Source organism: Carcharodon carcharias, chromosome 4 (genome assembly GCF_017639515.1).
Source record: "Carcharodon carcharias isolate sCarCar2 chromosome 4, sCarCar2.pri, whole genome shotgun sequence".
Lineage (NCBI taxonomy): Eukaryota > Metazoa > Chordata > Chondrichthyes > Lamniformes > Lamnidae > Carcharodon > Carcharodon carcharias.
Genome location: NC_054470.1, coordinates 117326061 through 117394811, shown reverse-complemented (window position 1 = coordinate 117394811; position 68751 = coordinate 117326061).

The window sequence follows — 68751 nt, the reverse complement described above, 5'->3', positions numbered from 1 at the left end:
AGCGTCTCAGCGCCTCGCACTCAGCGCCTCGAACTCAGCGTCTCAGCGCTTCGCACTCAGCGTCTCAGCGACCCGCACTCAGCAACTCGAGCTCAGCGTCTCAGCGCCTCGCCCTCAGCGACTCGCACTCAGCGTCGCAGCGCCTCGCACTCAGCAACTCGAGCTCAGCGTCTCAGCGCCTCGCCCTCAGCGACTCGCACTCAGCATCGCAGCGCCTCGCACTCAGTGCCTCGCAGTAGCGTCTCAGCTCCTCGCACTCAGCATCTCAGCGCCTCGCCCTCAGCGTCTCGCACTCAGCATCTCAGCACCTCACACTCAGCATCTCGGCGCCTTGCACTCAGCGCCTCGAACTCAGCGTCTCAGCTCCTCGCAATCAGCGTCTCAGTGCCTCGCACTCAGCGTCTCAGCGCTTCGCACTCAGCGTCTCAGCGCCTTGCACTCAGCGTCTCAGCGCCTCGCACTCAGCGTCTCAGCGTCTCGCGCTCAACGTCTCAGCGCCTTGCGCTCAGCGTCTCAGCGCCTCACACTCAGCGTCTCGCACTCAGCGTCTCAGCGCTTTGCACTCAGCGTCTCAGCGCCTCACACTCAGCGTCTCAGCGCCTCGCGCTCACAGTCTCAGCGACTCGAGCTCTGCGTCTCAGCACCTCGCCCTCAGCGCCTTGCCCTCTGCGACTCGCACTCAGCGTCTCAGCGCCTCGCACTCAGCGTCTCAGCGCCTCGCACTCAGCGTCTCAGCGCATCGCCCTCAGCGTCTCGCACTCAGCATCTCAGCACCTCACACTCAGCATCTCGGCACCTTGCACTCAGCGTCTCGAAATCAGCATCTCAGCTCCTCGCAATCAGCGTCTCAGTGCCTCGCACTCAGCGTCTCAGCGCTTCACACTCAGCGTCTCAGTGCCTCGCACTCAGCGTCTCAGCGTCTCGCACTCAGCGTCTCAGCGTCTTGCACTCAGCGTCACAGCGCCTCGCACTCAGCGTCTCGCACTCAGCGTCTCAGCGCTTTGCACTCAGCGTCTCAGCGCCTCGCACTCAGCGTCTCAGCGCCTCGCGCTCAGAGTCTCAGCGACTCGAGCTCAGCGTCTCAGCGCCTTGCACTCAGCGTCTCAGCGCCTCGCACTCAGCGTCTCGCACTCAGCGTCTCAGCGCTTTGCACTCAGCGTCTCAGCGCCTCGCACTCAGCATCTCAGCCACTCGCGCTCAGAGTCTCAGCGACTCGAGCTCAGCGTCTCAGCACCTCGCCCTCAGCGCCTCGAACTCAGCGTCTCAGCGCTTCGCACTCAGCGTCTCAGCGACCCGCACTCAGCAACTCGAGCTCAGCATCTCAGCGCCTCGCCCTCAGCGACTCGCACTCAGCGTCGCAGCGCCTCGCACACAGCAACTCGAGCTCAGCGTCTCAGCGCCTCGCCCTCAGCGACTCGCACTCAGCGTCGCAGCGCCTCGCACTCAGCGCCTCGCAGTCAGCGTCTCAGCTCCTCGCTCTCAGCATCTCAGCGCCTCGCCCTCAGCGTCTCGCACTCAGCATCTCAGCACCTCACACTCAGCATCTCGGCGCCTTGCACTCAGCGCCTCGAACTCAGCGTCTCAGCTCCTCGCAATCAGCGTCTCAGCGCCTTGCACTCAGCGTCTCAGCGCCTCGCACTGAGCGTCTCGCACTCAGCGTCTCAGCGCTTTGCAGTCAGCGTCTCAGCGCCTCACACTCAGCGTCTCAGCGCCTCGCGCTCAGAGTCTCAGCGACTCGAGCTCAGCGTCTCAGCACCTCACCCTCAGCGCCTCGCCCTCTGCGACTCGCACTCAGCATCTCAGCACCTCGCACTCAGCGTCTCAGCGCCTCGCACTCAGCGTCTCAGCTCATCGCCCTCAGCGTCTCGCACTCAGCATCTCGGCACCTTGCACTCAGCGTCTCGAACTCAGCGTCTCAGCTCCTCGCAATCAGCGTCTCAGCGCTTCGCACTCAGCGTCTCAGTGCCTCGCACTCAGCGTCTCAGCGTCTCGCACTCAGCGTCTCAGCGCCTTGCACTCAGCGTCACAGCGCCTCACACTCAGTGTCTCGCACTCAGCGTCTCAGCGCTTTGCACTCAGCGTCTCAGCGCCTCGCACTCAGCGTCTCAGCGCCTCGCGCTCAGAGTCTCAGCGACTCGAGCTCAGCGTCTCAGCACCTTGCACTCAGCGTCTCAGCGCCTCGCACTCAGCGTCTCGCACTCAGCGTCTCAGCGCTTTGCACTCAGCGTCTCAGCGCCTCGCACTCAGCTTCTCAGCGCCTCGCGCTCAGAGTCTCAGCGACTCGAGCTCAGCGTCTCAGCACCTCGCCCTCAGCGCCTCGCCCTCTGCGACTCGCACTCAGCGTCTCAGCTCCTCGCAATCAGCGTCTCAGCGTCTCGCACTCAGCGTCTCAGCGCCTTGCACTCAGCGTCACAGCGCCTCGCACTCAGCGTCTCGCACTCAGCGTCTCAGCGCTTTGCACTCAGCGTCTCAGCGCCTCGCACTCAGCGTCTCAGTGCCTCACACTCAGCGCCTCGAACTCAGCGTCTCAGTGCTTCGCACTCAGCAGTTCAGCATCCCGCACTCAGCATCTCAGCGACCCGCACTCAGCGTCTCAGCGCCTCGCACTCAGCGCCTTGAACTCAGCATCTCAGCGCTTCGCACTCAGCGTCTCAGCGACCCGCACTCAGCAACTCGAGCTCAGCGTCTCAGCGCCTCGCCCTCAGCGACTCGCACTCAGCGTCACAGCGCCTCGCACTCAGCAACTCGAGCTCAGCGTCTCAGCGCCTCGCCCTCAGCGACTCGCACTCAGCGTCGCAGCGCCTCGCACTCAGCGCCTCGCACTCAGCGTCTCAGCGCCTCGCGCTCAGAGTCTCAGCGACTCGAGCTCAGCGGCTCAGCACCTTGCACTCAGCGTCTCAGCGCCTCGCACTCAGCGTCTCGCACTCAGCGTCTCAGCTCCTCGCAATCAGCGTCTCAGCGCCTTGCACTCAGCGTCTCAGCGCCTCGCACTGAGCGTCTCGCACTCAGCGTCTCAGCGCTTTGCAGTCAGCGTCTCAGCGCCTCACACTCAGCGTCTCAGCGCCTCGCGCTCAGAGTCTCAGCGACTCGAGCTCAGCGTCTCAGCACCTCACCCTCAGCGCCTCGCCCTCTGCGACTCGCACTCAGCATCTCAGCACCTCGCACTCAGCGTCTCAGCGCCTCGCACTCAGCGTCTCAGCTCATCGCCCTCAGCGTCTCGCACTCAGCATCTCGGCACCTTGCACTCAGCGTCTCGAACTCAGCGTCTCAGCTCCTCGCAATCAGCGTCTCAGCGCTTCGCACTCAGCGTCTCAGTGCCTCGCACTCAGCGTCTCAGCGTCTCGCACTCAGCGTCTCAGCGCCTTGCACTCAGCGTCACAGCGCCTCACACTCAGTGTCTCGCACTCAGCGTCTCAGCGCTTTGCACTCAGCGTCTCAGCGCCTCGCACTCAGCGTCTCAGCGCCTCGCGCTCAGAGTCTCAGCGACTCGAGCTCAGCGTCTCAGCACCTTGCACTCAGCGTCTCAGCGCCTCGCACTCAGCGTCTCGCACTCAGCGTCTCAGCGCTTTGCACTCAGCGTCTCAGCGCCTCGCACTCAGCTTCTCAGCGCCTCGCGCTCAGAGTCTCAGCGACTCGAGCTCAGCGTCTCAGCACCTCGCCCTCAGCGCCTCGCCCTCTGCGACTCGCACTCAGCGTCTCAGCTCCTCGCAATCAGCGTCTCAGCGTCTCGCACTCAGCGTCTCAGCGCCTTGCACTCAGCGTCACAGCGCCTCGCACTCAGCGTCTCGCACTCAGCGTCTCAGCGCTTTGCACTCAGCGTCTCAGCGCCTCGCACTCAGCGTCTCAGTGCCTCACACTCAGCGCCTCGAACTCAGCGTCTCAGTGCTTCGCACTCAGCAGTTCAGCATCCCGCACTCAGCATCTCAGCGACCCGCACTCAGCGTCTCAGCGCCTCGCACTCAGCGCCTTGAACTCAGCATCTCAGCGCTTCGCACTCAGCGTCTCAGCGACCCGCACTCAGCAACTCGAGCTCAGCGTCTCAGCGCCTCGCCCTCAGCGACTCGCACTCAGCGTCACAGCGCCTCGCACTCAGCAACTCGAGCTCAGCGTCTCAGCGCCTCGCCCTCAGCGACTCGCACTCAGCGTCGCAGCGCCTCGCACTCAGCGCCTCGCACTCAGCGTCTCAGCGCCTCGCGCTCAGAGTCTCAGCGACTCGAGCTCAGCGGCTCAGCACCTTGCACTCAGCGTCTCAGCGCCTCGCACTCAGCGTCTCGCACTCAGCGTCTCAGCGCTTTGCACTCAGCGTCTCAGCGCCTCTCACTCAGCGTCTCAGCGCCTCGCGCTCAGAGTCTCAGCGACTCGAGCTCAGCGTCTCAGCACCTCGCCCTCAGAGCCTCGCCCTCTGCGACTCGCACTCAGCGTCTCAGCGCCTCGCACTCAGCGTCTCAGCGCCTCGCACTCAGCGTCTCAGCGCATCGCCCTCAGCGTCTCGCACTCAGCATCTCAGCACCTCACACTCAGCATCTCGGCACCTTGCACTCAGCGTCTCGAACTCAGCGTCTCAGCTCCTCGCAATCAGCGTCTCAGGGCCTCGCACTCAGCGTCTCAGCGCTTCGCACTCAGCGTCTCAGTGCCTCGCACTCAGCGTCTCAGCGTCTCGCACTCAGCGTCTCAGCGCCTTGCACTCAGCGTCACAGCGCCTCGCACTCAGCGTCTCGCACTCAGCGTCTCAGCGCTTTGCACTCAGCGTCTCAGCGCCTCGCACTCAGCGTCTCAGCGCCTCGCACTCAGCGCCTCGAACTCAGCGTCTCAGTGCTTCGCACTCAGCATCTCAGCATCCCGCACTCAGCATCTCAGCGACCCGCACTCAGCGTCTCAGCGCCTCGCACTCAGCGCCTTGAACTCAGCATCTCAGCGCTTCGCACTCAGCGTCTCAGCGACCCGCACTCAGCAACTCGAGCTCAGCGTCTCAGCGCCTCGCCCTCAGCGACTCGCACTCAGCGTCGCAGCGCCTCGCACTCAGCAACTCGAGCTCAGCGTCGCAGCGCCTCGCACTCAGCGCCTCGCAGTCAGCGTCTCAGCTCCTCGCACTCAGCATCTCAGCGCCTCGCCCTCAGCGTCTCGCACTCAGCATCTCAGCACCTCACACTCAGCATCTCGGCGCCTTGCACTCAGCGCTTCGCACTCAGCGTCTCAGCGCCTCACACTCAGCGTCTCGCACTCAGCGTCTCAGCGCCTTGCGCTCAGCGTCTCAGCACCTCGCACTCAGCGTCTCGCACTCAGCGTCTCAGCGCTTTGCACTCAGCGTCTCAGCGCCTCACACTCAGCGTCTCAACGCCTCGCGCTCAGAGTCTCAGCGACTCGAGCTCTGCGTCTCAGCACCTCGCCCTCAGCGCCTCGCCCTCTGCGACTCGCACTCAGCGTCTCAGCGCCTCGCACTCAGCGTCTCAGCGCATCGCCCTCAGCGTCTCGCACTCAGCATCTCAGCACCTCACACTCAGCATCTCGGCACCTTGCACTCAGCGTCTCAAACTCAGCGTCTCAGCTCCTCGCAATCAGCGTCTCAGTGCCTCGCACTCAGCGTCTCAGCGCTTCGCACTCAGCGTCTCAGTGCCTCGCACTCAGCGTCTCAACGTCTCGCACTCAGCGTCTCAGCGCCTTGCACTCAGCGTCACAGCGCCTCGCACTCAGCGTCTCGCACTCAGCGTCTCAGCGCTTTGCACTCAGCGTCTCAGCGCCTCGCACTCAGCGTCTCAGCGCCTCGCGCTCAGAGTCTCAGCGACTCGAGCTCAGCATCTCAGCGCCTTGCACTCAGCGTCTCAGCGCCTCGCACTCAGCGTCTCAGCACCTTGCGCTCAGCGTCTCAGCACCTCGCACTCAGCGTCTCGCACTCAGCGTCTCAGCGCTTTGCACTCAGCGTCTCAGCGCCTCACACTCAGCGTCTCAACGCCTCGCGCTCAGAGTCTCAGCGACTCGAGCTCTGCGTCTCAGCACCTCGCCCTCAGCGCCTCGCCCTCTGCGACTCGCACTCAGCGTCTCAGCGCCTCGCACTCAGCGTCTCAGCGCCTCACACTCAGCGTCTCAGCGCATCGCCCTCAGCGTCTCGCACTCAGCATCTCAGCACCTCACACTCAGCATCTCGGCACCTTGCACTCAGCGTCTCAAACTCAGCGTCTCAGCTCCTCGCAATCAGCGTCTCAGTGCCTCGCACTCAGCGTCTCAGCGCTTCGCACTCAGCGTCTCAGTGCCTCGCACTCAGCGTCTCAACGTCTCGCACTCAGCGTCTCAGCGCCTTGCACTCAGCGTCACAGCGCCTCGCACTCAGCGTCTCGCACTCAGCGTCTCAGCGCTTTGCACTCAGCATCTCAGCGCCTTGCACTCAGCGTCTCAGCGCCTCGCACTCAGCGTCTCGCACTCAGCGTCTCAGCGCTTTGCACTCAGCGTCTCAGCGCCTCGCACTCAGCGTCTCAGCGCCTCGCGCTCAGAGTCTCAGCGACTCGAGCTCAGCGTCTCAGCACCTCGCCCTCAGCGCCTCGCCCTCTGCGACTCGCACTCAGCGTCTCAGCGTCTCGCACTCAGCATCTCAGCGCTTTGCACTCAGCTTCTCAGCGCCTCGCACTCAGCGTCTCAGCGACCCGCACTCAGCGCCTCAGCGACCCGCACTCAACGTCTCAGCGCCTCGCGCTCAGCGTCTCAGCGCCTCGCGCTCAGAGTCTCAGCCACTCGAGCTCAGCGTCTCAGCGCCTCGCCCTCAGCTTCTCGCACTCAGCGACTCGCCCTCAGCGACTCACCCTCAGCATCGCAGCGCCTCGCACTCAGCGTCTCAGCGCCTCGCACTCAGCATCTCAGCGCCTCGCCCTCAGCGTCTCGCACTCAGCATCTCAGCACCACACACTCAGCATCTCGGCGCCTTGCACTCAGAGCCTCGAACTCAGCGTCTCAGCTCCTCGCAATCAGCGTATCAGTGCCTCGCACTCAGCGTCTCAGCGCCTCGCACTCAGCGACTCGCACTCAGCGTCGCAGCGCCTCGCACTCAGCGCCTCGCACTCAGCGTCTCAGCTCATCGCACTCAGCGTCTCAGCGCCTCACACTCAGCGTCTCAGCACCTCAGCGACTGGCACTCAGTGCCTCGCACTCAGCGTCTCGGCAACTCACACTCAGCGTCTCAGCGCCTTGCACTCAGCGTCTCAGCACCTCGCACTCAGCGTCTCAGCGCCTCGCACTCAGAGTCTCAGCGCCTCGCACTCAGAGACTCAGCGTCTCGCACTCAGAGACTCAGCGTCTCGCACTCAGCTTCTGAGCGACTCACACTCAGCGCCTCGCACTCAGCGTCTCAGCGCCTCGCACTCAGCGTCTCAGCGTCTTGCACTCAGCGTCTCAGCACCACACACTCAGCATCTCGGCGCCTCGCACTCAGCGCCTCGAACTCAGCGTCTCAGCTCCTCGCAATCAGCGTCTCAGATCCTCGTAATCAGCGTCTCAGTGCCTTGCACTCAGCGTCTCACCGCCTTGCACTCAGCGTCTCAGCACCTCACACTCAGCATCTCAGCGCCTCGCACTCAGCGTCTCAGCGCCTCGCACTCAGCGTCTCAGCGCCTCGCACTCAGCGTCTCAGCGCCTCGCACTCAGCGCCTTGAACTCAGCGTCTCAGATCCTCACAATCAGCGTCTCAGCGCCTCGCACTCAGCTCCTCGCACTCAGCGTCTCAGATGCTCGCAATCAGCGTCTCAGCGCCTCGCACTCAGCGCCTCGAACTCAGCGTCTCAGATCCTCGCACTCAGCGTCTCAGATCCTCGCACTCAGCGTCTCAGCGCCTCGCACTCAGCGTCTCAGCGCCTCGCACTCAGCGTCTCAGCGCCTCGCACTCAGCGCCTTGAACTCAGCATCTCAGCGCTTCGCACTCAGCGTCTCAGCGACCCGCACTCAGCAACTCGAGCTCAGCGTCTCAGCGCCTCGCCCTCAGCGACTCGCACTCAGCGTCGCAGCGCCTCGCACTCAGCAACTCGAGCTCAGCGTCTCAGCGCCTCGCCCTCAGCGACTCGCACTCAGCGTCGCAGCGCCTCGCACTCAGCGCCTCGCACTCAGCGTCTCAGCGCCTCGCGCTCAGAGTCTCAGCGACTCGAGCTCAGCGTCTCAGCACCTTGCACTCAGCGTCTCAGCGCCTCGCACTCAGCGTCTCGCACTCAGCGTCTCAGCGCTTTGCACTCAGCGTCTCAGCGCCTCTCACTCAGCGTCTCAGCGCCTCGCGCTCAGAGTCTCAGCGACTCGAGCTCAGCGTCTCAGCACCTCGCCCTCAGCGCCTCGCCCTCTGCGACTCGCACTCAGCGTCTCAGCGCCTCGCACTCAGCGTCTCAGCGCCTCGCACTCAGCGTCTCAGCGCATCGCCCTCAGCGTCTCGCACTCAGCATCTCAGCACCTCACACTCAGCATCTCGGCACCTTGCACTCAGCGTCTCGAACTCAGCGTCTCAGCTCCTCGCAATCAGCGTCTCAGGGCCTCGCACTCAGCGTCTCAGCGCTTCGCACTCAGCGTCTCAGTGCCTCGCACTCAGCGTCTCAGCGTCTCGCACTCAGCGTCTCAGCGCCTTGCACTCAGCGTCACAGCGCCTCGCACTCAGCGTCTCGCACTCAGCGTCTCAGCGCTTTGCACTCAGCGGCTCAGCGCCTCGCACTCAGCGTCTCAGCGCCTCGCACTCAGCGCCTCGAACTCAGCGTCTCAGTGCTTCGCACTCAGCATCTCAGCATCCCGCACTCAGCATCTCAGCGACCCGCACTCAGCGTCTCAGCGCCTCGCACTCAGCGCCTTGAACTCAGCATCTCAGCGCTTCGCACTCAGCGTCTCAGCGACCCGCACTCAGCAACTCGAGCTCAGCGTCTCAGCGCCTCGCCCTCAGCGACTCGCACTCAGCGTCGCAGCGCCTCGCACACAGCAACTCGAGCTCAGCGTCTCAGCGCCTCGCCCTCAGCGACTCGCACTCAGCGTCGCAGCGCCTCGCACTCAGCGCCTCGCAGTCAGCGTCTCAGCGCCTTGCGCTCAGCGTCTCAGCACCTCGCACTCAGCGTCTCGCACTCAGCGTCTCAGCGCTTTGCACTCAGCGTCTCAGCGCCTCACACTCAGCGTCTCAACGCCTCGCGCTCAGAGTCTCAGCGACTCGAGCTCTGCGTCTCAGCACCTCGCCCTCAGCGCCTCGCCCTCTGCGACTCGCACTCAGCGTCTCAGCGCCTCGCACTCAGCGTCTCAGCGCCTCGCACTCAGCGTCTCAGCGCATCGCCCTCAGCGTCTCGCACTCAGCATCTCAGCACCTCACACTCAGCATCTCGGCACCTTGCACTCAGCGTCTCAAACTCAGCGTCTCAGCTCCTCGCAATCAGCGTCTCAGTGCCTCGCACTCAGCGTCTCAGCGCTTCGCACTCAGCGTCTCAGTGCCTCGCACTCAGCGTCTCAACGTCTCGCACTCAGCGTCTCAGCGCCTTGCACTCAGCGTCACAGCGCCTCGCACTCAGCGTCTCGCACTCAGCGTCTCAGCGCTTTGCACTCAGCGTCTCAGCGCCTCGCACTCAGCGTCTCAGCGCCTCGCGCTCAGAGTCTCAGCGACTCGAGCTCAGCATCTCAGCGCCTTGCACTCAGCGTCTCAGCGCCTCGCACTCAGCGTCTCGCACTCAGCGTCTCAGCGCTTTGCACTCAGCGTCTCAGCGCCTCGCACTCAGCGTCTCAGCGCCTCGCGCTCAGAGTCTCAGCGACTCGAGCTCAGCGTCTCAGCACCTCGCCCTCAGCGCCTCGCCCTCTGCGACTCGCACTCAGCGTCTCAGCGTCTCGCACTCAGCATCTCAGCGCTTTGCACTCAGCTTCTCAGCGCCTCGCACTCAGCGTCTCAGCGACCCGCACTCAGCGCCTCAGCGACCCGCACTCAACGTCTCAGCGCCTCGCGCTCAGCGTCTCAGCGCCTCGCGCTCAGAGTCTCAGCCACTCGAGCTCAGCGTCTCAGCGCCTCGCCCTCAGCTTCTCGCACTCAGCGACTCGCCCTCAGCGACTCACCCTCAGCATCGCAGCGCCTCGCACTCAGCGTCTCAGCGCCTCGCTCTCAGCATCTCAGCGCCTCGCCCTCAGCGTCTCGCACTCAGCATCTCAGCACCACACACTCAGCATCTCGGCGCCTTGCACTCAGAGCCTCGAACTCAGCGTCTCAGCTCCTCGCAATCAGCGTATCAGTGCCTCGCACTCAGCGTCTCAGCGCCTCGCACTCAGCGACTCGCACTCAGCGTCGCAGCGCCTCGCACTCAGCGCCTCGCACTCAGCGTCTCAGCTCATCGCACTCAGCGTCTCAGCGCCTCACACTCAGCGTCTCAGCACCTCAGCGACTGGCACTCAGTGCCTCGCACTCAGCGTCTCGGCAACTCGCACTCAGCGTCTCAGCGCCTTGCACTCAGCGTCTCAGCACCTCGCACTCAGCGTCTCAGCGCCTCGCACTCAGAGACTCAGCGTCTCGCACTCAGAGACTCAGCGTCTCGCACTCAGCTTCTGAGCGACTCACACTCAGCGCCTCGCACTCAGCGTCTCAGCGCCTCGCACTCAGCGTCTCAGCGTCTTGCACTCAGCGTCTCAGCACCACACACTCAGCATCTCGGCGCCTCGCGCTCAGTGCCTCGAACTCAGCATCTCAGAGCCTCGCACTCAGCGTCTCAGCGCCTCGCACTCAGCGTCTCAGCGCCTCGCACTCAGCGTCTCAGCGCCTCGCACTCAGCGCCTTGAACTCAGCGTCTCAGATCCTCACAATCAGCGTCTCAGCGCCTCGCACTCAGCTCCTCGCACTCAGCGTCTCAGATGCTCGCAATCAGCGTCTCAGCGCCTCGCACTCAGCGCCTCGAACTCAGCGTCTCAGCGCCTCGCACTCAGCGTCTCAGCGCCTCGCACTCAGCGTCTCAGCGCCTCGCACTCAGTGTCTCAGCGCCTCGCACTCAGCGCCTCGAACTCAGCGTCTCAGCGCCTCGCACTCAGCGTCTCAGCGCCTCGCACTCAGCGCCTCGAACTCAGCGTCTCAGCGCTTCGCACTCAGCGGTTCAGCAACCCGCACTCAGCGTCTCAGCGACCAGCACTCAGCGTCTCAGAGCCTCGCACTCAGCGCCTCGAACTCAGCGTCTCAGCGCTTCGCACTCAGCGTGTCAGCGACCCGCACTCAGCAACTCGAGCTCAGCGTCTCAGCGCCTCGCCCTCAGCGACTCGCACTCAGCGTCGCAGCGCCTCGCACTCAGCAACTCGAGCTCAGCATCTCAGCGCCTCGCCCTCAGCGACTCGCACTCAGCGTCGCAGCGCCTCGCACTCAGCGCCTCGCAGTCAGCGTCTCAACTAATCGCACTCAGCGTCTCAGCTCCTCGCACTCAGCGTCTCAGCTCCTCGCACTCAGCGTCTCAGCGCCTCGCACTCAGCGTCTCAGCGCCTCGCACTCAGCGTCTCAGCGCTTTGCACTCAGCATCTCAGCGCTTTGCACTCAGTATCTCAGCGCCTCGCGCTCAGATTCTCAGCAACTCGAGCTCAGTGTCTCAGCACCTCGCCCTCAGCGCCTCGCCCTCTGCGACTCGCACTCAGCGTCGCAGCGCCTCGCACTCAGCGTCTCAGCGCCTCGCACTCAGCAACTTGAGCTCAGCGTCTCAGCGCCTCGCCCTCAGCGACTCGCACTCAGCGTCGCAACGCCTCGCACTCAGCGCCTCGCAGTCAGCTTCTCAGCTCATCGCACTCAGCGTCTCAGCTCCTCGCACTCGGCGTCTCAGCGCCTCGCACTCAGCATCTCAGCGCCTCGCACTCAGCGTCTCAGCGCTTTGCACTCAGCATCTCAGCGCTTTGCACTCAGTATCTCAGCGCCTCGCGCTCAGATTCTCAGCGACTCGAGCTCAGTGTCTCAGCACCTCGCCCTCAGTGCCTCGCCCTCTGCGACTCACACTCAGCGTCGCAGCGCCTCGCACTCAGCGTCTCAGCGCCTCGCACTCAGCAACTCGAGCCCAGCGTCTCAGCGCCTCGCCCTCAGCGACTCACACTCAGCGTCTCAGCGCCTCGAACTCAGCGTCTCAGCGCCTCGCACTCAGCGTCTCAGCGCCTCGCACTCAGCGTCTCAGCGACTCGCAAACAGCGACTCAGCGCCTCGCACTCAGCGTCTCAGCGTCTCGCACTCAGCGTCTCAGCGCCTCGAACTCAGCGTCTCAGCGCCTCGCACTCAGCGTCTCAGCGCCTCGCACTCAGCGTCTCAGCGCCTCGCCCACAGCGTCTCAAACTCAGCATCTCGGCGCCTCGCACTCAGCGCCTCGAACTCAGCGTCTCAGCTCCTCGCACTCAGGGGCTCAGATCCTCGCACTCAGCGTCTCAGTGCCTCGCACTCAGCATCTCAGCGCCTTGCACTCAGTGTCTCAGGACCTCACACTCAGCATCTCAGCGCCTCACACACAGCGTCTCAGCGCCTCGCACTCAGCGTCTCAGCGCCTCGCACTCAGCGCCTAGAACTCAGCGTCTCAGATCCTCGCAATCAGCGTCTCAGCGCCTCGCACTCAGCTCCTCACACTCAGCGTCTCAGATCCTCGCAATCAGCGTCTCAGCGCCTCGCACTCAGCGCCTCGAACTCAGCGTCTCAGCGCCTCGCACTCAGCGTCTCAGCGTCTCAGCGCCTCGCACTCAGCGTCTCGAACTCAGCGTCTCAGCGCCTCGCACTCAGCGTCTCAGCGCCTCGCACTCAGCGCCTCGAACTCAGCGTCTCAGCGCCTCGCACTCAGCGTCTCAGCGCCTCGCACTCAGTGTCTCAGCGCCTCTCACTCAGCGCCTCAGCGACCAGCACTCAGCGTCTCAGCGACCCGCACTCAGCGTCTCAGCGCCTCGGACTCAGCGCCTCGAACTCAGCGTCTCAGCGCTTCGCACTCAGCGTCTCAGCGACCCGCACTCAGTGTCTCAGCGCCTCGCACTCAGCGCCTCGAACTCAGCGTCTCAGCGCCTCGCACTCAGCGTCTCAGCGCCTCGCACTCAGCGCCTCGAACTCAGCGTCTCAGCGCTTCGCACTCAGCGGTTCAGCAACCCGCACTCAGCGTCTCAGCGACCAGCACTCAGCGTCTCAGAGCCTCGCACTCAGCGCCTCGAACTCAGCGTCTCAGCGCTTCGCACTCAGCGTGTCAGCGACCCGCACTCAGCAACTCGAGCTCAGCGTCTCAGCGCCTCGCCCTCAGCGACTCGCACTCAGCGTCGCAGCGCCTCGCACTCAGCAACTCGAGCTCAGCATCTCAGCGCCTCGCCCTCAGCGACTCGCACTCAGCGTCGCAGCGCCTCGCACTCAGCGCCTCGCAGTCAGCGTCTCAACTAATCGCACTCAGCGTCTCAGCTCCTCGCACTCAGCGTCTCAGCTCCTCGCACTCAGCGTCTCAGCGCCTCGCACTCAGCGTCTCAGCGCCTCGCACTCAGCGTCTCAGCGCTTTGCACTCAGCATCTCAGCGCTTTGCACTCAGTATCTCAGCGCCTCGCGCTCAGATTCTCAGCAACTCGAGCTCAGTGTCTCAGCACCTCGCCCTCAGCGCCTCGCCCTCTGCGACTCGCACTCAGCGTCGCAGCGCCTCGCACTCAGCGTCTCAGCGCCTCGCACTCAGCAACTTGAGCTCAGCGTCTCAGCGCCTCGCCCTCAGCGACTCGCACTCAGCGTCGCAACGCCTCGCACTCAGCGCCTCGCAGTCAGCTTCTCAGCTCATCGCACTCAGCGTCTCAGCTCCTCGCACTCGGCGTCTCAGCGCCTCGCACTCAGCGTCTCAGCGCCTCGCACTCAGCGTCTCAGCGCTTTGCACTCAGCATCTCAGCGCTTTGCACTCAGTATCTCAGCGCCTCGCGCTCAGATTCTCAGCGACTCGAGCTCAGTGTCTCAGCACCTCGCCCTCAGTGCCTCGCCCTCTGCGACTCACACTCAGCGTCGCAGCGCCTCGCACTCAGCGTCTCAGCGCCTCGCACTCAGCAACTCGAGCCCAGCGTCTCAGCGCCTCGCCCTCAGCGACTCACACTCAGCGTCGCAGCGCCTCGCACTCAGCGCCTCGCAGTCAGCGTCTCAGCTCCTCGCAGTCAGCGTCTCAGCTCCTCGCACTCAGCGTCTCAGCTCCTCGCACTCAGCGTCTCAGCACCTCGCACTCAGCGTCTCAGCTCCTCGCACTCAGCGTCTCAGCACATCGCACTCAGCTTCTCGCACTCAGCGTCTCAGCGCCTCGCACTCAGCGTCTCAGCACCTCAGCGACTGGCACTCAGTGCCTCGCACTCAGCGTCTCGGCGACTCGCACTCAGCGTCTCAGCGCCTCGCACGCAGCGTCTCAGCGCCTCGCTCTCAGAGTCTCAGCGCCTCACACTCAGCGTCTCAGCGCCTCGCGCTCAGAGTCTCAGCGACTCGAGCTCAGCGTCTCAGCACCTCGCCCTCAGCGCCTCGCCCTCTGCGACTCGCACTCAGCATCTCAGCACCTCGCACTCAGCGTCTCAGCGCCTCGCACTCAGCGTCTCAGCGCATCGCCCTCAGCGTCTCGCACTCAGCATCTCGGCACCTTGCACTCAGCGTCTCGAACTCAGCGTCTCAGCTCCTCGCAATCAGCGTCTCAGCGCTTCGCACTCAGCGTCTCAGTGCCTCGCACTCAGCGTCTCAGCGTCTCGCACTCAGCGTCTCAGCGCCTTGCACTCAGCGTCACAGCGCCTCACACTCAGTGTCTCGCACTCAGCGTCTCAGCGCTTTGCACTCAGCGTCTCAGCGCCTCGCACTCAGCGTCTCAGCGCCTCGCGCTCAGAGTCTCAGCGACTCGAGCTCAGCGTCTCAGCACCTTGCACTCAGCGTCTCAGCGCCTCGCACTCAGCGTCTCGCACTCAGCGTCTCAGCGCTTTGCACTCAGCGTCTCAGCGCCTCGCACTCAGCTTCTCAGCGCCTCGCGCTCAGAGTCTCAGCGACTCGAGCTCAGCGTCTCAGCACCTCGCCCTCAGCGCCTCGCCCTCTGCGACTCGCACTCAGCGTCTCAGCTCCTCGCAATCAGCGTCTCAGCGTCTCGCACTCAGCGTCTCAGCGCCTTGCACTCAGCGTCACAGCGCCTCGCACTCAGCGTCTCGCACTCAGCGTCTCAGCGCTTTGCACTCAGCGTCTCAGCGCCTCGCACTCAGCGTCTCAGTGCCTCACACTCAGCGCCTCGAACTCAGCGTCTCAGTGCTTCGCACTCAGCAGTTCAGCATCCCGCACTCAGCATCTCAGCGACCCGCACTCAGCGTCTCAGCGCCTCGCACTCAGCGCCTTGAACTCAGCATCTCAGCGCTTCGCACTCAGCGTCTCAGCGACCCGCACTCAGCAACTCGAGCTCAGCGTCTCAGCGCCTCGCCCTCAGCGACTCGCACTCAGCGTCGCAGCGCCTCGCACTCAGCAACTCGAGCTCAGCGTCTCAGCGCCTCGCCCTCAGCGACTCGCACTCAGCGTCGCAGCGCCTCGCACTCAGCGCCTCGCACTCAGCGTCTCAGCGCCTCGCGCTCAGAGTCTCAGCGACTCGAGCTCAGCGTCTCAGCACCTTGCACTCAGCGTCTCAGCGCCTCGCACTCAGCGTCTCGCACTCAGCGTCTCAGCGCTTTGCACTCAGCGTCTCAGCGCCTCTCACTCAGCGTCTCAGCGCCTCGCGCTCAGAGTCTCAGCGACTCGAGCTCAGCGTCTCAGCACCTCGCCCTCAGAGCCTCGCCCTCTGCGACTCGCACTCAGCGTCTCAGCGCCTCGCACTCAGCGTCTCAGCGCCTCGCACTCAGCGTCTCAGCGCATCGCCCTCAGCGTCTCGCACTCAGCATCTCAGCACCTCACACTCAGCATCTCGGCACCTTGCACTCAGCGTCTCGAACTCAGCGTCTCAGCTCCTCGCAATCAGCGTCTCAGGGCCTCGCACTCAGCGTCTCAGCGCTTCGCACTCAGCGTCTCAGTGCCTCGCACTCAGCGTCTCAGCGTCTCGCACTCAGCGTCTCAGCGCCTTGCACTCAGCGTCACAGCGCCTCGCACTCAGCGTCTCGCACTCAGCGTCTCAGCGCTTTGCACTCAGCGTCTCAGCGCCTCGCACTCAGCGTCTCAGCGCCTCGCACTCAGCGCCTCGAACTCAGCGTCTCAGTGCTTCGCACTCAGCATCTCAGCATCCCGCACTCAGCATCTCAGCGACCCGCACTCAGCGTCTCAGCGCCTCGCACTCAGCGCCTTGAACTCAGCATCTCAGCGCTTCGCACTCAGCGTCTCAGCGACCCGCACTCAGCAACTCGAGCTCAGCGTCTCAGCGCCTCGCCCTCAGCGACTCGCACTCAGCGTCGCAGCGCCTCGCACTCAGCAACTCGAGCTCAGCGTCGCAGCGCCTCGCACTCAGCGCCTCGCAGTCAGCGTCTCAGCTCCTCGCACTCAGCATCTCAGCGCCTCGCCCTCAGCGTCTCGCACTCAGCATCTCAGCACCTCACACTCAGCATCTCGGCGCCTTGCACTCAGCGCTTCGCACTCAGCGTCTCAGCGCCTCACACTCAGCGTCTCGCACTCAGCGTCTCAGCGCCTTGCGCTCAGCGTCTCAGCACCTCGCACTCAGCGTCTCGCACTCAGCGTCTCAGCGCTTTGCACTCAGCGTCTCAGCGCCTCACACTCAGCGTCTCAACGCCTCGCGCTCAGAGTCTCAGCGACTCGAGCTCTGCGTCTCAGCACCTCGCCCTCAGCGCCTCGCCCTCTGCGACTCGCACTCAGCGTCTCAGCGCCTCGCACTCAGCGTCTCAGCGCCTCGCACTCAGCGTCTCAGCGCATCGCCCTCAGCGTCTCGCACTCAGCATCTCAGCACCTCACACTCAGCATCTCGGCACCTTGCACTCAGCGTCTCAAACTCAGCGTCTCAGCTCCTCGCAATCAGCGTCTCAGTGCCTCGCACTCAGCGTCTCAGCGCTTCGCACTCAGCGTCTCAGTGCCTCGCACTCAGCGTCTCAACGTCTCGCACTCAGCGTCTCAGCGCCTTGCACTCAGCGTCACAGCGCCTCGCACTCAGCGTCTCGCACTCAGCGTCTCAGCGCTTTGCACTCAGCGTCTCAGCGCCTCGCACTCAGCGTCTCAGCGCCTCGCGCTCAGAGTCTCAGCGACTCGAGCTCAGCATCTCAGCGCCTTGCACTCAGCGTCTCAGCGCCTCGCACTCAGCGTCTCAGCGCCTTGCGCTCAGCGTCTCAGCACCTCGCACTCAGCGTCTCGCACTCAGCGTCTCAGCGCTTTGCACTCAGCGTCTCAGCGCCTCACACTCAGCGTCTCAACGCCTCGCGCTCAGAGTCTCAGCGACTCGAGCTCTGCGTCTCAGCACCTCGCCCTCAGCGCCTCGCCCTCTGCGACTCGCACTCAGCGTCTCAGCGCCTCGCACTCAGCGTCTCAGCGCCTCGCACTCAGCGTCTCAGCGCATCGCCCTCAGCGTCTCGCACTCAGCATCTCAGCACCTCACACTCAGCATCTCGGCACCTTGCACTCAGCGTCTCAAACTCAGCGTCTCAGCTCCTCGCAATCAGCGTCTCAGTGCCTCGCACTCAGCGTCTCAGCGCTTCGCACTCAGCGTCTCAGTGCCTCGCACTCAGCGTCTCAACGTCTCGCACTCAGCGTCTCAGCGCCTTGCACTCAGCGTCACAGCGCCTCGCACTCAGCGTCTCGCACTCAGCGTCTCAGCGCTTTGCACTCAGCATCTCAGCGCCTTGCACTCAGCGTCTCAGCGCCTCGCACTCAGCGTCTCGCACTCAGCGTCTCAGCGCTTTGCACTCAGCGTCTCAGCGCCTCGCACTCAGCGTCTCAGCGCCTCGCGCTCAGAGTCTCAGCGACTCGAGCTCAGCGTCTCAGCACCTCGCCCTCAGCGCCTCGCCCTCTGCGACTCGCACTCAGCGTCTCAGCGTCTCGCACTCAGCATCTCAGCGCTTTGCACTCAGCTTCTCAGCGCCTCGCACTCAGCGTCTCAGCGACCCGCACTCAGCGCCTCAGCGACCCGCACTCAACGTCTCAGCGCCTCGCGCTCAGCGTCTCAGCGCCTCGCGCTCAGAGTCTCAGCCACTCGAGCTCAGCGTCTCAGCGCCTCGCCCTCAGCTTCTCGCACTCAGCGACTCGCCCTCAGCGACTCACCCTCAGCATCGCAGCGCCTCGCACTCAGCGTCTCAGCGCCTCGCACTCAGCATCTCAGCGCCTCGCCCTCAGCGTCTCGCACTCAGCATCTCAGCACCACACACTCAGCATCTCGGCGCCTTGCACTCAGAGCCTCGAACTCAGCGTCTCAGCTCCTCGCAATCAGCGTATCAGTGCCTCGCACTCAGCGTCTCAGCGCCTCGCACTCAGCGACTCGCACTCAGCGTCGCAGCGCCTCGCACACAGCGCCTCGCACTCAGCGTCTCAGCTCATCGCACTCAGCGTCTCAGCGCCTCACACTCAGCATCTCAGCACCTCAGCGACTGGCACTCAGTGCCTCGCACTCAGCGTCTCGGCAACTCGCACTCAGCTTCTCAGCGCCTTGCACTCAGCGTCTCAGCACCTCGCACTCAGCGTCTCAGCGCCTCGCACTCAGAGTCTCAGCGCCTCGCACTCAGAGACTCAGCGTCTCGCACTCAGAGACTCAGCGTCTCGCACTCAGCTTCTGAGCGACTCACACTCAGCGCCTCGCACTCAGCGTCTCAGCGCCTCGCACTCAGCGTCTCAGCGTCTTGCACTCAGCGTCTCAGCACCACACACTCAGCATCTCGGCGCCTCGCACTCAGCGCCTCGAACTCAGCGTCTCAGCTCCTCGCAATCAGCGTCTCAGATCCTCGCAATCAGCGTCTCAGTGCCTTGCACTCAGCGTCTCACCGCCTTGCACTCAGCGTCTCAGCACCTCACACTCAGCATCTCAGCGCCTCGCACTCAGCGTCTCAGCGCCTCGCACTCAGCGTCTCAGCGCCTCGCACTCAGCGTCTCAGCGCCTCGCACTCAGCGCCTTGAACTCAGCGTCTCAGATCCTCAATCTCAGCGTCTCAGCGCCTCGCACTCAGCTCCTCGCACTCAGCGTCTCAGATGCTCGCAATCAGCGTCTCAGCGCCTCGCACTCAGCGCCTCGAACTCAGCGTCTCAGATCCTCGCACTCAGCGTCTCAGATCCTCGCACTCAGCGTCTCAGCGCCTCGCACTCAGCGTCTCAGCGCCTCGCGCTCAGAGTCTCAGCGACTCGAGCTCAGCGTCTCAGCACCTCGCCCTCAGCGCCTCGCCCTCTGCGACTCGCACTCAGCGTCTCAGCGTCTCGCACTCAGCGTCTCAGCGCTTCGCACTCAGCGTCTCAGTGCCTTGCACTCAGCGTCTCAGCGTCTCGCACTCAGCGTCTCAGCGCCTTGCACTCAGCGTCACAGCGCCTCGCACTCAGCGTCTCGCACTCAGCGTCTCAGCGCTTTGCACTCAGCGTCTCAGCGCCTCGCACTCAGCGTCTCAGCGCCTCACACTCAGCGCCTCGAACTCAGCGTCTCAGTGCTTCGCACTCAGCAGTTCAGCATCCCGCACTCAGCATCTCAGCGACCCGCACTCAGCGTCTCAGCGCCTCGCACTCAGCGCCTTGAACTCAGCATCTCAGCGCTTCGCACTCAGCGTCTCAGCGACCCGCACTCAGCAACTCGAGCTCAGCGTCTCAGCGCCTCGCCCTCAGCGACTCGCACTCAGCGTCGCAGCGCCTCGCACTCAGCAACTCGAGCTCAGCGTCTCAGCGCCTCGCCCTCAGCGACTCGCACTCAGCGTCGCAGCGCCTCGCACTCAGCGCCTCGCACTCAGCGTCTCAGCGCCTCGCGCTCAGAGTCTCAGCGACTCGAGCTCAGCGTCTCAGCACCTTGCACTCAGCGTCTCAGCGCCTCGCACTCAGCGTCTCGCACTCAGCGTCTCAGCGCTTTGCACTCAGCGTCTCAGCGCCTCTCACTCAGCGTCTCAGCGCCTCGCGCTCAGAGTCTCAGCGACTCGAGCTCAGCGTCTCAGCACCTCGCCCTCAGCGCCTCGCCCTCTGCGACTCGCACTCAGCGTCTCAGCGCCTCGCACTCAGCGTCTCAGCGCCTCGCACTCAGCGTCTCAGCGCATCGCCCTCAGCGTCTCGCACTCAGCATCTCAGCACCTCACACTCAGCATCTCGGCACCTTGCACTCAGCGTCTCGAACTCAGCGTCTCAGCTCCTCGCAATCAGCGTCTCAGGGCCTCGCACTCAGCGTCTCAGCGCTTCGCACTCAGCGTCTCAGTGCCTCGCACTCAGCGTCTCAGCGTCTCGCACTCAGCGTCTCAGCGCCTTGCACTCAGCGTCACAGCGCCTCGCACTCAGCGTCTCGCACTCAGCGTCTCAGCGCTTTGCACTCAGCGTCTCAGCGCCTCGCACTCAGCGTCTCAGCGCCTCGCACTCAGCGCCTCGAACTCAGCGTCTCAGAGCTTCGCACTCAGCATCTCAGCATCCCGCACTCAGCATCTCAGCGACCCGCACTCAGCGTCTCAGCGCCTCGCACTCAGCGCCTTGAACTCAGCATCTCAGCGCTTCGCACTCAGCGTCTCAGCGACCCGCACTCAGCAACTCGAGCTCAGCGTCTCAGCGCCTCGCCCTCAGCGACTCGCACTCAGCGTCGCAGCGCCTCGCACACAGCAACTCGAGCTCAGCGTCTCAGCGCCTCGCCCTCAGCGACTCGCACTCAGCGTCGCAGCGCCTCGCACTCAGCGCCTCGCAGTCAGCGTCTCAGCTCCTCGCACTCAGCATCTCAGCGCCTCGCCCTCAGCGTCTCGCACTCAGCATCTCAGCACCTCACACTCAGCATCTCGGCGCCTTGCACTCAGCGCTTCGCACTCAGCGTCTCAGCGCCTCACACTCAGCGTCTCGCACTCAGCGTCTCAGCGCCTTGCGCTCAGCGTCTCAGCACCTCGCACTCAGCGTCTCGCACTCAGCGTCTCAGCGCATTGCACTCAGCGTCTCAGCGCCTCACACTCAGCGTCTCACCGCCTCGCGCTCAGAGTCTCAGCGACTCGAGCTCTGCGTCTCAGCACCTCGCCCTCAGCGCCTCGCCCTCTGCGACTCGCACTCAGCGTCTCAGCGCCTCGCACTCAGCGTCTCAGCGCCTCGCACTCAGCGTCTCAGCGCATCGCCCTCAGCGTCTCGCACTCAGCATCTCAGCACCTCACACTCAGCATCTCGGCACCTTGCACTCAGCGTCTCAAACTCAGCGTCTCAGCTCCTCGCAATCAGCGTCTCAGTGCCTCGCACTCAGCGTCTCAGCGCTTCGCACTCAGCGTCTCAGTGCCTCGCACTCAGCGTCTCAACGTCTCGCACTCAGCGTCTCAGCGCCTTGCACTCAGCGTCACAGCGCCTCGCACTCAGCGTCTCGCACTCAGCGTCTCAGCGCTTTGCACTCAGCGTCTCAGCGCCTCGCACTCAGCGTCTCAGCGCCTCGCGCTCAGAGTCTCAGCGACTCGAGCTCAGCATCTCAGCGCCTTGCACTCAGCGTCTCAGCGCCTCGCACTCAGCGTCTCGCACTCAGCGTCTCAGCGCTTTGCACTCAGCGTCTCAGCGCCTCGCACTCAGCGTCTCAGCGCCTCGCGCTCAGAGTCTCAGCGACTCGAGCTCAGCGTCTCAGCACCTCGCCCTCAGCGCCTCGCCCTCTGCGACTCGCACTCAGCGTCTCAGCGTCTCGCACTCAGCATCTCAGCGCTTTGCACTCAGCTTCTCAGCGCCTCGCACTCAGCGTCTCAGCGACCCGCACTCAGCGCCTCAGCGACCCGCACTCAACGTCTCAGCGCCTCGCGCTCAGCGTCTCAGCGCCTCGCGCTCAGAGTCTCAGCCACTCGAGCTCAGCGTCTCAGCGCCTCGCCCTCAGCTTCTCGCACTCAGCGACTCGCCCTCAGCGACTCACCCTCAGCATCGCAGCGCCTCGCACTCAGCGTCTCAGCGCCTCGCACTCAGCATCTCAGCGCCTCGCCCTCAGCGTCTCGCACTCAGCATCTCAGCACCACACACTCAGCATCTCGGCGCCTTGCACTCAGAGCCTCGAACTCAGCGTCTCAGCTCCTCGCAATCAGCGTATCAGTGCCTCGCACTCAGCGTCTCAGCGCCTCGCACTCAGCGACTCGCACTCAGCGTCGCAGCGCCTCGCACTCAGCGCCTCGCACTCAGCGTCTCAGCTCATCGCACTCAGCGTCTCAGCGCCTCACACTCAGCGTCTCAGCACCTCAGCGACTGGCACTCAGTGCCTCGCACTCAGCGTCTCGGCAACTCGCACTCAGCGTCTCAGCGCCTTGCACTCAGCGTCTCAGCACCTCGCACTCAGCGTCTCAGCGCCTCGCACTCAGAGTCTCAGCGCCTCGCACTCAGAGACTCAGCGTCTCGCACTCAGAGACTCAGCGTCTCGCACTCAGCTTCTGAGCGACTCACACTCAGCGCCTCGCACTCAGCGTCTCAGCGCCTCGCACTCAGCGTCTCAGCGTCTTGCACTCAGCGTCTCAGCACCACACACTCAGCATCTCGGCGCCTCGCGCTCAGTGCCTCGAACTCAGCATCTCAGCGCCTCGCACTCAGCGTCTCAGCGCCTCGCACTCAGCGTCTCAGCGCCTCGCACTCAGCGTCTCAGCGCCTCGCACTCAGCGCCTTGAACTCAGCGTCTCAGATCCTCACAATCAGCGTCTCAGCGCCTCGCACTCAGCTCCTCGCACTCAGCATCTCAGATGCTCGCAATCAGCGTCTCAGCGCCTCGCACTCAGCGCCTCGAACTCAGCGTCTCAGCGCCTCGCACTCAGCGTCTCAGCGCCTCGCACTCAGCGTCTCAGCGCCTCGCACTCAGTGTCTCAGCGCCTCGCACTCAGCGCCTCGAACTCAGCGTCTCAGCGCCTCGCACTCAGCGTCTCAGCGCCTCGCACTCAGCGCCTCGAACTCAGCGTCTCAGCGCTTCGCACTCAGCGGTTCAGCAACCCGCACTCAGCGTCTCAGCGACCAGCACTCAGCGTCTCAGAGCCTCGCACTCAGCGCCTCGAACTCAGCGTCTCAGCGCTTCGCACTCAGCGTGTCAGCGACCCGCACTCAGCAACTCGAGCTCAGCGTCTCAGCGCCTCGCCCTCAGCGACTCGCACTCAGCGTCGCAGCGCCTCGCACTCAGCAACTCGAGCTCAGCATCTCAGCGCCTCGCCCTCAGCGACTCGCACTCAGCGTCGCAGCGCCTCGCACTCAGCGCCTCGCAGTCAGCGTCTCAACTAATCGCACTCAGCGTCTCAGCTCCTCGCACTCAGCGTCTCAGCTCCTCGCACTCAGCGTCTCAGCGCCTCGCACTCAGCGTCTCAGCGCCTCGCACTCAGCGTCTCAGCGCTTTGCACTCAGCATCTCAGCGCTTTGCACTCAGTATCTCAGCGCCTCGCGCTCAGATTCTCAGCAACTCGAGCTCAGTGTCTCAGCACCTCGCCCTCAGCGCCTCGCCCTCTGCGACTCGCACTCAGCGTCGCAGCGCCTCGCACTCAGCGTCTCAGCGCCTCGCACTCAGCGTCTCAGCGCATCGCCCTCAGCGTCTCGCACTCAGCATCTCAGCACCTCACACTCAGCATCTCGGCACCTTGCACTCAGCGTCTCGAACTCAGCGTCTCAGCTCCTCGCAATCAGCGTCTCAGGGCCTCGCACTCAGCGTCTCAGCGCTTCGCACTCAGCGTCTCAGTGCCTCGCACTCAGCGTCTCAGCGTCTCGCACTCAGCGTCTCAGCGCCTTGCACTCAGCGTCACAGCGCCTCGCACTCAGCGTCTCGCACTCAGCGTCTCAGCGCTTTGCACTCAGCGTCTCAGCGCCTCGCACTCAGCGTCTCAGCGCCTCGCACTCAGCGCCTCGAACTCAGCGTCTCAGTGCTTCGCACTCAGCATCTCAGCATCCCGCACTCAGCATCTCAGCGACCCGCACTCAGCGTCTCAGCGCCTCGCACTCAGCGCCTTGAACTCAGCATCTCAGCGCTTCGCACTCAGCGTCTCAGCGACCCGCACTCAGCAACTCGAGCTCAGCGTCTCAGCGCCTCGCCCTCAGCGACTCGCACTCAGCGTCGCAGCGCCTCGCACACAGCAACTCGAGCTCAGCGTCTCAGTGCCTCGCCCTCAGCGACTCGCACTCAGCGTCGCAGCGCCTCGCACTCAGCGCCTCGCAGTCAGCGTCTCAGCTCCTCGCACTCAGCATCTCAGCGCCTCGCCCTCAGCGTCTCGCACTCAGCATCTCAGCACCTCACACTCAGCATCTCGGCGCCTTGCACTCAGCGCTTCGCACTCAGCGTCTCAGCGCCTCACACTCAGCGTCTCGCACTCAGCGTCTCAGCGCCTTGCGCTCAGCGTCTCAGCACCTCGCACTCAGCGTCTCGCACTCAGCGTCTCAGCGCTTTGCACTCAGCGTCTCAGCGCCTCACACTCAGCGTCTCAACGCCTCGCGCTCAGAGTCTCAGCGACTCGAGCTCTGCGTCTCAGCACCTCGCCCTCAGCGCCTCGCACTCTGCGTCTCGCACTCAGCGTCTCAGCGCCTCGCACTCAGCGTCTCAGCGCCTCGCACTCAGCGTCTCAGCGCATCGCCCTCAGCGTCTCGCACTCAGCATCTCAGCACCTCACACTCAGCATCTCGGCACCTTGCACTCAGCGTCTCAAACTCAGCGTCTCAGCTCCTCGCAATCAGCGTCTCAGTGCCTCGCACTCAGCGTCTCAGCGCTTCGCACTCAGCGTCTCAGTGCCTCGCACTCAGCGTCTCAACGTCTCGCACTCAGCGTCTCAGCGCCTTGCACTCAGCGTCACAGCGCCTCGCACTCAGCGTCTCGCACTCAGCGTCTCAGCGCTTTGCACTCAGCGTCTCAGCGCCTCGCACTCAGCGTCTCAGCGCCTCGCGCTCAGAGTCTCAGCGACTCGAGCTCAGCATCTCAGCGCCTTGCACTCAGCGTCTCAGCGCCTCGCACTCAGCGTCTCGCACTCAGCGTCTCAGCGCTTTGCACTCAGCGTCTCAGCGCCTCGCACTCAGCGTCTCAGCGCCTCGCGCTCAGAGTCTCAGCGACTCGAGCTCAGCGTCTCAGCACCTCGCCCTCAGCGCCTCGCCCTCTGCGACTCGCACTCAGCGTCTCAGCGTCTCGCACTCAGCATCTCAGCGCTTTGCACTCAGCTTCTCAGCGCCTCGCACTCAGCGTCTCAGCGACCCGCACTCAGCGCCTCAGCGACCCGCACTCAACGTCTCAGCGCCTCGCGCTCAGCGTCTCAGCGCCTCGCGCTCAGAGTCTCAGCCACTCGAGCTCAGCGTCTCAGCGCCTCGCCCTCAGCTTCTCGCACTCAGCGACTCGCCCTCAGCGACTCACCCTCAGCATCGCAGCGCCTCGCACTCAGCGTCTCAGCGCCTCGCACTCAGCATCTCAGCGCCTCGCCCTCAGCGTCTCGCACTCAGCATCTCAGCACCACACACTCAGCATCTCGGCGCCTTGCACTCAGAGCCTCGAACTCAGCGTCTCAGCTCCTCGCAATCAGCGTATCAGTGCCTCGCACTCAGCGTCTCAGCGCCTCGCACTCAGCGACTCGCACTCAGCGTCGCAGCGCCTCGCACTCAGCGCCTCGCACTCAGCGTCTCAGCTCATCGCACTCAGCGTCTCAGCGCCTCACACTCAGCGTCTCAGCACCTCAGCGACTGGCACTCAGTGCCTCGCACTCAGCGTCTCGGCAACTCGCACTCAGCGTCTCAGCGCCTTGCACTCAGCGTCTCAGCACCTCGCACTCAGCGTCTCAGCGCCTCGCACTCAGAGTCTCAGCGCCTCGCACTCAGAGACTCAGCGTCTCGCACTCAGAGACTCAGCGTCTCGCACTCAGCTTCTGAGCGACTCACACTCAGCGCCTCGCACTCAGCGTCTCAGCGCCTCGCACTCAGCGTCTCAGCGTCTTGCACTCAGCGTCTCAGCACCACACACTCAGCATCTCGGCGCCTCGCGCTCAGTGCCTCGAACTCAGCATCTCAGCGCCTCGCACTCAGCGTCTCAGCGCCTCGCACTCAGCGTCTCAGCGCCTCGCACTCAGCGTCTCAGCGCCTCGCACTCAGCGCCTTGAACTCAGCGTCTCAGATCCTCACAATCAGCGTCTCAGCGCCTCGCACTCAGCTCCTCGCACTCAGCGTCTCAGATGCTCGCAATCAGCGTCTCAGCGCCTCGCACTCAGCGCCTCGAACTCAGCGTCTCAGCGCCTCGCACTCAGCGTCTCAGCGCCTCGCACTCAGCGTCTCAGCGCCTCGCACTCAGTGTCTCAGCGCCTCGCACTCAGCGCCTCGAACTCAGCGTCTCAGCGCCTCGCACTCAGCGTCTCAGCGCCTCGCACTCAGCGCCTCGAACTCAGCGTCTCAGCGCTTCGCACTCAGCGGTTCAGCAACCCGCACTCAGCGTCTCAGCGACCAGCACTCAGCGTCTCAGAGCCTCGCACTCAGCGCCTCGAACTCAGCGTCTCAGCGCTTCGCACTCAGCGTGTCAGCGACCCGCACTCAGCAACTCGAGCTCAGCGTCTCAGCGCCTCGCCCTCAGCGACTCGCACTCAGCGTCGCAGCGCCTCGCACTCAGCAACTCGAGCTCAGCATCTCAGCGCCTCGCCCTCAGCGACTCGCACTCAGCGTCGCAGCGCCTCGCACTCAGCGCCTCGCAGTCAGCGTCTCAACTAATCGCACTCAGCGTCTCAGCTCCTCGCACTCAGCGTCTCAGCTCCTCGCACTCAGCGTCTCAGCGCCTCGCACTCAGCGTCTCAGCGCCTCGCACTCAGCGTCTCAGCGCTTTGCACTCAGCATCTCAGCGCTTTGCACTCAGTATCTCAGCGCCTCGCGCTCAGATTCTCAGCAACTCGAGCTCAGTGTCTCAGCACCTCGCCCTCAGCGCCTCGCCCTCTGCGACTCGCACTCAGCGTCGCAGCGCCTCGCACTCAGCGTCTCAGCGCCTCGCACTCAGCAACTTGAGCTCAGCGTCTCAGCGCCTCGCCCTCAGCGACTCGCACTCAGCGTCGCAACGCCTCGCACTCAGCGCCTCGCAGTCAGCTTCTCAGCTCATCGCACTCAGCGTCTCAGCTCCTCGCACTCGGCGTCTCAGCGCCTCGCACTCAGCGTCTCAGCGCCTCGCACTCAGCGTCTCAGCGCTTTGCACTCAGCATCTCAGCGCTTTGCACTCAGTATCTCAGCGCCTCGCGCTCAGATTCTCAGCGACTCGAGCTCAGTGTCTCAGCACCTCGCCCTCAGTGCCTCGCCCTCTGCGACTCACACTCAGCGTCGCAGCGCCTCGCACTCAGCGTCTCAGCGCCTCGCACTCAGCAACTCGAGCCCAGCGTCTCAGCGCCTCGCCCTCAGCGACTCACACTCAGCGTCGCAGCGCCTCGCACTCAGCGCCTCGCAGTCAGCGTCTCAGCTCCTCGCAGTCAGCGTCTCAGCTCCTCGCACTCAGCGTCTCAGCTCCTCGCACTCAGCGTCTCAGCACCTCGCACTCAGCGTCTCAGCGTCTCGCACTCAGCGTCTCAGCGACTCGCAAACAGCGACTCAGCGCCTCGCACTCAGCGTCTCAGCGTCTCGCACTCAGCGTCTCAGCGCCTCGAACTCAGCGTCTCAGCGCCTCGCACTCAGCGTCTCAGCGCCTCGCACTCAGCGTCTCAGCGCCTCGCCCACAGCGTCTCAAACTCAGCATCTCGGCGCCTCGCACTCAGCGCCTCGAACTCAGTTTCTCAGCTCCTCGCACTCAGGGGCTCAGATCCTCGCACTCAGCGTCTCAGTGCCTCGCACTCAGCATCTCAGCGCCTTGCACTCAGTGTCTCAGGACCTCACACTCAGCATCTCAGCGCCTCACACACAGCGTCTCAGCGCCTCGCACTCAGCGTCTCAGCGCCTCGCACTCAGCGCCTAGAACTCAGCGTCTCAGATCCTCGCAATCAGCGTCTCAGCGCCTCGCACTCAGCTCCTCACACTCAGCGTCTCAGATCCTCGCAATCAGCGTCTCAGCGCCTCGCACTCAGCGCCTCGAACTCAGCGTCTCAGCGCCTCGCACTCAGCGTCTCAGCGCCTCGCACTCAGCGTCTCGAACTCAGCGTCTCAGCGCCTCGCACTCAGCGTCTCAGCGCCTCGCACTCAGCGCCTCGAACTCAGCGTCTCAGCGCCTCGCACTCAGCGTCTCAGCGCCTCGCACTCAGTGTCTCAGCGCCTCTCACTCAGCGCCTCAGCGACCAGCACTCAGCGTCTCAGCGACCCGCACTCAGCGTCTCAGCGCCTCGGACTCAGCGCCTCGAACTCAGCGTCTCAGCGCTTCGCACTCAGCGTCTCAGCGACCCGCACTCAGTGTCTCAGCGCCTCGCACTCAGCGCCTCGAACTCAGCGTCTCAGCGCCTCGCACTCAGCGTCTCAGCGCCTCGCACTCAGCGCCTCGAACTCAGCGTCTCAGCGCTTCGCACTCAGCGGTTCAGCAACCCGCACTCAGCGTCTCAGCGACCAGCACTCAGCGTCTCAGAGCCTCGCACTCAGCGCCTCGAACTCAGCGTCTCAGCGCTTCGCACTCAGCGTGTCAGCGACCCGCACTCAGCAACTCGAGCTCAGCGTCTCAGCGCCTCGCCCTCAGCGACTCGCACTCAGCGTCGCAGCGCCTCGCACTCAGCAACTCGAGCTCAGCATCTCAGCGCCTCGCCCTCAGCGACTCGCACTCAGCGTCGCAGCGCCTCGCACTCAGCGCCTCGCAGTCAGCGTCTCAACTAATCGCACTCAGCGTCTCAGCTCCTCGCACTCAGCGTCTCAGCTCCTCGCACTCAGCGTCTCAGCGCCTCGCACTCAGCGTCTCAGCGCCTCGCACTCAGCGTCTCAGCGCTTTGCACTCAGCATCTCAGCGCTTTGCACTCAGTATCTCAGCGCCTCGCGCTCAGATTCTCAGCAACTCGAGCTCAGTGTCTCAGCACCTCGCCCTCAGCGCCTCGCCCTCTGCGACTCGCACTCAGCGTCGCAGCGCCTCGCACTCAGCGTCTCAGCGCCTCGCACTCAGCAACTTGAGCTCAGCGTCTCAGCGCCTCGCCCTCAGCGACTCGCACTCAGCGTCGCAACGCCTCGCACTCAGCGCCTCGCAGTCAGCTTCTCAGCTCATCGCACTCAGCGTCTCAGCTCCTCGCACTCGGCGTCTCAGCGCCTCGCACTCAGCGTCTCAGCGCCTCGCACTCAGCGTCTCAGCGCTTTGCACTCAGCATCTCAGCGCTTTGCACTCAGTATCTCAGCGCCTCGCGCTCAGATTCTCAGCGACTCGAGCTCAGTGTCTCAGCACCTCGCCCTCAGTGCCTCGCCCTCTGCGACTCACACTCAGCGTCGCAGCGCCTCGCACTCAGCGTCTCAGCGCCTCGCACTCAGCAACTCGAGCCCAGCGTCTCAGCGCCTCGCCCTCAGCGACTCACACTCAGCGTCGCAGCGCCTCGCACTCAGCGCCTCGCAGTCAGCGTCTCAGCTCCTCGCAGTCAGCGTCTCAGCTCCTCGCACTCAGCGTCTCAGCTCCTCGCACTCAGCGTCTCAGCACCTCGCACTCAGCGTCTCAGCTCCTCGCACTCAGCGTCTCAGCACATCGCACTCAGCTTCTCGCACTCAGCGTCTCAGCGCCTCGCACTCAGCGTCTCAGCACCTCAGCGACTGGCACTCAGTGCCTCGCACTCAGCGTCTCGGCGACTCGCACTCAGCGTCTCAGCGCCTCGCACGCAGCGTCTCAGCGCCTCGCTCTCAGAGTCTCAGCGCCTCGCACTCAGAGACTCAACGTCTCGCACTCAGCTTCTGAGCGACTCACACTCAGCGCCTCGCACTCAGCGTCTCAGCGCCTCGCACTCAGCGTCCCAGCGCCTCGCCCACAGCGTCTCAAACTCAGCATCTCGGCGCCTCGCACTCAGCGCCTCGAACTCAGCGTCTCAGCTCCTCGCACTCAGCGTCTCAGATCCTCGCACTCAGCGTCTCAGTGCCTCGCACTCAGCATCTCAGCGCCTTGCACTCAGCGTCTCAGCACCTCACACTCAGCATCTCAGCGCCTCACACACAGCGTCTCAGCGCCTCGCACTCAGCGTCTCAGCGCCTCGCACTCAGCGCCTCGAACTCAGCGTCTCAGATCCTCGCAATCAGCATCTCAGCGCCTCACACACAGCGTCTCAGCGCCTCGCACTCAGCGTCTCAGCGCCTCGCACTCAGCGCCTCGAACTCAGCGTCTCAGATCCTCGCAATCAGCGTCTCAGCGCCTCGCACTCAGCTCCTCGCACTCAGCGTCTCAGATCCTCGCAATCAGCGTCTCAGCGCCTCGCACTCAGCGCCTCGAACTCAGCGTCTCAGCGCCTCGCACTCAGCGTCTCAGCGCCTCGCACTCAGCGTCTCGAACTCAGCGTCTCAGCGCCTCGCACTCAGCGTCTCAGCGCCTCGCACTCAGCGCCTCGAACTCAGCGTCTCAGCGCCTCGCACTCAGCGTCTCAGCGCCTCGCACTCAGTGTCTCAGCGCCTCTCACTCAGCGCCTCAGCGACCCGCACTCAGCGTCTCAACGACCCGAACTCAGCGTCTCAGCGCTTCGCACTCAGCGTCTCAGCAACCCGCACTCAGCGTCTCAGCGCTTCGCACTCAGCGTCTCAGCGACCCGCACTCAGCGTCTCAGCGCCTCACACTCAGCGCCTCGAACTCAGCGTCTCAGCGACCCTCACTCAGCGCCTCAGCGACCCGCACTCAGCGTCTCAGCGCCTCGCGCTCAGCGTCTCAGGGCCTCGCGCTCAGCATCTCAGCGCCTTGCGCTCAGAGTCTCAGCGACTCGAGCTCAGCGTCTCAGCGCCTCGCCCTCAGCGCCTCGCACTCAGCGACTCGCCCTCAGCGACTCGCCCTCAGCGTCGCAGCGCCCCGCACTCAGCGTCTCAGCGCCTCGCACTCAGCGTCTCAGCGCCTCGCCCTCAGCGTCTCGCACTCAGCATCTCAGCACCTCACACTCAGCATCTCGGCGCCTTGCACTCAGCGCCTCGAACTCAGCGTCTCAGCTCCTCGCAATCAGCGTCTCAGTGCCTCGCACTCAGCGTCTCAGCGCTTCGCACTCAGCGTCTCAACGCCTCGCACTCAGCGTCTCAGCGTCTCGCACTCAGCGTCTCAGCGCCTTGCGCTCAGCGTCTCAGCGCCTCGCCCTCAGCGACTCGCCCTCAGCGTCGCAGCGCCCCGCACTCAGCGTCTCAGCGCCTCGCACTCAGCGTCTCAGCGCCTCGCCCTCAGCGTCTCGCACTCAGCATCTCAGCACCTCACACTCAGCATCTCGGCGCCTTGCACTCAGCGCCTCGAACTCAGCGTCTCAGCTCCTCGCAATCAGCGTCTCAGTGCCTCGCACTCAGCGTCTCAGCGCTTCGCACTCAGCGTCTCAACGCCTCGCACTCAGCGTCTCAGCGTCTCGCACTCAGCGTCTCAGCGCCTTGCGCTCAGCGTCTCAGCGCCTCGCACTCAGCGTCTCGCACTCAGCGTCTCAGCGCTTTGCACTCAGCGTCTCAGCGCCTCGCACTCAGCGTCTCAGCGCCTCGCGCTCAGAGTCTCAGCGACTCGAGCTCAGCGTCTCAGCACCTCGCCCTCAGCGCCTCGCCCTCTGCGCCTCGCACTCAGCGGCTCAGCGCCTCGCACTCAGCGTCTCAGCACCTCGCACTCAGCGTCTCAGCGCATCGCCCTCAGCGTCTCGCACTCAGCATCTCAACACCTCACACTCAGCATCTCGGCACCTTGCACTCAGCGCCTCGCACTCAGCGTCTCGCACTCAGCGTCTCAGCGCTTTGCACTCAGCGTCTCAGCGCCTCGCGCTCAGCGTCTCAGCGCCTCGCGCTCAGCGTCTCAGTGCCTCGCACTCAGCGTCTCAGCGCCTCGCGCTCAGAGTCTCAGCGACCCGAGCTCAGCGTCTCAGCGCCTCGCCCTCAGCGCCTCGCACTCAGCGACACGCCCTCAGCGACTCGCCCTCAGCGTCGCAGCGCCTCGCACTCAGCGTCTCAGCGCCTCGCACTCAGCATCTCAGCGCCTCGCCCTCAGCGTCTCGCACTCAGCATCTCAGCACCTCACACTCAGCATCTCGGCGCCTTGCACTCAGCGCCTCGAACTCAGCATCTCAGCTCCTCGCAATCAGCGTATCAGTGCCTCGCACTCAGCTTCTCAGCGCTTCGCACTCAGCGTCTCAGTGCCTCGCACTCAGCGTCTCAGCGTCTCGCACTCAGCGTCTCAGCGCCTTGCACTCAGCGTCTCAGCGCATCGCACTCAGCGTCTCGCACTCAGCGTCTCAGCGCTTCGCACTCAGCGTCTCAGCGCCTCGCGCTCAGAGTCTCAGCGACTCGAGCTCAGCGTCTCAGCACCTCGCCCTCAGCGCCTCGCCCTCTGCGACTCGCACTCAGCGTCTCAGCGCTTCGCACTCAGCGTCTCAGCGCCTCGCACTCAGCGTCTCAGCGACTCGCCCTCAGCGTCTCGCACTCAGCATCTCAGCACCTCACACTCAGCATCTCGGCGCCTTGCTCTCAGCGTCTCGAACTCAGTGTCTCAGCTCCTCGCAATCAGCGTCTCAGTGCCTCGCACTCAGCATCTCAGCGCTTCGCACTCAGCGTCTCAGTGCCTCGCACTCAGCGTTTCAGCGTCTCGCACTCAGCATCTCAGCGCCTTGCACTCAGCGTCACAGCGCCTCGCACTCAGCGTCTCAGCGCATCGCACTCAGCGTCTCGCACTCAGCGTCTCAGCGCTTCGCACTCAGCGTCTCAGCGCCTTGCGCTCAGAGTCTCAGCGACTCGAGCTCAGCGTCTCAGCACCTCGCCCTCAGCGCCTCGCCCTCTGCGACTCGCACTCAGCGTCTCAGCGCTTCGCACTCAGCGTCTCAGCGCCTCGCACTCAGCGTCTCAGCGACTCGCCCTCAGCGTCTCGCACTCAGCATCTCAGCACCTCACACTCAGCATCTCGGCGCCTTGCTCTCAGCGTCTCGAACTCAGTGTCTCAGCTCCTCGCAATCAGCGTCTCAGTGCCTCGCACTCAGCATCTCAGCGCTTCGCACTCAGCGTCTCAGTGCCTCGCACTCAGCGTTTCAGCGTCTCGCACTCAGCATCTCAGCGCCTTGCACTCAGCGTCACAGCGCCTCGCACTCAGCGTCTCGCACTCAGCGTCTCAGCGCTTTGCACTCAGCGTTTCAGCGCCTTGCCCTCCGTCTCAGCGCCTCGCGCTCAGAGTCTCAGCGACTCGAGCTCAGCGTCTCAGCACCTCGCCCTCAGCGCCGCACCCTCTGCGACTCGCACTCAGCGTCTCAGCGTCTCGCACTCAGCATCTCAGCGCTTTGCACTCAGCGTCTCAGCGCCTCGCACTCAGCGTCTCAGCGTCTCGCACTCAGCGTCTCAGCGCCTTGCACTCAGCGTCTCAGCGCCTCGCACTCAGCGTCTCGCACTCAGCGTCTCAGCGCTTTGCACTCAGCGTCTCAGCGCCTCACGCTCAGAGTCTCAACGACTTGAGCTCACCATCTCAGCGCCTCGCACTCAGCGTCTCAGGACCTCAGCGCCTCGCACTCAGCGTCTCAGCTCCTCGCACTCAGCGTCTCAGCTCCTCGCACTCAGCGTCTTAGCGCCTCGCACTCAGCGACTCGCACTCAGCGTCGCAGCGCCTCGCACTCAGCGCCTCGCACTCAGCGTCTCAGCACCTCGCACTCAGTGCCTCGAACTCAGCGTCTCAGCGCCACGCACTCAGCGTCTCAGCGCCTCGAACTCAGCGTCTCAGCGCCTCGCACTCAGCGCCTCCGCGCCTCGCAAACAGCGCCTCAGCGACCCGCTCTCAGCGTCTCAGTGCCTCGCACTCAGCGTCTCAGCGTCTCGAACTCAGCATCTTGGCGCTTTGCACTCAGCGTCTCAGCGCCTCGCCCTCAGCGCCTTGCCCTCTGCGACTCGCACTCAGCGTCGCAGCGCCTCGCAATCAGCGTCTCACCTCCTCGCACTCAGCGTCTCAGCTCCTCGCACTCAGCGTCTCAGTGCAACGCATTCAGCGCCTCGCACTCAGCACCTCGCACTCAGCGCCTTGAACTCAGCATCTCAGCACCTCAGCGCCTCGCACTCAGCGTCTCGGCGCCTCGCACTCAGCGTCTCAGCTCCTCGCAGTCAACGTCTCAGCTCCTCGCACTCAGCGTCTCAGCGCCTCGCACTCAGCGTCTCAGCGCCTCGCACTCAGCGTCTCAGCGTCTCGCACTCAGCGTCTCAGCGTCTCGCACTCAGCGTCACAGCGCCTTGCACTCAGCGTCTCAGCGCCTCGCACTCAGCGTCTCGCACTCAGCGTCTCAGCGCTTTGCACTCAGCGTCTCAGCGCCTCGCACTCAGCCTCTCAGCGCCTCGCACTCTGAGTCTCACAGCCTTGCACTCTGCGTCTCAGGACCTCAGCGCCTCGCACTCAGCATCTCAGCGCCTCGCACTCAGCCTCTCAGCACCTCGCACTCTGAGTCTCAGAGCCTTGCACTCAGCGTCTCAGGACCTCAGCGCCTCGCACTCAGCATCTCAGTGCCTCGAACTCAGTGCCTCGCACTCAGCGTCTCAGTGCCTCGCACTCAGCGTCTCAGCGCCTCGCACTCAGTGCCTTGCAATCAGCGTCTTGGCGCCTCGCACTCAGCGTCTCAGATCCTCGCACTCAGCGTCTCAGAGCCTCGCACTCAGCGCCTCGCACTCAGCCACTCACCCTCAGCGTCTCGCCCTCAGCGTCGCAGCGCCTCGCACTCAGCGTCTCAGTGCCTCGCACTCAGCGTCTCTGCGCCTCGCCCTCAGCGTCTCGCACTCAGCATCTCAGCACCTCAAACTCAGCATCTCGGCGCCTTGCACTCAGCGCCTCAAACTCAGCGTCTCAGCTCCTCGCAATCAGCGTCTCAGTGCCTCGCACTCAGCGTCTCAGCGCTTCGCACTCAGCGTCTCAGCGCCTCGCACTCAGCGTCTCAGCGTCTCGCACTCAGCCTCTCAGCGTCTCGCACTCAGCGTCTCAGCGCCTTGCACTCAGCGTCTCAGCGCCTCGCACTCAGCGTCTCGCACTCAGCGTCTCAGCGCTTTGCACTCAGCGTCTCAGCGCCTCGCACTCAGCATCTCAGCGCCTCGCGCTCTGAGTCTCAGCGGCTCGAGCTCAGCGTCTCAGCACCTCGCCCTCAGCGCCTCGCCCTCTGCAACTCGCACTCAGCGTCTCAGCGTCTCGCACTCAGCGTCTCAGCGCCTTGCACTCAGCGTCTCAGCGCCTCGCACTCAGCGTCTCGCACTCAGCGTCTCAGCACTTTGCACTCAGTGTCTCAGCGCCTCACGCTCAGAGTCTCAGTGACTCGAGCTCAGCGTCTCAGCGCCTCGCACTCAGCGTCTCAGGACCTCAGCTCCTCGCACTCAGCATCTCAGCTCCTCGCACTCAGCGTCTCAGCGCCTCGCACTCAGCGTCTCAGCGCCTCGCACTCAGCGACTCGAGCTCAGCGTCTCAGCGCCTCGCCCTCAGCGACTCGCACTCAGCGTCGCAGCGCCTCGCACTCAGCGCCTCGCACTCAGCGTCTCAGCTCATCGCACTCAGCCTCTCAGCGCCTCACACTCAGCGTCTCAGCGCCTCGCACTCAGTGCCTCGAACTGAGCGTCTCAGCGCCACGCACTCAGCGTCTCAGCGCCTCGAACTCAGCGTCTCAGCGCCTCGCACTCAGCGTCTCAGCGCCTCGCACTCAGCGTCTCAGCGACTCGCAAACAGCGACTCAGCGCCTCGCACTCAGCGTCTCAGCGTCTCGCACTCAGCGTCTCAGCGCCTCGAACTCAGCGTCTCAGCGCCTCGCACTCAGCGTCTCAGCGCCTCGCACTCAGCGTCTCAGCGCCTCGCACTCAGTGTCTCAGCGCCTCGCACTCAGCGCCTCGAACTCAGCGTCTCAGCGCCTCGCACTCAGCGTCTCAGCGCCTCGCACTCAGCGCCTCGAACTCAGCGTCTCAGCGCTTCGCACTCAGCGGTTCAGCAACCCGCACTCAGCGTCTCAGCGACCAGCACTCAGCGTCTCAGAGCCTCGCACTCAGCGCCTCGAACTCAGCGTCTCAGCGCTTCGCACTCAGCGTGTCAGCGACCCGCACTCAGCAACTCGAGCTCAGCGTCTCAGCGCCTCGCCCTCAGCGACTCGCACTCAGCGTCGCAGCGCCTCGCACTCAGCAACTCGAGCTCAGCATCTCAGCGCCTCGCCCTCAGCGACTCGCACTCAGCGTCGCAGCGCCTCGCACTCAGCGCCTCGCAGTCAGCGTCTCAACTAATCGCACTCAGCGTCTCAGCTCCTCGCACTCAGCGTCTCAGCTCCTCGCACTCAGCGTCTCAGCGCCTCGCACTCAGCGTCTCAGCGCCTCGCACTCAGCGTCTCAGCGCTTTGCACTCAGCATCTCAGCGCTTTGCACTCAGTATCTCAGCGCCTCGCGCTCAGATTCTCAGCAACTCGAGCTCAGTGTCTCAGCACCTCGCCCTCAGCGCCTCGCCCTCTGCGACTCGCACTCAGCGTCGCAGCGCCTCGCACTCAGCGTCTCAGCGCCTCGCACTCAGCAACTTGAGCTCAGCGTCTCAGCGCCTCGCCCTCAGCGACTCGCACTCAGCGTCGCAACGCCTCGCACTCAGCGCCTCGCAGTCAGCTTCTCAGCTCATCGCACTCAGCGTCTCAGCTCCTCGCACTCGGCGTCTCAGCGCCTCGCACTCAGCGTCTCAGCGCCTCGCACTCAGCGTCTCAGCGCTTTGCACTCAGCATCTCAGCGCTTTGCACTCAGTATCTCAGCGCCTCGCGCTCAGATTCTCAGCGACTCGAGCTCAGTGTCTCAGCACCTCGCCCTCAGTGCCTCGCCCTCTGCGACTCACACTCAGCGTCGCAGCGCCTCGCACTCAGCGTCTCAGCGCCTCGCACTCAGCAACTCGAGCCCAGCGTCTCAGCGCCTCGCCCTCAGCGACTCACACTCAGCGTCGCAGCGCCTCGCACTCAGCGCCTCGCAGTCAGCGTCTCAGCTCCTCGCAGTCAGCGTCTCAGCTCCTCGCACTCAGCGTCTCAGCTCCTCGCACTCAGCGTCTCAGCACCTCGCACTCAGCGTCTCAGCTCCTCGCACTCAGCGTCTCAGCACATCGCACTCAGCTTCTCGCACTCAGCGTCTCAGCGCCTCGCACTCAGCGTCTCAGCACCTCAGCGACTGGCACTCAGTGCCTCGCACTCAGCGTCTCGGCGACTCGCACTCAGCGTCTCAGCGCCTCGCACGCAGCGTCTCAGCGCCTCGCTCTCAGAGTCTCAGCGCCTCGCACTCAGAGACTCAACGTCTCGCACTCAGCTTCTGAGCGACTCACACTCAGCGCCTCGCACTCAGCGTCTCAGCGCCTCGCACTCAGCGTCCCAGCGCCTCGCCCACAGCGTCTCAAACTCAGCATCTCGGCGCCTCGCACTCAGCGCCTCGAACTCAGCGTCTCAGCTCCTCGCACTCAGCGTCTCAGATCCTCGCACTCAGCGTCTCAGTGCCTCGCACTCAGCATCTCAGCGCCTTGCACTCAGCGTCTCAGCACCTCACACTCAGCATCTCAGCGCCTCACACACAGCGTCTCAGCGCCTCGCACTCAGCGTCTCAGCGCCTCGCACTCAGCGCCTCGAACTCAGCGTCTCAGATCCTCGCAATCAGCATCTCAGCGCCTCACACACAGCGTCTCAGCGCCTCGCACTCAGCGTCTCAGCGCCTCGCACTCAGCGCCTCGAACTCAGCGTCTCAGATCCTCGCAATCAGCGTCTCAGCGCCTCGCACTCAGCTCCTCGCACTCAGCGTCTCAGATCCTCGCAATCAGCGTCTCAGCGCCTCGCACTCAGCGCCTCGAACTCAGCGTCTCAGCGCCTCGCACTCAGCGTCTCAGCGCCTCGCACTCAGCGTCTCGAACTCAGCGTCTCAGCGCCTCGCACTCAGCGTCTCAGCGCCTCGCACTCAGCGCCTCGAACTCAGCGTCTCAGCGCCTCGCACTCAGCGTCTCAGCGCCTCGCACTCAGTGTCTCAGCGCCTCTCACTCAGCGCCTCAGCGACCCGCACTCAGCGTCTCAGCGACCCGAACTCAGCGTCTCAGCGCTTCGCACTCAGCGTCTCAGCAACCCGCACTCAGCGTCTCAGCGCTTCGCACTCAGCGTCTCAGCGACCCGCACTCAGCGTCTCAGCGCCTCACACTCAGCGCCTCGAACTCAGCGTCTCAGCGACCCTCACTCAGCGCCTCAGTGACCCGCACTCAGCGTCTCAGCGCCTCGCGCTCAGCGTCTCAGCGCCTCGCGCTCAGCATCTCAGCGCCTTGCGCTCAGAGTCTCAGCGACTCGAGCTCAGCGTCTCAGCGCCTCGCCCTCAGCGCCTCGCACTCAGCGACTCGCCCTCAGCGACTCGCCCTCAGCGTCGCAGCGCCCCGCACTCAGCGTCTCAGCGCCTCGCACTCAGCGTCTCAGCGCCTCGCCCTCAGCGTCTCGCACTCAGCATCTCAGCACCTCACACTCAGCATCTCGGCGCCTTGCACTCAGCGCCGCGAACTCAGCGTCTCAGCTCTCGCAATCAGCGTCTCAGTGCCTCGCACTCAGCGTCTCAGCGCTTCGCACTCAGCGTCTCAACGCCTCGCACTCAGCGTCTCAGCGTCTCGCACTCAGCGTCTCAGCGCCTTGCGCTCAGCGTCTCAGCGCCTCGCCCTCAGCGACTCGCCCTCAGCGTCGCAGCGCCCCGCACTCAGCGTCTCAGCGCCTCGCACTCAGCGTCTCAGCGCCTCGCCCTCAGCGTCTCGCACTCAGCATCTCAGCACCTCACACTCAGCATCTCGGCGCCTTGCACTCAGCGCCTCGAACTCAGCGTCTCAGCTCCTCGCAATCAGCGTCTCAGTGCCTCGCACTCAGCGTCTCAGCGCTTCGCACTCAGCGTCTCAACGCCTCGCACTCAGCGTCTCAGCGTCTCGCACTCAGCGTCTCAGCGCCTTGCGCTCAGCGTCTCAGCGCCTCGCACTCAGCGTCTCGCACTCAGCGTCTCAGCGCTTTGCACTCAGCGTCTCAGCGCCTCGCACTCAGCGTCTCAGCGCCTCGCGCTCAGAGTCTCAGCGACTCGAGCTCAGCGTCTCAGCACCTCGCCCTCAGCGCCTCGCCCTCTGCGCCTCGCACTCAGCGGCTCAGCGCCTCGCACTCAGCGTCTCAGCACCTCGCACTCAGCGTCTCAGCGCATCGCCCTCAGCGTCTCGCACTCAGCATCTCAACACCTCACACTCAGCATCTCGGCACCTTGCACTCAGCGCCTCGCACTCAGCGTCTCGCACTCAGCGTCTCAGCGCTTTGCACTCAGCGTCTCAGCGCCTCGCGCTCAGCGTCTCAGCGCCTCGCGCTCAGCGTCTCAGTGCCTCGCACTCAGCGTCTCAGCGCCTCGCGCTCAGAGTCTCAGCGACTCGAGCTCAGCGTCTCAGCGCCTCGCCCTCAGCGCCTCGCAGTCAGCGACACGCCCTCAGCGACTCGCCCTCAGCGTCGCAGCGCCTCGCACTCAGCGTCTCAGCGCCTCGCACTCAGCATCTCAGCGCCTCGCCCTCAGCGTCTCGCACTCAGCATCTCAGCACCTCACACTCAGCATCTCGGCGCCTTGCACTCAGCGCCTCGAACTCAGCATCTCAGCTCCTCGCAATCAGCGTATCAGTGCCTCGCACTCAGCGTCTCAGCGCTTCGCACTCAGCGTCTCAGTGCCTCGCACTCAGCGTCTCAGCGTCTCGCACTCAGCGTCTCAGCGCCTTGCACTCAGCGTCTCAGCGCATCGCACTCAGCGTCTCGCACTCAGCGTCTCAGCGCTTCGCACTCAGCGTCTCAGCGCCTCGCGCTCAGAGTCTCAGCGACTCGAGCTCAGCGTCTCAGCACCTCGCCCTCAGCGCCTCGCCCTCTGCGACTCGCACTCAGCGTCTCAGCGCTTCGCACTCAGCGTCTCAGCGCCTCGCACTCAGCGTCTCAGCGACTCGCCCTCAGCGTCTCGCACTCAGCATCTCAGCACCTCACACTCAGCATCTCGGCGCCTTGCTCTCAGCGTCTCGAACTCAGTGTCTCAGCTCCTCGCAATCAGCGTCTCAGTGCCTCGCACTCAGCATCTCAGCGCTTCGCACTCAGCGTCTCAGTGCCTCGCACTCAGCGTCTCAGCGTCTCGCACTCAGCATCTCAGCGCCTTGCACTCAGCGTCACAGCGCCTCGCACTCAGCGCCTTGCACTCAGCGTCTCAGCGCCTCGCACTCAGCGTCTCGCACTCAGCGTCTCAGCGCTTTGCACTCAGCGTCTCAGCGCCTCGCACTCAGCGTCTCAGCGCCTCGCGCTCAGAGTCTCAGCGACTCGAGCTCAGCGTCTCAGCACCTCGCCCTCAGCGCCTCGCCCTCTGCGCCTCGCACTCAGCGGCTCAGCGCCTCGCACTCAGCGTCTCAGCACCTCGCACTCAGCGTCTCAGCGCATCGCCCTCAGCGTCTCGCACTCAGCATCTCAACACCTCACACTCAGCATCTCGGCACCTTGCACTCAGCGCCTCGCACTCAGCGTCTCGCACTCAGCGTCTCAGCGCTTTGCACTCAGCGTCTCAGCGCCTCGCGCTCAGCGTCTCAGCGCCTCGCGCTCAGCGTCTCAGTGCCTCGCACTCAGCGTCTCAGCGCCTCGCGCTCAGAGTCTCAGCGACTCGAGCTCAGCGTCTCAGCGCCTCGCCCTCAGCGCCTCGCAGTCAGCGACACGCCCTCAGCGACTCGCCCTCAGCGTCGCAGCGCCTCGCACTCAGCGTCTCAGCGCCTCGCACTCAGCATCTCAGCGCCTCGCCCTCAGCGTCTCGCACTCAGCATCTCAGCACCTCACACTCAGCATCTCGGCGCCTTGCACTCAGCGCCTCGAACTCAGCATCTCAGCTCCTCGCAATCAGCGTATCAGTGCCTCGCACTCAGCGTCTCAGCGCTTCGCACTCAGCGTCTCAGTGCCTCGCACTCAGCGTCTCAGCGTCTCGCACTCAGCGTCTCAGCGCCTTGCACTCAGCGTCTCAGCGCATCGCACTCAGCGTCTCGCACTCAGCGTCTCAGCGCTTCGCACTCAGCGTCTCAGCGCCTCGCGCTCAGAGTCTCAGCGACTCGAGCTCAGCGTCTCAGCACCTCGCCCTCAGCGCCTCGCCCTCTGCGACTCGCACTCAGCGTCTCAGCGCTTCGCACTCAGCGTCTCAGCGCCTCGCACTCAGCGTCTCAGCGACTCGCCCTCAGCGTCTCGCACTCAGCATCTCAGCACCTCACACTCAGCATCTCGGCGCCTTGCTCTCAGCGTCTCGAACTCAGTGTCTCAGCTCCTCGCAATCAGCGTCTCAGTGCCTCGCACTCAGCATCTCAGCGCTTCGCACTCAGCGTCTCAGTGCCTCGCACTCAGCGTCTCAGCGTCTCGCACTCAGCATCTCAGCGCCTTGCACTCAGCGTCACAGCGCCTCGCACTCAGCGTCTCGCACTCAGCGTCTCAGCGCTTTGCACTCAGCGTTTCAGCGCCTCGCCCTCCGTCTCAGCGCCTCGCGCTCAGAGTCTCAGCGACTCGAGCTCAGCGTCTCAGCACCTCGCCCTCAGTGCCGCACCCTCTGCGACTCGCACTCAGCGTCTCAGCGTCTCGCACTCAGCATCTCAGCGCTTTGCACTCAGCGTCTCAGCGCCTCGCACTCAGCGTCTCAGCGTCTCGCACTCAGCGTCTCAGCGCCTTGCACTCAGCGTCTCAGCGCCTCGCACTCAGCGTCTCGCACTCAGCGTCTCAGCGCTTTGCACTCAGCGTCTCAGCGCCTCACGCTCAGAGTCTCAACGACTTGAGCTCACCATCTCAGCGCCTCGCACTCAGCGTCTCAGGACCTCAGCGCCTCGCACTCAGCGTCTCAGCTCCTCGCACTCAGCGTCTCAGCTCCTCGCACTCAGCGTCTTAGCGCCTCGCACTCAGCGACTCGCACTCAGCGTCGCAGCGCCTCGCACTCAGCGCCTCGCACTCAGCGTCTCAGCACCTCGCACTCAGTGCCTCGAACTCAGCGTCTCAGCGCCACGCACTCAGCGTCTCAGCGCCTCGAACTCAGCGTCTCAGCGCCTCGCACTCAGCGCCTCCGCGCCTCGCAAACACCGCCTCAGCGACCCGCTCTCAGCGTCTCAGTGCCTCGCACTCAGCGTCTCAGCGTCTCGAACTCAGCATCTTGGCGCTTTGCACTCAGCGTCTCAGCGCCTCGCCCTCAGCGCCTTGCCCTCTGCGACTCGCACTCAGCGTCGCAGCGCCTCGCAATCAGCGTCTCACCTCCTCGCACTCAGCGTCTCAGCTCCTCGCACTCAGCGTCTCAGTGCAACGCATTCAGCGCCTCGCACTCAGCACCTCGCACTCAGCGCCTTGAACTCAGCATCTCAGCACCTCAGCGCCTCGCACTCAGCGTCTCGGCGCCTCGCACTCAGCGTCTCGGCGCCTCGCACTCAGCGTCTCAGCTCCTCGCAGTCAACGTCTCAGCTCCTCGCACTCAGCGTCTCAGCGCCTCGCACTCAGCGTCTCAGCGCCTCGCACTCAGCGTCTCAGCGTCTCGCACTCAGCGTCTCAGCGTCTCGCACTCAGCGTCACAGCGCCTTGCACTCAGCGTCTCAGCGCCTCGCACTCAGCGTCTCGCACTCAGCGTCTCAGCGCTTTGCACTCAGCGTCTCAGCGCCTCGCACTCAGCCTCTCAGCGCCTCGCACTCTGAGTCTCACAGCCTTGCACTCAGCGTCTCAGGACCTCAGCGCCTCGCACTCAGCATCTCAGCGCCTCGCACTCAGCCTCTCAGCACCTCGCACTCTGAGTCTCAGAGCCTTGCACTCAGCGTCTCAGGACCTCAGCGCCTCGCACTCAGCATCTCAGTGCCTCGAACTCAGTGCCTCGCACTCAGCGTCTCAGTGCCTCGCACTCAGCGTCTCAGCGCCTCGCACTCAGTGCCTTGCAATCAGCGTCTTGGCGCCTCGCACTCAGCGTCTCAGATCCTCGCACTCAGCGTCTCAGAGCCTCGCACTCAGCGCCTCGCACTCAGCCACTCACCCTCAGCGTCTCGCCCTCAGCGTCGCAGCGCCTCGCACTCAGCGTCTCAGTGCCTCGCACTCAGCGTCTCTGCGCCTCGCCCTCAGCGTCTCGCACTCAGCATCTCAGCACCTCAAACTCAGCATCTCGGCGCCTTGCACTCAGCGCCTCAAACTCAGCGTCTCAGCTCCTCGCAATCAGCGTCTCAGTGCCTCGCACTCAGCGTCTCAGCGCTTCGCACTCAGCGTCTCAGCGCCTCGCACTCAGCATCTCAGCGCCTCGCACTCAGCGTCTTGCACTCAGCGTCTCAGCGCTTTGCACTCAGCGTCTCAGCGCCTCGCACTCAGCATCTCAGCGCCTCGCGCTCTGAGTCTCAGCGGCTCGAGCTCAGCGTCTCAGCACCTCGCCCTCAGCGCCTCGCCCTCTGCAACTCGCACTCAGCTTCTCAGCGTCTCGCACTCAGCGTCTCAGCGCCTTGCACTCAGCGTCTCAGCGCCTCGCACTCAGCGTCTCGCACTCAGCGTCTCAGCACTTTGCACTCAGTGTCTCAGCGCCTCACGCTCAGAGTCTCAGTGACTCGAGCTCAGCGTCTCAGCGCCTCGCACTCAGCGTCTCAGGACCTCAGCTCCTCGCACTCAGCATCTCAGCTCCTCGCACTCAGCGTCTCAGCGCCTCGCACTCAGCGTCTCAGCGCCTCGCACTCAGCGACTCGAGCTCAGCGTCTCAGCGCCTCGCCCTCAGCGACTCGCACTCAGCGTCGCAGCGCCTCGCACTCAGCGCCTCGCACTCAGCGTCTCAGCTCATCGCACTCAGCCTCTCAGCGCCCCACACTCAGCGTCTCAGCGCCTCGCACTCAGTGCCTCGAACTGAGCGTCTCAGCGCCACGCACTCAGCGTCTCAGCGCCTCGAACTCAGCGTCTCAGCGCCTCGCACTCAGCGTCTCAGCGCCTCGCACTCAGCGTCTCAGCGACTCGCAAACAGCGACTCAGCGCCTCGCACTCAGCGTCTCAGCGTCTCGCACTCAGCGTCTCAGCGCCTCGAACTCAGCGTCTCAGCGCCTCGCACTCAGCGTCTCAGCGCCTCGCACTCAGCGTCTCAGCGCCTCGCCCACAGCGTCTCAAACTCAGCATCTCGGCGCCTCGCACTCAGCGCCTCGAACTCAGCGTCTCAGCTCCTCGCACTCAGGGGCTCAGATCCTCGCACTCAGCGTCTCAGTGCCTCGCACTCAGCATCTCAGCGCCTTGCACTCAGTGTCTCAGGACCTCACACACAGCATCTCAGCGCCTCACACACAGCGTCTCAGCGCCTCGCACTCAGCGTCTCAGCGCCTCGCACTCAGCGCCTAGAACTCAGCGTCTCAGATCCTCGCAATCAGCGTCTCAGCGCCTCGCACTCAGCTCCTCACACTCAGCGTCTCAGATCCTCGCAATCAGCGTCTCAGCGCCTCGCACTCAGCGCCTCGAACTCAGCGTCTCAGCGCCTCGCACTCAGCGTCTCAGCGCCTCGCACTCAGCGTCTCGAACTCAGCGTCTCAGCGCCTCGCACTCAGCGTCTCAGCGCCTCGCACTCAGCGCCTCGAACTCAGCGTCTCAGCGCCTCGCACTCAGCGTCTCAGCGCCTCGCACTCAGTGTCTCAGCGCCTCTCACTCAGCGCCTCAGCGACCAGCACTCAGCGTCTCAGCGACCCGCACTCAGCGTCTCAGCGCCTCGGACTCAGCGCCTCGAACTCAGCGTCTCAGCGCTTCGCACTCAGCGTCTCAGCGACCCGCACTCAGTGTCTCAGCGCCTCGCACTCAGCGCCTCGAACTCAGCGTCTCAGCGCCTCGCACTCAGCGTCTCAGCGCCTCGCACTCAGCGCCTCGAACTCAGCGTCTCAGCGCTTCGCACTCAGCGGTTCAGCAACCCGCACTCAGCGTCTCAGCGACCAGCACTCAGCGTCTCAGAGCCTCGCACTCAGCGCCTCGAACTCAGCGTCTCAGCGCTTCGCACTCAGCGTGTCAGCGACCCGCACTCAGCAACTCGAGCTCAGCGTCTCAGCGCCTCGCCCTCAGCGACTCGCACTCAGCGTCGCAGCGCCTTGCACTCAGCAACTCGAGCTCAGCATCTCAGCGCCTCGCCCTCAGCGACACGCACTCAGCGTCGCAGCGCCTCGCACTCAGCGCCTCGCAGTCAGCGTCTCAACTAATCGCACTCAGCGTCTCAGCTCCTCGCACTCAGCGTCTCAGCTCCTCGCACTCAGCGTCTCAGCGCCTCGCACTCAGCGTCTCAGCGCCTCGCACTCAGCGTCTCAGCGCTTTGCACTCAGCATCTCAGCGCTTTGCACTCAGTATCTCAGCGCCTCGCGCTCAGATTCTCAGCAACTCGAGCTCAGTGTCTCAGCACCTCGCCCTCAGCGCCTCGCCCTCTGCGACTCGCACTCAGCGTCGCAGCGCCTCGCACTCAGCGTCTCAGCGCCTCGCACTCAGCAACTTGAGCTCAGCGTCTCAGCGCCTCGCCCTCAGCGACTCGCACTCAGCGTCGCAACGCCTCGCACTCAGCGCCTCGCAGTCAGCTTCTCAGCTCATCGCACTCAGCGTCTCAGCTCCTCGCACTCGGCGTCTCAGCGCCTCGCACTCAGCGTCTCAGCGCCTCGCACTCAGCGTCTCAGCGCTTTGCACTCAGCATCTCAGCGCTTTGCACTCAGTATCTCAGCGCCTCGCGCTCAGATTCTCAGCGACTCGAGCTCAGTGTCTCAGCACCTCGCCCTCAGTGCCTCGCCCTCTGCGACTCACACTCAGCGTCGCAGCGCCTCGCACTCAGCGTCTCAGCGCCTCGCACTCAGCAACTCGAGCCCAGCGTCTCAGCGCCTCGCCCTCAGCGACTCACACTCAGCGTCGCAGCGCCTCGCACTCAGCGCCTCGCAGTCAGCGTCTCAGCTCCTCGCAGTCAGCGTCTCAGCTCCTCGCACTCAGCGTCTCAGCTCCTCGCACTCAGCGTCTCAGCACCTCGCACTCAGCGTCTCAGCTCCTCGCACTCAGCGTCTCAGCACATCGCACTCAGCTTCTCGCACTCAGCGTCTCAGCGCCTCGCACTCAGCGTCTCAGCACCTCAGCGACTGGCACTCAGTGCCTCGCACTCAGCGTCTCGGCGACTCGCACTCAGCGTCTCAGCGCCTCGCACGCAGCGTCTCAGCGCCTCGCTCTCAGAGTCTCAGCGCCTCGCACTCAGAGACTCAACGTCTCGCACTCAGCTTCTGAGCGACTCACACTCAGCGCCTCGCACTCAGCGTCTCAGCGCCTCGCACTCAGCGTCCCAGCGCCTCGCCCACAGCGTCTCAAACTCAGCATCTCGGCGCCTCGCACTCAGCGCCTCGAACTCAGCGTCTCAGCTCCTCGCACTCAGCGTCTCAGATCCTCGCACTCAGCGTCTCAGTGCCTCGCACTCAGCATCTCAGCGCCTTGCACTCAGCGTCTCAGCACCTCACACTCAGCATCTCAGCGCCTCACACACAGCGTCTCAGCGCCTCGCACTCAGCGTCTCTGCGCCTCGCACTCAGCGCCTCGAACTCAGCGTCTCAGATCCTCGCAATCAGCATCTCAGCGCCTCACACACAGCGTCTCAGCGCCTCGCACTCAGCGTCTCAGCGCCTCGCACTCAGCGCCTCGAACTCAGCGTCTCAGATCCTCGCAATCAGCGTCTCAGCGCCTCGCACTCAGCTCCTCGCACTCAGCGTCTCAGATCCTCGCAATCAGCGTCTCAGCGCCTCGCACTCAGCGCCTCGAACTCAGCGTCTCAGCGCCTCGCACTCAGCGTCTCGAACTCAGCGTCTCAGCGCCTCGCACTCAGCGTCTCAGCGCCTCGCACTCAGCGCCTCGAACTCAGCGTCTCAGCGCCTCTCACTCAGCGTCTCAGCGCCTCGCACTCAGTGTCTCAGCGCCTCTCACTCAGCGCCTCAGCGACCCGCACTCAGCGTCTCAGCGACCCGAACTCAGCGTCTCAGCGCTTCGCACTCAGCGTCTCAGCAACCCGCACTCAGCGTCTCAGCGCTTCGCACTCAGCGTCTCAGCGACCCGCACTCAGCGTCTCAGCGCCTCACACTCAGCGCCTCGAACTCAGCGTCTCAGCGACCCTCACTCAGCGCCTCAGCGACCCGCACTCAGCGTCTCAGCGCCTCGCGCTCAGCGTCTCAGCGCCTCGCGCTCAGCATCTCAGCGCCTTGCGCTCAGAGTCTCAGCGACTCGAGCTCAGCATCTCAGCGCCTCGCCCTCAGCGCCTCGCACTCAGCGACTCGCCCTCAGCGACTCGCCCTCAGCGTCGCAGCGCCCCGCACTCAGCGTCTCAGCGCCTCGCACTCAGCGTCTCAGCGCCTCGCCCTCAGCGTCTCGCACTCAGCATCTCAGCACCTCACACTCAGCATCTCGGCGCCTTGCACTCAGCGCCGCGAACTCAGCGTCTCAGCTCCTCGCAATCAGCGTCTCAGTGCCTCGCACTCAGCGTCTCAGCGCTTCGCACTCAGCGTCTCAACGCCTCGCACTCAGCGTCTCAGCGTCTCGCACTCAGCGTCTCAGCGCCTTGCGCTCAGCGTCTCAGCGCCTCGCCCTCAGCGACTCGCCCTCAGCGTCGCAGCGCCCCGCACTCAGCGTCTCAGCGCCTCGCACTCAGCGTCTCAGCGCCTCGCCCTCAGCGTCTCGCACTCAGCATCTCAGCACCTCACACTCAGCATCTCGGCGCCTTGCACTCAGCGCCTCGAACTCAGCGTCTCAGCTCCTCGCAATCAGCGTCTCAGTGCCTCGCACTCAGCGTCTCAGCGCTTCGCACTCAGCGTCTCAACGCCTCGCACTCAGCGTCTCAGCGTCTCGCACTCAGCGTCTCAGCGCCTTGCGCTCAGCGTCTCAGCGCCTCGCACTCAGCGTCTCGCACTCAGCGTCTCAGCGCTTTGCACTCAGCGTCTCAGCGCCTCGCACTCAGCGTCTCAGCGCCTCGCGCTCAGAGTCTCAGCGACTCGAGCTCAGCGTCTCAGCACCTCGCCCTCAGCGCCTCGCCCTCTGCGCCTCGCACTCAGCGGCTCAGCGCCTCGCACTCAGCGTCTCAGCACCTCGCACTCAGCGTCTCAGCGCATCGCCCTCAGCGTCTCGCACTCAGCATCTCAACACCTCACACTCAGCATCTCGGCACCTTGCACTCAGCGCCTCGCACTCAGCGTCTCGCACTCAGCGTCTCAGCGCTTTGCACTCAGCGTCTCAGCGCCTCGCGCTCAGCGTCTCAGCGCCTCGCGCTCAGCGTCGCAACGCCTCGCACTCAGCGCCTCGCAGTCAGCTTCTCAGCTCATCGCACTCAGCGTCTCAGCTCCTCGCACTCGGCGTCTCAGCGCCTCGCACTCAGCGTCTCAGCGCCTCGCACTCAGCGTCTCAGCGCTTTGCACTCAGCATCTCAGCGCTTTGCACTCAGTATCTCAGCGCCTCGCGCTCAGATTCTCAGCAACTCGAGCTCAGTGTCTCAGCACCTCGCCCTCAGCGCCTCGCCCTCTGCGACTCGCACTCAGCGTCGCAGCGCCTCGCACTCAGCGTCTCAGCGCCTCGCACTCAGCAACTTGAGCTCAGCGTCTCAGCGCCTCGCCCTCAGCGACTCGCACTCAGCGTCGCAACGCCTCGCACTCAGCGCCTCGCAGTCAGCTTCTCAGCTCATCGCACTCAGCGTCTCAGCTCCTCGCACTCGGCGTCTCAGCGCCTCGCACTCAGCGTCTCAGCGCCTCGCACTCAGCGTCTCAGCGCTTTGCACTCAGCATCTCAGCGCTTTGCACTCAGTATCTCAGCGCCTCGCGCTCAGATTCTCAGCGACTCGAGCTCAGTGTCTCAGCACCTCGCCCTCAGTGCCTCGCCCTCTGCGACTCACACTCAGCGTCGCAGCGCCTCGCACTCAGCGTCTCAGCGCCTCGCACTCAGCAACTCGAGCCCAGCGTCTCAGCGCCTCGCCCTCAGCGACTCACACTCAGCGTCGCAGCGCCTCGCACTCAGCGCCTCGCAGTCAGCGTCTCAGCTCCTCGCAGTCAGCGTCTCAGCTCCTCGCACTCAGCGTCTCAGCTCCTCGCACTCAGCGTCTCAGCACCTCGCACTCAGCGTCTCAGCTCCTCGCACTCAGCGTCTCAGCACATCGCACTCAGCTTCTCGCACTCAGCGTCTCAGCGCCTCGCACTCAGCGTCTCAGCACCTCAGCGACTGGCACTCAGTGCCTCGCACTCAGCGTCTCGGCGACTCGCACTCAGCGTCTCAGCGCCTCGCACGCAGCGTCTCAGCGCCTCGCTCTCAGAGTCTCAGCGCCTCGCACTCAGAGACTCAACGTCTCGCACTCAGCTTCTGAGCGACTCACACTCAGCGCCTCGCACTCAGCGTCTCAGCGCCTCGCACTCAGCGTCCCAGCGCCTCGCCCACAGCGTCTCAAACTCAGCATCTCGGCGCCTCGCACTCAGCGCCTCGAACTCAGCGTCTCAGCTCCTCGCACTCAGCGTCTCAGATCCTCGCACTCAGCGTCTCAGTGCCTCGCACTCAGCATCTCAGCGCCTTGCACTCAGCGTCTCAGCACCTCACACTCAGCATCTCAGCGCCTCACACACAGCGTCTCAGCGCCTCGCACTCAGCGTCTCAGCGCCTCGCACTCAGCGCCTCGAACTCAGCGTCTCAGATCCTCGCAATCAGCATCTCAGCGCCTCACACACAGCGTCTCAGCGCCTCGCACTCAGCGTCTCAGCGCCTCGCACTCAGCGCCTCGAACTCAGCGTCTCAGATCCTCGCAATCAGCGTCTCAGCGCCTCGCACTCAGCTCCTCGCACTCAGCGTCTCAGATCCTCGCAATCAGCGTCTCAGCGCCTCGCACTCAGCGCCTCGAACTCAGCGTCTCAGCGCCTCGCACTCAGCGTCTCAGCGCCTCGCACTCAGCGTCTCGAACTCAGCGTCTCAGCGCCTCGCACTCAGCGTCTCAGCGCCTCGCACTCAGCGCCTCGAACTCAGCGTCTCAGCGCCTCTCACTCAGCGTCTCAGCGCCTCGCACTCAGTGTCTCAGCGCCTCTCACTCAGCGCCTCAGCGACCCGCACTCAGCGTCTCAGCGACCCGAACTCAGCGTCTCAGCGCTTCGCACTCAGCGTCTCAGCAACCCGCACTCAGCGTCTCAGCGCTTCGCACTCAGCGTCTCAGCGACCCGCACTCAGCGTCTCAGCGCCTCACACTCAGCGCCTCGAACTCAGCGTCTCAGCGACCCTCACTCAGCGCCTCAGCGACCCGCACTCAGCGTCTCAGCGCCTCGCGCTCAGCGTCTCAGCGCCTCGCGCTCAGCATCTCAGCGCCTTGCGCTCAGAGTCTCAGCGACTCGAGCTCAGCGTCTCAGCGCCTCGCCCTCAGCGCCTCGCACTCAGCGACTCGCCCTCAGCGACTCGCCCTCAGCGTCGCAGCGCCCCGCACTCAGCGTCTCAGCGCCTCGCACTCAGCGTCTCAGCGCCTCGCCCTCAGCGTCTCGCACTCAGCATCTCAGCACCTCACACTCAGCATCTCGGCGCCTTGCACTCAGCGCCGCGAACTCAGCGTCTCAGCTCCTCGCAATCAGCGTCTCAGTGCCTCGCACTCAGCGTCTCAGCGCTTCGCACTCAGCGTCTCAACGCCTCGCACTCAGCGTCTCAGCGTCTCGCACTCAGCGTCTCAGCGCCTTGCGCTCAGCGTCTCAGCGCCTCGCCCTCAGCGACTCGCCCTCAGCGTCGCAGCGCCCCGCACTCAGCGTCTCAGCGCCTCGCACTCAGCGTCTCAGCGCCTCGCCCTCAGCGTCTCGCACTCAGCATCTCAGCACCTCACACTCAGCATCTCGGCGCCTTGCACTCAGCGCCTCGAACTCAGCGTCTCAGCTCCTCGCAATCAGCGTCTCAGTGCCTCGCACTCAGCGTCTCAGCGCTTCGCACTCAGCGTCTCAACGCCTCGCACTCAGCGTCTCAGCGTCTCGCACTCAGCGTCTCAGCGCCTTGCGCTCAGCGTCTCAGCGCCTCGCACTCAGCGTCTCGCACTCAGCGTCTCAGCGCTTTGCACTCAGCGTCTCAGCGCCTCGCACTCAGCGTCTCAGCGCCTCGCGCTCAGAGTCTCAGCGACTCGAGCTCAGCGTCTCAGCACCTCGCCCTCAGCGCCTCGCCCTCTGCGCCTCGCACTCAGCGGCTCAGCGCCTCGCACTCAGCGTCTCAGCACCTCGCACTCAGCGTCTCAGCGCATCGCCCTCAGCGTCTCGCACTCAGCATCTCAACACCTCACACTCAGCATCTCGGCACCTTGCACTCAGCGCCTCGCACTCAGCGTCTCGCACTCAGCGTCTCAGCGCTTTGCACTCAGCGTCTCAGCGCCTCGCGCTCAGCGTCTCAGCGCCTCGCGCTCAGCGTCGCAACGCCTCGCACTCAGCGCCTCGCAGTCAGCTTCTCAGCTCATCGCACTCAGCGTCTCAGCTCCTCGCACTCGGCGTCTCAGCGCCTCGCACTCAGCGTCTCAGCGCCTCGCACTCAGCGTCTCAGCGCTTTGCACTCAGCATCTCAGCGCTTTGCACTCAGTATCTCAGCGCCTCGCGCTCAGATTCTCAGCGACTCGAGCTCAGTGTCTCAGCACCTCGCCCTCAGTGCCTCGCCCTCTGCGACTCACACTCAGCGTCGCAGCGCCTCGCACTCAGCGTCTCAGCGCCTCGCACTCAGCAACTCGAGCCCAGCGTCTCAGCGCCTCGCCCTCAGCGACTCACACTCAGCGTCGCAGCGCCTCGCACTCAGCGCCTCGCAGTCAGCGTCTCAGCTCCTCGCAGTCAGCGTCTCAGCTCCTCGCACTCAGCGTCTCAGCTCCTCGCACTCAGCGTCTCAGCACCTCGCACTCAGCGTCTCAGCTCCTCGCACTCAGCGTCTCAGCACATCGCACTCAGCTTCTCGCACTCAGCGTCTCAGCGCCTCGCACTCAGCGTCTCAGCACCTCAGCGACTGGCACTCAGTGCCTCGCACTCAGCGTCTCGGCGACTCGCACTCAGCGTCTCAGCGCCTCGCACGCAGCGTCTCAGCGCCTCGCTCTCAGAGTCTCAGCGCCTCGCACTCAGAGACTCAACGTCTCGCACTCAGCTTCTGAGCGACTCACACTCAGCGCCTCAAACTCAGCGTCTCAGCGCCTCGCACTCAGCGTCCCAGCGCCTCGCCCACAGCGTCTCAAACTCAGCATCTCGGCGCCTCGCACTCAGCGCCTCGAACTCAGCGTCTCAGCTCCTCGCACTCAGCGTCTCAGATCCTCGCACTCAGCGTCTCAGTGCCTCGCACTCAGCATCTCAGCGCCTTGCACTCAGCGTCTCAGCACCTCACACTCAGCATCTCAGCGCCTCACACACAGCGTCTCAGCGCCTCGCACTCAGCGTCTCAGCGCCTCGCACTCAGCGCCTCGAACTCAGCGTCTCAGATCCTCGCAATCAGCATCTCAGCGCCTCACACACAGCGTCTCAGCGCCTCGCACTCAGCGTCTCAGCGCCTCGCACTCAGCGCCTCGAACTCAGCGTCTCAGATCCTCGCAATCAGCGTCTCAGCGCCTCGCACTCAGCTCCTCGCACTCAGCGTCTCAGATCCTCGCAATCAGCGTCTCAGCGCCTCGCACTCAGCGCCTCGAACTCAGCGTCTCAGCGCCTCGCACTCAGCGTCTCAGCGCCTCGCACTCAGCGTCTCGAACTCAGCGTCTCAGCGCCTCGCACTCAGCATCTCAGCGCCTCGCACTCAGCGCCTCGAACTCAGCGTCTCAGCGCCTCGCACTCAGCGTCTCAGCGCCTCGCACTCAGTGTCTCAGCGCCTCTCACTCAGCGCCTCAGCGACCCGCACTCAGCGTCTCAGCGACCCGAACTCAGCGTCTCAGCGCTTCGCACTCAGCGTCTCAGCAACCCGCACTCAGCGTCTCAGCGCTTCGCACTCAGCGTCTCAGCGACCCGCACTCAGCGTCTCAGCGCCTCACACTCAGCGCCTCGAACTCAGCGTCTCAGCGACCCTCACTCAGCGCCTCAGCGACCCGCACTCAGCGTCTCAGCGCCTCGCGCTCAGCGTCTCAGCGCCTCGCGCTCAGCATCTCAGCGCCTTGCGCTCAGAGTCTCAGCGACTCGAGCTCAGCGTCTCAGCGCCTCGCCCTCAGCGCCTCGCACTCAGCGACTCGCCCTCAGCGACTCGCCCTCAGCGTCGCAGCGCCCCGCACTCAGCGTCTCAGCGCCTCGCACTCAGCGTCTCAGCGCCTCGCCCTCAGCGTCTCGCACTCAGCATCTCAGCACCTCACACTCAGCATCTCGGCGCCTTGCACTCAGCGCCTCGAACTCAGCGTCTCAGCTCCTCGCAATCAGCGTCTCAGTGCCTCGCACTCAGCGTCTCAGCGCTTCGCACTCAGCGTCTCAGCGCCTTGCACTCAGCGTCACAGCGCCTCACACTCAGCGTCTCGCACTCAGCGTCTCAGCGCTTTGCACTCAGCGTCTCAGTGCCTCGCACTCAGCGTCTCAGCGCCTCGCGCTCAGAGTCTCAGCAACTCGAGCTCAGCGTCTCAGCACCTCGCCCTCAGCGCCTCGCCCTCTGCGACTCGCACTCAGCGTCTCAGCGTCTCGCACTCAGCATCTCAGCGCTTTGCACTCAGCGTCTCAGCGCCTCGCACTCAGCGTCTCAGCGACCCGCACTCAGCGCCTCAGCGACCCGCACTCAGCGTCTTAGCGCCTCGCGCTCAGAGTCTCAGCGACTCGAGCTCAGCATCTCAGCGCCTCGCCCTCAGCGCCTCGCACTCAGCGACACGCCCTCTGCGACTCGCCCTCAGCGTCGCAGCGCCTCGCACTCAGCGTCTCAGCGCCTCGCAATCAGCATCTCAGCGCCTCGCCCTCAGCGTCTCGCACTCAGCATCTCAGCACCTCACACTCAGCATCTCGGCGCCTTGCACTCAGCGCCTCGAACTCAGCGTCTCAGCTCCTCGCAATCAGCGTATCAGTGCCTCGCACTCAGCGTCTCAGCGCTTCTCACTCAGCATCTCAGCGCCTCGCACTCAGCGTCTCAGCGTCTCGCACTCAGCGTCTCAGCGCCTTGCACTCAGCGTCTCAGCGCATCGCACTCAGCGTCTCGCACTCAGCGTCTCAGCGCTTCGCACTCAGCGTCTCAGCGCCTCCCGCTCAGAGTCTCAGCGACTCGAGCTCAGCGTCTCAGCACCTCGCCCTCAGCGCCTCGCCCTCTGCGACTCGCACTCAGCGTCTCAGCGCTTCGCACTCAGCGTCTCAGCGCCTCGCACTCAGCGTCTCAGCGACTCGCCCTCAGCGTCTCGCACTCAGCATCTCAGCACCTCACACTCAGCATCTCGGCGCCTTGCACTCAGCGTCTCGAGCTCAGCGTCTCAGCTCCTCGCAATCAGCGTCTCAGTGCCTCGCACTCAGCGTCTCAGCGCTTCGCACTCAGCGTCTCAGTGCCTCGCACTCAGCGCCGCGCCCTCTGCGACTCGCACTCAGCGTCTCAGCGTCTCGCACTCAGCATCTCAGCGCTTTGCACTCAGCGTCTCAGCGCCTCGCACTCAGCGTCTCAGCGTCTCGCACTCAGCGTCACAGCGCCTCGCACTCAGCGTCTCGCACTCAGCGTCTCAGCGCTTTGCACTCAGCGTCTCAGCGCCTCGCGCTCAGAGTCTCAGCGACTCGAGCTCAGCGTCTCAGCAACTCGCCCTCAGCGCCGCGCCCTCTGCGACTCGCACTCAGCGTCTCAGCGTCTCGCACTCAGCATCTCAGCGCTTTGCACTCAGCGTCTCAGCGCCTCGCACTCAGCGTCTCAGCATCTCGCACTCAGCGTCTCAGCGCCTTGCACTCAGCGTCTCAGCGCCTCGCACTCAGCGTCTCGCACTCAGCGTCTCAGCGCTTTGCACTCAGCGTCTCAGCGCCTCACGCTCAGAGTCTCAACGACTCGAGCTCACCATCTCAGCGCCTCGCACTCAGCGTCTCAGGACCTCAGCGCCTCGCACTCAGCGTCTCAGCGCCTCGCACTCAGCGTCTCAGCGCCTCGCACTCAGCGCCTCGCACTCAGCGCCTCGCACTCAGCGTCTCAGCTCATCGCACTCAGCGTCTCAGCGCCTCACACTCTGCGTCTCAGCACCTCGCACTCAGTGCCTCGAACTCAGCGTCTCAGCGCCACGCACTCAGCGTCTCAGTGCCTCGCACTCAGCGTCTCAGCTCATCGCACTCAGCGTCTCAGCGCCTCACACTCAGCGTCTCAGCACCTCGCACTCAGTGCCTCGAACTCAGCGTCTCAGCGCCACGCACTCAGCGTCTCAGCGCCTCGAACTCAGCGTCTCAGCGCCTCGCACTCAGCGTCTCCGCGCCTCGCAAACAGCGCCTCAGCGACCCGCTCTCAGCGTCTCAGTGCCTCGCACTCAGCGTCTCAGCGTCTCGCACTCAGCATCTTGGCGCTTTGCACTCAGCGTCTCAGCGCCTCGCCCTCAGCGCCTTGCCCTCTGCGACTCGCACTCAGCGTCGCAGTGCCTCGCAATCAGCGTCTCAGCTCCTCGCACTCAGCGTCTCAGCTCCTCGCACTCAGCGTCTCAGCTCCACGCACTCAGCGTCTCAGTGCAACGCAGTCAGCGCCTCGCACTCAGCACCTCGCACTCAGCGCCTTGAACTCAGCGTCTCAGGACCTCAGCGCCTCGCACTCAGCGTCTGAGCGCCTCGCACTCAGCGTCTCGGCGCCTCGCACTCAGCGTCTCGGCGCCTCGCACTCAGCGTCTCGGCGCCTCGCACTCAGCGTCTCAGCTCCTCGCACTCAGCGTCTCAGCTCCTCGCACTCAGCGTCTCAGCGCCTCGCACTCAGCGTCTCAGCGTCTCGCACTCAGCGTCTCAGCGCCTTGCACTCAGCGTCTCAGCGCCTCACACTCAGCGTCTCGCACTCAGCGTCTCAGCGCTTTGCACTCAGCGTCTCAGCGCATCGCACTCAGCGTCTCAGCGCCTCGCGCTCAGAGTCTCAGCGACTCGAGCTCAGCGTCTCAGCACCTCGCCCTCAGCGCCTCGCCCTCTGCGACTCGCACTCAGCGTCTCAGCGTCTCGCACTCAGCGTCTCAGCGCCTCGCACTCAGCGTCTCAGCGCATCGCCCTCAGCGTCTCGCACTCAGCATCTCAACACCTCACACTCAGCATCTCGGCACCTTGCACTCAGCGTCTCGAACTCAGCGTCTCAGCTCCTCGCAATCAGCGTCTCAGTGCCTCGCACTCAGCGTCTCTGCGCTTCGCACTCAGCGTCTCAGTGCCTCGCACTCAGCGTCTCAGCGTCTCGCACTCAGCGTCTCAGCGCCTTGCAGTCAGCGTCACAGCGCCTCGCACTCAGCGTCTCGCACTCAGCGTCTCAGCGCTTTGCACTCAGCGTCTCAGCGCCTCGCACTCCGTCTCAGCGCCTCGCGCTCAGAGTCTCAGCGCCTCGCACTCAGCGTCTTAGCGCCTCGCACTCAGCGACTCGCACTCAGCGTCGCAGCGCCTCGCACTCAGCGCCTCGCACTCAGCGTCTCAGCTCATCGCACTCAGCGTCTCAGCGCCTCACACTCAGCGTCTCAGCACCTTGCACTCAGTGCCTCGAACTCAGAGTCTCAGCGCCACGCACTCAGCGTCTCAGCGCCTCGAACTCAGCGTCTCAGCGCCTCGCACTCAGCGTCTCCGCGCCTCGCAAACAGCGCCTCAGCGACCCGCTCTCAGCGTCTCAGTGCCTCGCACTCAGCGTCTCAGCGCCTTGCCCTCAGCGCCTTGCCCTCTGCGACTCGCACTCAGCATCGCAGCGCCTCGCAATCAGCGTCTCAGCTCCTCGCACTCAGCGTCTCAGCTCCTCGCACTCAGCGTCTCAGTGCAACGCATTCAGCGCCTCGCACTCAGCACCTCGCACTCAGCGCCTTGAACTCAGCGTCTCAGGACCTCAGCGCCTCGCACTCAGCGTCTCAGCGCCTCGCACTCAGCGTCTCGGCGCCTCGCACTCAGCGTCTCAGCGCCTCGCACTCAGCGTCTCGGCGCCTCGCACTCAGCGTCTCAGCTCCTCGCACTCAGCGTCTCAGCGCCTCGCACTCAGCGTCTCGGCGCCTCGCACTCAGCGTCTCAGCTCCTCGCACTCAGCGTCTCAGCGCCTCGCACTCAGTGCCTCGCACTCAGCCTCTCAGCGCCTCGCACTCTGAGTCTCACAGCCTTGCACTCAGCGTCTCAGGACCTCAGCGCCTCGCACTCAGCATCTCAGCGCCTCGCACTCAGTGCCTCGCACTCAGCCTCTCAGCACCTCGCACTCTGAGTCTCAGAGCCTTGCACTCAGTGCCTCGCACTCAGCGTCTTGGCGCCTCGCACTCAGCGTCTCAGATCCTCGCACTCAGCGTCTCAGCGCCTTGCACTCAGCGTCTCAGCGCATCGCACTCAGCGTCTCGCACTCAGCGTCTCAGCGCTTCGCACTCAGCGTCTCAGCGCCTCGCGCTCAGAGTCTCAGCGACTCGAGCTCAGCGTCTCAGCACCTCGCCCTCAGCGCCTCGCCCTCTGCGACTCGCACTCAGCCTCTCAGCGCTTCGCACTCAGCGTCTCAGCGCCTCGCACTCAGCGTCTCAGCGACTCGCCCTCAGCGTCTCGCACTCAGCATCTCAGCACCTCACACTCAGCATCTCGGCGCCTTGCACTCAGCGTCTCGAGCTCAGCGTCTCAGCTCCTCGCAATCAGCGTCTCAGTGCCTCGCACTCAGCGTCTCAGCGCTTCGCACTCAGCGTCTCAGTGCCTCGCACTCAGCATCTCAGCGTCTCGCACTCAGCGTCTCAGCACCTTGCACTCAGCGTCACAGCGCCTCGCACTCAGCGTCTCGCACTCAGCGTCTCAGCGCTTTGCACTCAGCGTCTCAGCGCCTCGCACTCCGTCTCAGCGCCTCGCGCTCAGAGTCTCAGCGACTCGAGCTCAGCGTCTCAGCACCTCGCCCTCAGCGCCGCGCCCTCTGCGACTCGCACTCAGCGTCTCAGCGTCTCGCACTCAGCATCTCAGCGCTTTGCACTCAGCGTCTCAGCGCCTCGCACTCAGCGTCTCAGCGTCTCGCACTCAGCGTCTCAGCGCCTTGCACTCAGCGTCTCAGCGCCTCGCACTCAGCGTCTCGCACTCAGCGTCTCAGCGCTTTGCACTCAGCGTCTCAGCGCCTCACGCTCAGAGTCTCAACGACTCGAGCTCACCATCTCAGCGCCTCGCACTCAGCGTCTCAGGACCTCAGCGCCTCGCACTCAGCGTCTCAGCTCCTCGCACTCAGCGTCTCAGCGCCTCGCACTCAGCGTCTCAGCGCCTCGCACTCAGCGCCTCGCACTCAGCGCCTCGCACTCAGCGTCTCAGCTCATCGCACTCAGCGTCTCAGCGCCTCACACTCAGCGTCTCAGCACCTCGCACTCAGTGCCTCGAACTCAGCGTCTCAGCGCCACGCACTCAGCGTCTCAGCGCCTCGCACTCAGCGTCTCAGCTCATCGCACTCAGCGTCTCAGCGCCTCACACTCAGCGTCTCAGCACCTCGCACTCAGTGCCTCGAACTCAGCGTCTCAGCGCCACGCACTCAGCGTCTCCGCACCTCGCAAACAGCGCCTCAGCGACCCGCTCTCAGCGTCTCAGTGCCTCGCACTCAGCGTCTCAGCGTCTCGCACTCAGCATCTTGGCGCTTTGCACTCAGCGTCTCAGCGCCTCGCCCTCAGCGCCTTGCCCTCTGCGACTCGCACTCAGCGTCGCAGCGCCTCGCAATCAGCGTCTCAGCTCCTCGCACTCAGCGTCTCAGCTCCTCGCACTCAGCGTCTAAGCTCCACGCACTCAGCGTCTCAGTGCAACGCATTCAGCGCCTCGCACTCAGCACATCGCACTCAGCGCCTTGAACTCAGCGTCTCAGGACCTCAGCGCCTCGCACTCAGCGTCTCAGCGCCTCGCACTCAGCGTCTCGGCGCCTCGCACTCAGCGTCTCAGCGCCTCGCACTCAGCGTCTCGGCGCCTCGCACTCAGCGTCTCAGCTCCTCGCACTCAGCGTCTCAGCTCCTCGCACTCAGCGTCTCAGCGCCTCGCACTCAGCGTCTCAGCGCCTCGCACTCAGCGTCTCAGCGTCTCGCACTCAGCGTCTCAGCGCCTTGCAGTCAGCGTCTCAGCGCCTCGCACTCAGCGTCTCGCACTCAGCGTCTCAGCGCTTTGCACTCAGCGTCTCAGCGCCTCGCACTCAGCGTCTCAGCGCCTCGCGCTCAGAGTCTCAGCGACTCGAGCTCAGCGTCTCAGCACCTCGCCCTCAGCGCCTCGCCCTCTGCGACTCGCACTCAGCGTCTCAGCGTCTCGCACTCAGCGTCTCAGCGCCTCGCACTCAGCGTCTCAGCGCATCGCCCTCAGCGTCTCGCACTCAGCATCTCAACACCTCACACTCAGCATCTCGGCACCTTGCACTCAGCGTCTCGAACTCAGCGTCTCAGCTCCTCGCAATCAGCGTCTCAGTGCCTCGCACTCAGCGTCTCTGCGCTTCGCACTCAGCGTCTCAGTGCCTCGCACTCAGCATCTCAGCGTCTCGCACTCAGCGTCTCAGCGCCTTGCACTCAGCGTCACAGCGCCTCGCACTCAGCGTCTCGCACTCAGCGTCTCAGCGCTTTGCACTCAGCATCTCAGCGCCTCGCACTCCGTCTCAGCGCCTCGCGCTAAGAGTCTCAGCGACTCGAGCTCAGCGTCTCAGCACCTCGCCCTCAGCGCCGCGCCCTCTGCGACTCGCACTCAGCGTCTCAGCGTCTCGCACTCAGCATCTCAGCGCTTTGCACTCAGCGTCTCAGCGCCTCGCACTCAGCGTCTCAGCGTCTCGCACTCAGCGTCACAGCGCCTCGCACTCAGCGTCTCGCACTCAGCGTCTCAGCGCTTTGCACTCAGCGTCTCAGCGCCTCGCACTCCGTCTCAGCGCCTCGCGCTCAGAGTCTCAGCGACTCGAGCTCAGCGTCTCAGCACCTCGCCCTCAGCGCCGCGCCCTCTGCGACTCGCACTCAGCGTCTCAGCGTCTCGCACTCAGCATCTCAGCGCTTTGCACTCAGCGTCTCAGCGCCTCGCACTCAGCGTCTCAGCGTCTCGCACTCAGCGTCTCAGCGCCTTGCACTCAGCGTCGCAGCGCCTCGCACTCAGCGTCTCGCACTCAGCGTCTCAGCGCTTTGCACTCAGCGTCTCAGCGCCTCACGCTCAGAGTCTCAACGACTCGAGCTCACCATCTCAGCGCCTCGCACTCAGCGTCTCAGGACCTCAGCGCCTCGCACTCAGCGTCTCAGCTCCTCGCACTCAGCGTCTCAGCGCCTCGCACTCAGCGTCTTAGCGCCTCGCACTCAGCGACTCGCACTCAGCGTCGCAGCGCCTCGCACTCAGCGCCTCGCACTCAGCGTCTCAGCTCATCGCACTCAGCGTCTCAGCGCCTCACACTCAGCGTCTCAGCACCTTGCACTCAGTGCCTCGAACTCAGAGTCTCAGCGCCACGCACTCAGCGTCTCAGCGCCTCGAACTCAGCGTCTCAGCGCCTCACACTCAGCGTCTCCGCGCCTTGCAAACAGCGCCTCAGCGACCCGCTCTCAGCGTCTCAGTGCCTCGCACTCAGCGTCTCAGCGTCTCGCACTCAGCATCTTGGCGCTTTGCACTCAGCGTCTCAGCGCCTTGCCCTCAGTGCCTTGCCCTCTGCGACTCGCACTCAGCATCGCAGCGCCTCGCAATCAGCGTCTCAGTTCCTCGCACTCAGCGTCTCAGCTCCTCGCACTCAGCGTCTCAGCTCCTCGCACTCAGCGTCTCAGCTCCTCGCACTCAGCGTCTCAGTGCAACGCATTCAGCGCCTCGCACTCAGCACCTCGCACTCAGCGCCTTGAACTCAGCGTCTCAGGACCTCAGCGCCTCGCACTCAGCGTCTCGGCGCCTCGCACTCAGCGTCTCGGCTCCTCGCACTCAGCGTCTCAGCGCCTCGCACTCAGCGTCTCAGCGCCTCGCACTCAGTGCCTCGCACTCAGCCTCTCAGCGCCTCGCACTCTGAGTCTCACAGCCTTGCACTCAGCGTCTCAGGACCTCAGCGCCTCGCACTCAGCATCTCAGCGCCTCGCACTCAGTGCCTCGCACTCAGCCTCTCAGCACCTCGCACTCTGAGTCTCAGAGCCTTGCACTCAGTGCCTCGCACTCAGCGTCTTGGCGCCTCGCACTCAGCGTCTCAGATCCTCGCACTCAGCGTCTCAGAGCCTCGCACTCAGCGCCTCGCACTCAGCCACTCGCCCTCAGCGTCTCGCCCTCAGCGTCGCAGCGCCTCGCACTCAGCGTCTCAGTGCCTCGCACTCAGCGTCTCTGCGCCTCGCCCTCAGCGTCTCGCACTCAGCATCTCAGCACCTCAAACTCAGCATCTCGGCGCCTTGCACTCAGCGCCTCGAACTCAGCGTCTCAGCTCCTCGCAATCAGCGTCTCAGCACTTCGCACTCAGCGTCTCAGCGCCTCGCACTCAGCGTCTCAGCGTCTCGCACTCAGCGTCTCAGCGTCTCTCACTCAGCGTCTCAGCGCCTTGCACTCAGCGTCTCAGCGCCTCGCACTCAGCGTCTCAGCGCTTTGCACTCAGCATCTCAGTGCCTCGCACTCAGCGTCTCAGCGCCTCACGCTCTGAGTCTCAGCGGCTCGAGCTCAGCGTCTCAGTACCTCGCCCTCAGCGCCTCGCCCTCTGCAACTCGCACTCAGCGTCTCAGCGTCTCGCACTCAGCGTCTCAGCGCCTTGCACTCAGCGTCTCAGCGCCTCGCACTCAGCGTCTCGCAATCAGCGTCTCAGCACTTTGCACTCAGTGTCTCAGCGCCTCACGCTCAGAGTCTCAGCGACTCGAGCTCAGCGTCTCAGTGCCTCGCACTCAGCGTCTCAGGACCTCAGCTCCTCGCACTCAGCGTCTCAGCTCCTCGCACTCAGCGTCTCAGCGCCTCGCACTCAGCGTCTCAGCGCCTCGCACTCAGCGACACGAGCTCAGCGTCTCAGCGCCTCGCCCTCAGCGACTCGCACTCAGCGTCGCAGCGCCTCGCACTCAGCGCCTCGCACTCAGCGTCTCAGCTCATCGCACTCAGCCTCTCAGCGCCTCACACTCAGCGTCTCAGCGCCTCGCACTCAGTGCCTCGAACTCAGCGTCTCAGCGCCACGCACTCAGCGTCTCAGCGCCTCGAACTCAGCGTCTCAGCGCCTCGCACTCAGCGTCTCAGCGCCTCGCACTCAGCGTCTCAGCGACTCGCAAACAGCGACTCAGCGCCTCGCACTCAGCGTCTCAGCGTCTCGCACTCAGCGTCTCAGCGCCTCGAACTCAGCGTCTCAGCGCCTCGCACTCAGCGTCTCAGCGCCTCGCACTCAGCGTCTCAGCGACTCGCAAACAGCGACTCAGCGCCTCGCACTCAGCGTCTCAGCATCTCGCACTCAGTGTCTCAGCGCCTTGCACTCAGCGTCTCAGCGACTCGCACTCAGCGTCGCGCACTCAGTGTCTCAGCGCTTTGCACTGAGTGTCTCAGCGCCTCACGCTCAGAGTCTCAGCGCCTCGCACTCAGCGTCTCAGCACCTCAGCGCCTCGCACTCAGCGTCTCAGCTCCTCGCACTCAGCGTCTCAGCGCCTCGCACTCAGCGTCTCAGCGCCTCGCACTCAGCGACTCGAGCTCAGCGTCTCAGCGCCTCACCCTCAGCGACTCGCACTCAGCGTCGCAGCACCTCAGCGCCTCACACTCAGCGTCTCAGCGCCTCGCACTCAGTGCCTCGAACTCAGCGTCTCAGCGCCACGCACTCAGCGTCTCAGCGCCTCGAACTCAGCGTCTCAGCGCCTCGCACTCAACGTCTCAGCGCATCGCACTCAGCGTCTCAGCGCCTCGTAAACAGCGACTCAGCGACCCGCTCTCAGCGTCTCAGTGCCTCGCACTCAGCGTCTCAGCGTCTCGCACTCAGCATCTTGGCGCTTTGCACTCAGCGTCTCAGCGCCTCGCTCTCAGCGCCTCGCCCTCTGCGACTCACACTCAGCGTCGCAGCGCCTCGCACTCAGCGTCTCAGTTCCTCGCACTCAGCGTCTCAGTGCCACGCATTCAGCGCCTCGCACTCAGCACCTCGCACTCAGCGCCTTGAACTCAGCGTCTCAGGACCTCAGCACCTCGCACTCAGCGTCTCAGCACCTCGCACTCAGCGTCTCAGCGCCTCGCACTCAGCGTCTCAGCTCCTAGCACTCAGCGTCTCAGCGCCTCGCACTCAGCGTCTCAGCGCCTCGCACTCAGCGTCTCAGCGCCTCGCACTCAGTGCCTCGCACTCAGCCTCTCAGCGCCTCGCACTCTGAGTCTCAGAGCCTTGCACTCAGCGTCTCAGGACCTCAGCGCCTCGCACTCAGCATCTCAGCGCCTCGAACTCAGTGCCTCGCACTCAGCGTCTCAGTGCCTCACACTCAGCGTCTCAGCGCCTCGCACTCAGTGCCTCGCACTCAGCATCTCAGCGCCTCGCACTCTGAGTCTCAGAGCCTCGCACTCAGCGTCTCAGCGCCTCGCACTCAGCGTCTCAGCGCCTCGCACTCAGCGACTCGAGCTCAGCGTCTCAGCGTCTCACCCTCAGCGCCTCGCACTCAGCATCTCAGCTCCTCGCACTCAGCGTCTCAGCGCCTCGCACTCAGCGTCTCAGCGCCTCGCACTCAGCGACTCGATCTCAGCGTCTCAGCGTCTCACCCTCAGCGACTCGCACTCAGCGTCGCAGCGCCTCGCACTCAGCGCCTCGCACTCAGCGTCTCAGCTCATCGCACTCAGCCTCTCAGCGCCTCACACTCAGCGTCTCAGTGCCTCGCACTCAGCGTCTCAGCGTCTCGCACTCAGCGTCTCAGCGCCTTGCAGTCAGCGTCACAGCGCCTCGCACTCAGCGTCTCGCACTCAGCGTCTCAGCGCTTTGCACTCAGCGTCTCAGCGCCTCGCACTCCGTCTCAGCGCCTCGCGCTCAGAGTCTCAGCGCCTCGCACTCAGCGTCTTAGCGCCTCGCACTCAGCGACTCGCACTCAGCGTCGCAGCGCCTCGCACTCAGCGCCTCGCACTCAGCGTCTCAGCTCATCGCACTCAGCGTCTCAGCGCCTCACACTCAGCGTCTCAGCACCTTGCACTCAGTGCCTCGAACTCAGAGTCTCAGCGCCACGCACTCAGCGTCTCAGCGCCTCGAACTCAGCGTCTCAGCGCCTCGCACTCAGCGTCTCCGCGCCTCGCAAACAGCGCCTCAGCGACCCGCTCTCAGCGTCTCAGTGCCTCGCACTCAGCGTCTCAGCGCCTTGCCCTCAGCGCCTTGCCCTCTGCGACTCGCACTCAGCATCGCAGCGCCTCGCAATCAGCGTCTCAGCTCCTCGCACTCAGCGTCTCAGCTCCTCGCACTCAGCGTCTCAGTGCAACGCATTCAGCGCCTCGCACTCAGCACCTCGCACTCAGCGCCTTGAACTCAGCGTCTCAGGACCTCAGCGCCTCGCACTCAGCGTCTCAGCGCCTCGCACTCAGCGTCTCGGCGCCTCGCACTCAGCGTCTCAGCGCCTCGCACTCAGCGTCTCGGCGCCTCGCACTCAGCGTCTCAGCTCCTCGCACTCAGCGTCTCAGCGCCTCGCACTCAGCGTCTCGGCGCCTCGCACTCAGCGTCTCAGCTCCTCGCACTCAGCGTCTCAGCGCCTCGCACTCAGTGCCTCGCACTCAGCCTCTCAGCGCCTCGCACTCTGAGTCTCACAGCCTTGCACTCAGCGTCTCAGGACCTCAGCGCCTCGCACTCAGCATCTCAGCGCCTCGCACTCAGTGCCTCGCACTCAGCCTCTCAGCACCTCGCACTCTGAGTCTCAGAGCCTTGCACTCAGTGCCTCGCACTCAGCGTCTTGGCGCCTCGCACTCAGCGTCTCAGATCCTCGCACTCAGCGTCTCAGCGCCTTGCACTCAGCGTCTCAGCGCATCGCACTCAGCGTCTCGCACTCAGCGTCTCAGCGCTTCGCACTCAGCGTCTCAGCGCCTCGCGCTCAGAGTCTCAGCGACTCGAGCTCAGCGTCTCAGCACCTCGCCCTCAGCGCCTCGCCCTCTGCGACTCGCACTCAGCCTCTCAGCGCTTCGCACTCAGCGTCTCAGCGCCTCGCACTCAGCGTCTCAGCGACTCGCCCTCAGCGTCTCGCACTCAGCATCTCAGCACCTCACACTCAGCATCTCGGCGCCTTGCACTCAGCGTCTCGAGCTCAGCGTCTCAGCTCCTCGCAATCAGCGTCTCAGTGCCTCGCACTCAGCGTCTCAGCGCTTCGCACTCAGCGTCTCAGTGCCTCGCACTCAGCATCTCAGCGTCTCGCACTCAGCGTCTCAGCACCTTGCACTCAGCGTCACAGCGCCTCGCACTCAGCGTCTCGCACTCAGCGTCTCAGCGCTTTGCACTCAGCGTCTCAGCGCCTCGCACTCCGTCTCAGCGCCTCGCGCTCAGAGTCTCAGCGACTCGAGCTCAGCGTCTCAGCACCTCGCCCTCAGCGCCGCGCCCTCTGCGACTCGCACTCAGCGTCTCAGCGTCTCGCACTCAGCATCTCAGCGCTTTGCACTCAGCGTCTCAGCGCCTCGCACTCAGCGTCTCAGCGTCTCGCACTCAGCGTCTCAGCGCCTTGCACTCAGCGTCTCAGCGCCTCGCACTCAGCGTCTCGCACTCAGCGTCTCAGCGCTTTGCACTCAGCGTCTCAGCGCCTCACGCTCAGAGTCTCAACGACTCGAGCTCACCATCTCAGCGCCTCGCACTCAGCGTCTCAGGACCTCAGCGCCTCGCACTCAGCGTCTCAGCTCCTCGCACTCAGCGTCTCAGCGCCTCGCACTCAGCGTCTCAGCGCCTCGCACTCAGCGCCTCGCACTCAGCGCCTCGCACTCAGCGTCTCAGCTCATCGCACTCAGCGTCTCAGCGCCTCACACTCAGCGTCTCAGCACCTCGCACTCAGTGCCTCGAACTCAGCGTCTCAGCGCCACGCACTCAGCGTCTCAGCGCCTCGCACTCAGCGTCTCAGCTCATCGCACTCAGCGTCTCAGCGCCTCACACTCAGCGTCTCAGCACCTCGCACTCAGTGCCTCGAACTCAGCGTCTCAGCGCCACGCACTCAGCGTCTCCGCACCTCGCAAACAGCGCCTCAGCGACCCGCTCTCAGCGTCTCAGTGCCTCGCACTCAGCGTCTCAGCGTCTCGCACTCAGCATCTTGGCGCTTTGCACTCAGCGTCTCAGCGCCTCGCCCTCAGCGCCTTGCCCTCTGCGACTCGCACTCAGCGTCGCAGCGCCTCGCAATCAGCGTCTCAGCTCCTCGCACTCAGCGTCTCAGCTCCTCGCACTCAGCGTCTAAGCTCCACGCACTCAGCGTCTCAGTGCAACGCATTCAGCGCCTCGCACTCAGCACATCGCACTCAGCGCCTTGAACTCAGCGTCTCAGGACCTCAGCGCCTCGCACTCAGCGTCTCAGCGCCTCGCACTCAGCGTCTCGGCGCCTCGCACTCAGCGTCTCAGCGCCTCGCACTCAGCGTCTCGGCGCCTCGCACTCAGCGTCTCAGCTCCTCGCACTCAGCGTCTCAGCTCCTCGCACTCAGCGTCTCAGCGCCTCGCACTCAGCGTCTCAGCGCCTCGCACTCAGCGTCTCAGCGTCTCGCACTCAGCGTCTCAGCGCCTTGCAGTCAGCGTCTCAGCGCCTCGCACTCAGCGTCTCGCACTCAGCGTCTCAGCGCTTTGCACTCAGCGTCTCAGCGCTTTGCACTCAGCGTCTCAGCGCCTCGCACTCAGCGTCTCAGCGCCTCGCGCTCAGAGTCTCAGCGACTCGAGCTCAGCGTCTCAGCACCTCGCCCTCAGCGCCTCGCCCTCTGCGACTCGCACTCAGCGTCTCAGCGTCTCGCACTCAGCGTCTCAGCGCCTCGCACTCAGCGTCTCAGCGCATCGCCCTCAGCGTCTCGCACTCAGCATCTCAACACCTCACACTCAGCATCTCGGCACCTTGCACTCAGCGTCTCGAACTCAGCGTCTCAGCTCCTCGCAATCAGCGTCTCAGTGCCTCGCACTCAGCGTCTCTGCGCTTCGCACTCAGCGTCTCAGTGCCTCGCACTCAGCATCTCAGCGTCTCGCACTCAGCGTCTCAGCGCCTTGCACTCAGCGTCACAGCGCCTCGCACTCAGCGTCTCGCACTCAGCGTCTCAGCGCTTTGCACTCAGCATCTCAGCGCCTCGCACTCCGTCTCAGCGCCTCGCGCTAAGAGTCTCAGCGACTCGAGCTCAGCGTCTCAGCACCTCGCCCTCAGCGCCGCGCCCTCTGCGACTCGCACTCAGCGTCTCAGCGTCTCGCACTCAGCATCTCAGCGCTTTGCACTCAGCGTCTCAGCGCCTCGCACTCAGCGTCTCAGCGTCTCGCACTCAGCGTCACAGCGCCTCGCACTCAGCGTCTCGCACTCAGCGTCTCAGCGCTTTGCACTCAGCGTCTCAGCGCCTCGCACTCCGTCTCAGCGCCTCGCGCTCAGAGTCTCAGCGACTCGAGCTCAGCGTCTCAGCACCTCGCCCTCAGCGCCGCGCCCTCTGCGACTCGCACTCAGCGTCTCAGCGTCTCGCACTCAGCATCTCAGCGCTTTGCACTCAGCGTCTCAGCGCCTCGCACTCAGCGTCTCAGCGTCTCGCACTCAGCGTCTCAGCGCCTTGCACTCAGCGTCGCAGCGCCTCGCACTCAGCGTCTCGCACTCAGCGTCTCAGCGCTTTGCACTCAGCGTCTCAGCGCCTCACGCTCAGAGTCTCAACGACTCGAGCTCACCATCTCAGCGCCTCGCACTCAGCGTCTCAGGACCTCAGCGCCTCGCACTCAGCGTCTCAGCTCCTCGCACTCAGCGTCTCAGCGCCTCGCACTCAGCGTCTTAGCGCCTCGCACTCAGCGACTCGCACTCAGCGTCGCAGCGCCTCGCACTCAGCGCCTCGCACTCAGCGTCTCAGCTCATCGCACTCAGCGTCTCAGCGCCTCACACTCAGCGTCTCAGCACCTTGCACTCAGTGCCTCGAACTCAGAGTCTCAGCGCCACGCACTCAGCGTCTCAGCGCCTCGAACTCAGCGTCTCAGCGCCTCACACTCAGCGTCTCCGCGCCTCGCAAACAGCGCCTCAGCGACCCGCTCTCAGCGTCTCAGTGCCTCGCACTCAGCGTCTCAGCGTCTCGCACTCAGCATCTTGGCGCTTTGCACTCAGCGTCTCAGCGCCTTGCCCTCAGCGCCTTGCCCTCTGCGACTCGCACTCAGCATCGCAGCGCCTCGCAATCAGCGTCTCAGTTCCTCGCACTCAGCGTCTCAGCTCCTCGCACTCAGCGTCTCAGCTCCTCGCACTCAGCGTCTCAGCTCCTCGCACTCAGCGTCTCAGTGCAACGCATTCAGCGCCTCGCACTCAGCACCTCGCACTCAGCGCCTTGAACTCAGCGTCTCAGGACCTCAGCGCCTCGCACTCAGCGTCTCGGCGCCTCGCACTCAGCGTCTCGGCTCCTCGCACTCAGCGTCTCAGCGCCTCGCACTCAGCGTCTCAGCGCCTCGCACTCAGTGCCTCGCACTCAGCCTCTCAGCGCCTCGCACTCTGAGTCTCACAGCCTTGCACTCAGCGTCTCAGGACCTCAGCGCCTCGCACTCAGCATCTCAGCGCCTCGCACTCAGTGCCTCGCACTCAGCCTCTCAGCACCTCGCACTCTGAGTCTCAGAGCCTTGCACTCAGTGCCTCGCACTCAGCGTCTTGGCGCCTCGCACTCAGCGTCTCAGATCCTCGCACTCAGCGTCTCAGAGCCTCGCACTCAGCGCCTCGCACTCAGCCACTCGCCCTCAGCGTCT